A 72,089-nucleotide genomic window follows, 5' to 3' on the forward strand; every position below is an offset into this window, starting at 1 on the left:
TCTCGGTCTTATTTGTTTTTATTTTGCACAACTTGTCTTCTTTTGCACCTGGATGTTTGTCAGTCTTTGTTTATGTATAGTGTTCTTGAAAATTCTCTACTGCAAACATGCCGTTTTGAATCACATGTTTTGAAGTTCTCCATTTCCTGTAACACTCACAACACGCTGGAGGAACACAGCAGGTCGGGCAGCATCCGTGGAAATGATGAGTCGACGTTTCTGGCCGGAACCCTTCGTCAGGACTGGAGCGGGAACCCTCTACAGTCCTGACGAAGGGTTCCGGCCCGAAACATCAACTCATCGTTTCCACGGATGCTGCCCGACCTGCTGATTTCCTCCAGCATGTTGTGAGAGTTGCTTTGACCCCTGCATCTGCTGAGTATTTTGTGCTTACCATTTCCTGTAAATGCCTGCAAGAAAATTAATTTCAGTGTGGTATTTTTTTTGGAGATACAGCACGGTAACAGGCACTTCTGGTCCAATGAGCCTGTGCCTCCTAATTCCATCCATACGACCAATCAGCTGACTAGCCATACATCTTTGGAATGTGTGAGGAAACCAGAGCCCCTGGAGGAAACCGGCATGGTCATGGGGAGAACTACATACAAAATCCTCGCAGGCAGCGTCAGGAAATGAGTCCAGTTTGCCGGTGCGGTAATAGCATCACACTAACCACTCTGCTGTCTTGCTGCCCCGATGGTATCAGATCCGAACTTTGACAATAAATTTACTTTGAACTTCAGGATTTGAGGTCCACAACCACCTGAATCAGAATGAAAATCAGATTTGTTACCACTGACGTAGCAGAATAACACTTCCTCACTTCATTTGGTTTATGTCTTCAGCAAATTGCCTTTGGACCACAAGCAGGACACTCACAACACGCTGGAGGAACGCAGCAGGTCGGGCAGCATCCGTGGAAACGATCAGTCAACGTTTTGGGCCGGAACCCTTCGTCACAAAGGTTTTGACCACAAGCAGAACTTTTACTGGCTGCTGGTCAAGAAAGAGCTTTGACCAGACGCCATTCTGGACATCAGAAGTTTGGAGAGGAGGGGACTTCAATTATATCCACTGTCAGAGGATAAAAAGGCAGCAGCGAGAAAGAGCTTTGATCAGCGATCAATCGCCGTTTGGGATTGATTAGTGAGAGCAAATTAAAGGAAAGCAGGGGCAGGTGCAGCAGCTGTTGTCAGACTGGATGTAGTCAGAGAGGTGATCCTGAGGCCTTAACTCTTCAAGGCTTCGTCGAGGAGAGGCTTCACTCAGAGAAAGCAAAGGAAAGAAAAACATGTTTTTTCCTTCTCTTCTTTATATCTGCTCAGCTAGGACAGTAGGGATGCCAGGCAGGGTAGTGAAATGCTCCTCTTGCAAGATGTGGGAAGGCAGGGAGACCTCCAGTAACCCCGATGACTACAACTGCGAGAAGTGCATCCAGCTGCAGCTCCTAGCAAACCATGTTAAGGAGTTGGAGCTGGAAATGGATGAGCTCCAGATCATTCGGGAGGCTGAGGGGGTGATAGATACGACGTGTAGAGAAGTAGTTACACTCAAGGTGCAGGACACAGGTAACTGGGTGACAGTCAGGAAGGGGAAAGTGGTGAAGGAGCCAGTGCAGAGAACCCCTGTGGTCATCCTCCTCAACAACAGGTATATCACTTTGGAAACTGTTGGAAGGGGAAGAAGAAAGTCACAGTGGTCAGGTCTCTGGCATGGAGTCTGCCTCTGTGACTCAGAAGGGAAGAGGGGAGAAGAGGTTTGCCGTTGTAATAGGGGACTTGTTAGTTAGGCGAACAGACAAGAGGTTCTGTGGGCAAGAACGAGATTCCCGGATGGTATGTTGTGTCCTGGGAGCCAGGGTCCGGGATATCTCAGATCAAGTCATCAGCATTCTTAAGTGGGAGGGTGAACAGCCAGGAGTCGTGGTCCATGGAGGTACCAATGACATGGGTCAAGTGAGTTAGGGGAATTAGGTGCTATGTTAAAGGGCAGAACCTCCAGGATTATGATCTCAGGATTGCTACCTGGGACATGTGCTGGTAAGGCCAGAGCTAGGAAGATTATACAGTTTAATACGTGGCCAAGGATTTGGTGTAGGAGGGAGGACATAAGATTTTTGGATCTTTGGACTCTTTTCCAGGGAAGCTGGGACCTGTACCGAAGGGACAGTTTGCACCTGAACTGGAGGGAGACTAATATCCCAGCAGGAAAGTTTGCTAATGCTACATGGTGGGGTTCAAACTAGAGTTGCAGGGTGATGGGAACCAGAGTTCCAGAATAGTTAGTGGAGAAGTTGTGAAGGCAAATATTGGTAAGACCTCAGAAAAAGTCAGGAATCGAAAGGTGCGACTAGTTTCCTGAGCTGCCGATATTTCAATGCAAGATGTATCGTAGGAAAGGCGGATGATAGTACTGAAGATGAGGTAGCTGGTTCACAATCAGAGGCAAAATTGCAGTCAGCAGGATGAGTTGCAATGTAAAAGGTGGTCTACATTGAAAAGAGTGAATATAGGACTAAAGATGTTGTATTTGAATGCGTGCAGTATATGGTGCAAGGTAGATGAACTTGCAGCAAGTTGCATATTGGCAGGTTTGATGTCATAGGCATCTCTGAATCATGGCTGAAAGATTATAGCTGGGAGCTTAATGTCCAAGGATACACATTGTATCGAAAGGACAGGCAGGAAGGCAGAGGAGGAGGCATTGCTTTGTCAGTAAAAAATGAAATCAAATCATTAAAAAGTGGTGACATAGGGTCAGAAGGTGTTGAATCATTGTGGATAGAGCTAAGGAACTGCAAGGGTAAAAAGACCCTGATGGGAGTTGTATACAGATGCCAAATAGTAGTAAGGATGTGGCCTACTAATTACAATGGGAGATAGACAATGCATACCAAAAGGGCAAAGTCACAATAGTCATGGGAGATTTCAATATGCAGGTAGATTGGGAAGATCAGGTTGGTGCAGGATTACAGGAGGGGGATTTTCTAGAATGCCTGCAAGATGACTTTTAAGAGCAGCTCGAGGTTGAGCCCGCTGGAGGATCAACTGTTCTGGATTAGGTGTTGCGCAATGAACCAGAATTGATTAGAGAGCTTAAAGTAAAAGAACCCTTAGGGCATATAATAGAGCAAAAATCAGTGGGAAGTTAGAGGATTGGGAAGTTTTTAAAAAGCAATAAAAAGCAGCTGAAAAGTCATTAAGATAACAGAAGTTTCTTCAGATACATAAAGTGTAAAAGAGAGGTGAGAGTGGATAGCAGACTGATGGAATGCGATGTTGGAGAAATAGTAATGGGGGACAATGAAATGGCGGACGAACTAAAGAAGTATTTTCCATCAGTCTTTACTGGCAGTATGGTGGATGTTCCAGGTGTTAGGCGTCATGAAATGTGTGAAGTTACCATTACTAGGGAGAAGGTTCTTGGGAAACTGAAAGGTCTGAAAGGAGATAAGTCACCTGGACCAGATGGTTTACACCCCAGAGTTCTGAAAGTGGTGGCTGAAGAGATTGTGGAGACATTACTAACTATCTTTCAAAAATCACTAGATCTTGGAATGGTTTTGGAAGACTAGAAAATTGCAAATGTCACCCCAATCTTTAAGAAGGGAGACAGGCAGAAGAAAGGAAACTATAAGAAGGGTCTCGGCCTGAAACGTCGACTGCACCTCTTCCTACAGATGCTGCCTGGCCTGCTGCGTTCACCAGCAACTTTGATGTGTGTTGCTTGTTATAAGCCAGTTAGTCTGATCTCAGTGGTTGGGAAGATGTTGGAGTTGATTATAAGTATGAAGTCTCAGGGTTCTTGGAGGCATATGATAAAAAAGGCTGTAGTCAGCATGGTTTCCTCAAGGGAAAATCTTGTCTGCCAAATCTGCTGGAATTCTTTGAAGAAATAACAAGCTGGATAGACAAAGGAGAATTGGTTGATGTTGTATACTCGGATTTTCAGAAGGCCTTTGACAAGGTGCCGCACATGAGGCTGTTTAACAAGCTACGGGCCCATGGTATTACAGGAAAGATTCTAGGATGGATAAAGTGGCTGACTAATGGAAGGCAAACAGTGAGAACAGAGAGAGCCTGTTCTGACTGGCTGTCAGTTGCTAGTGGTGTTCCACAGGGGTTTGTGATGGGACTGACTCTTTTCACATTATATGTCCATGATTTAGAGATGATGGAATTGAAGGCTTTGTCATAAAGTTTGCAGACGATATGAAGGTAGGTGGAGGGGCAGATAGTATTGAGGAAGTAGAGAGGCTACAGAAGGACTTAGGCAGATTAGGAGAATGGGCAAAGAAGTGGCAGATGGAATACAGTGTCGGGAAGTATATGGTCTTGCACTTTAGTAGGATAAATAAAAGGGAAGACTATTTTCTAAATGGAGAGAAAATACAAAAAACTGAGGCGCAAAGGAACTTGAGGGTCCCTGTGTGGGATTTCTTAAAGATTAATTTGCAGGTTGAGTCTGTGGTGAGGAAGGCAATTGCGATGTTAGCATTCATTTCAAGAGGACTAGAATATAAAAGCAAGGATGTAATGTTGAGATTTTATAAAGCACTGGTGAGGCCTCACTTGGAATATTCTGAGCAGGTTTGGGTCCCTTATCTTAGAAAGGATGTGCTGAAACTGGAGACGGTTCAAAGGAGGTTCACAAAAACGATTCCAGGATTGAATGGCTTGTCATATGAAGAGCATTTGATGGCTCTGGGCCTGTATTCACTAGAATTCAGAAAAATAAGGGGTGACTTAATTGAAACCTAGCAAAAGGTGAAAGGCCTTGATAGAGTGGATGTGGAGAGGATGTTTCCTATGGTGGGAGAGTCTAGGACCAGAGAACACAGCCTCAGAATAGAGGAGGGTCCTTTTAGAATGGAGATAAGGAGGATTTTCTTTAGCCAAATAGTGGTGAATCTGTGGAATTCCTTGCCTCAGGCAGCTGTGGAGCTCAAGACTTTATGTATATTTAAGGCAGACGTTGATAGATTCTTGATTGGTCAGGGCATGAAGGGATACGGGGAGAAGGGAGGAGACTGGGGCTGAAAGGAAAATTGGATCAGCCATGATGAAATGGTAGAGCAGACCTGATGGGCCAAATGGCCCAATTCTGCTCCTATATCTTATGGTCTTACTGGTTTGCTGTGACTGAGAAGACAGGCTGGTTGCACAGTTGGGGGTAGGAGGTCAGGAAATGTTCCCTGATTTTGTTTCAGGAAGCTGTAAACAAATTTAAATGCCACTGTTTACATTATAAAATATTATAAGTGCCTGTTGCTGCACATAAAGCTGAAGTTATGGTCTCATTCTTCCAACTCAATGAAGCATTTAAAAGATTTTTAAACAGTATGTTTTTTTCTGATTGTAATACTCTACTGTAAACATGCCCTCTCTTGAATCATAATGCTTAGAAGCTGTATTGCCTTCTGATATTATTTTTTCCCACAGTTTTTAGGCTAGGATGTATATCATTTTGGTGGGATTGCAGGAAAAATAAGTTATTGGGTGTACTTAAAGCGAGGTTGATTGGTTGTTGATTAGCAAGGGTAGCAAAACTTACGGGGAGAAGGCAGGAGAATGAGGTCGAAAGGGGCAATAAATCAGCCATGATGGAATGGTGGAGGAGACTCGATGGGCTGAACGGTCTAATTCTGCTTCTATGTTTTATGGTCTAAAAACAGCCATACTTATTTATTTATTGAAATACAGCATTGAATAGGGACTTTTGAGCCACGCCGCCCAGCAACCCTTGATTTAACCCTAGCCTAATCACGGAACAATTTACAATGACCAATTAACCTACCAACTGGTACATCTTTGGACTGTGGCAGGAAACCCATGCAGTCACGGGGTGAACGTACAAACTACTTACAGGCGGCGCGGGGAATTGAACCCTGGTCACTGGTACTGTAAAGCATTGCGCTAACCACTACGCTACAATGTCGCAACTATTATGCAACGTTTTTTTTTGTTTCTGCCTGTATTTCCTTCTTTTAAAACAAATTATGCAGATCCATCTGCTAAAAAATTATCTTTAAAGTACACCCTACGTCCAGTGACAATTTTTTAAACTTATTGTTGTATATGGAAGATTGTCATGCGTAAGGTGTCATGATTATTTACATGGCTTCTTGACTACACTTTAAATTAACTCATTGGCTTTAAAGTCAGGATGTACAAGGTGCCACGTGAAAACCAATTCGTTCTTTTCATTAAGTTTCAGTAATAAAAGGCAGTGGTAGAGAGGATCTTTGAAGAAAGGTCATTGAAAATGACATTGCTTTTTGGAATTTCTTTCCTTACATGCAATTTCCTTTTATATTGGCAGTCAATGAGTAAATTCCAAACGGCAGGAAATATGAATCTTAAAATAACACAAGCAGCAGTATAATTGATGCTCAAGAGTCAGAACGTCTCACTTTCTTGGTCCTTGCTATTTATCATTGGCAGAGCTTTCCTTGCTGATAAAGTATCTCGTCTTGTATTTCTATATCGCTTTTCTTTTTGCTACAAACCACTGGGTTGGTAATCTCCTGTCTCAATCTGAAAGTTTTAGGACTAACCCAGTAAGCTAAATGTTGAAAACTAGCGCGGAAGCCCCCCGCAACAACGCTGAGGAAGTGCTTTATGGACAGTCTGAGCAAATTTATAATGCCAATCAGGCTATCGATTGAACAGAATTAATAAAAGCAGAAATAGAACATAGAACATAGAACAATACAAATCAGTACAGGCCTTTCGGCCCACAATGTTGTACCAACCTTTTAACCTACTTCACAATCAATTGAAGCCACCCCTCTGTTTTTCTTACATCTATGTGCCTATGTAGACTCTCTTAAACGTCCCTAATGTGTTTGCCTCTACCACTGTCCCCAGCAGTGAAATCTGGGCTCCTACCACTCTCAATGCAAAAAGTCTTCCTCCCACAGCTCCTGCGAACATTTCTCTGCTCACCTTAAGACCTTAAGTTCTCATCCTGGGGTTCATGTAGGCTAATGGTAGGGGTCCATGCCGTAAAAAAAAAAGGTTGGGAACCCTTGCCTTAACAGGATGTCCTTTGTTATTAGCCACTGCTATCATAGGGAAAAAGGCATTGGCTGTCCAGTCTGTCTTTGCCTCTTCTAATCTTTTACACCTCTATCAATTCACCTCTCATTCTCCTTCGCTCCAAAGACAAAAGCCCTCGCTTGTTCAACCTTCTGGCATAGGAAATGCGAGAAATATTCAGGATCAGAATCTGGTGTATTATGATAGGACTGGCATATGTCGGGAAATTCAGCCAATCTCTTAGCAGTAGCAAATGAAAGGATATCTTACACTTTATCTTTGAACGTCTGAAAAAACATAACTTTCCCCTTTATAGATACGAAGAAGCTGCTGCCCATTTATACCTGCTTCTGGTTTAATTCTCTTTCAGATTTTGAGTATTTGAATATTTTTCATTTCTGTATCGTAGTAGTACACAAAAGAATCAGAGAGGTTAACGTTATGGGTGGGGTGCTTTATCAGGGCTGACTTTTTAGACCGTGCTTCCTGTTCCCATGGCAACTGCATCACAGCGATTGGCCTTAAGCACTCCTTAGCTCCAAGATGAACATATAAAATGGATGATGCCAGGACCTGTCTATTCTCTCGCCCTGCAGGGTCCTGCTTTGCATTCTGCAACACAAAAAGGTCATTATACCCAATCAAAAGCACTCAAAAGTTTAATTATTAATGTGACATAGGATTGTGGGATGAAAAATCAAATGCATTTCATTTGAAGTTGCGTCACCAACCATTACGTTTCCAGACAAATGGCCTACACCAAAATATTAACATGTTCCTTTCCAATTTGAGTCTATTTCTGACATTTCCTGCTTTAATTAGATTGCCATATTTGATGGATTCTATTGCACTGAATTTCAGAAGAATGAGGGGGAATCTGGTTGAAACCTAGGTAACAAGTGGACACAGAGAGGATGTTTCCTCACCGGGTCCACTCCAGGTCCAGAGGGCACAACTCAGAATAGAAGGATGTCCTTTTAGAATAGAGATGAGGAAGATTTTCTTCAGCCAGAGGGCAGTGAATTCATGGAATTCATGTGGAAATCAAGAGCTGAATGATGAGTAGGGTCATCAGCTGTTATGGGGAGAAGGCAGGAGAATGGGTTGGGAGGGTTAATAAATTCAGCCATGATAGAATGGTGGAGCAGACTGTATGGCTTAATTCTGCTCCAACGTCTTATGGTCTTATTAGCCCAGTTTTTCTTCTGCGCTTCTCTGCTGAAGCTTCCCTAGGGGAGTAATGGAAGTATTGGCTGTATTTAAGGCAACAGTAACAGCAGCAGAATGGGAGGAGTGAAGGCAGGGATTGCACAAGAGGAGGGGAGGATGGGTACAGATATGGTGCTGCACACACAAAATGCTGGAGGAACCCAGCAGGTCAGGCAGCACCCTTAGCAGATTGAGAGGAGATCTTATTGAAACTTACAAAATTATGAAAGGGGTAGATAAGATAGAGGCAGGAAAGTTGTTTCCACTGATAGGTGAGACTAGAACTAGGGGCTATAGGCTCAGAATTTGGGGGAGTAGGTTTAGGACGGAGATGAGGAGGAACTGCGTTTCCCAGAGAGTGGTGAATCTGTTGAAGTCTCTGCCCAATGAAGCAGTGGAGGCTACCTCAGTAAGTATATTTAAGATAAGGTTGGATAGATTTTTGCATAGTAGGGAATTAGGGGTTATGGGGAAAAGGCAGGTAGATATGGATGGCCAGATCAGCCATGACCTAATTGAATGGCAGAGCAGATGGTCTAGATGGTCTACTTCTGCTCCTATTTCTTACATATCATGAAAGGAATAAATTGTTGGAATCCTCAGTCTGAAACACTGGCTGTTTACTCCTTTCCATAGATGTTGAGTTCCTCCGAAAATTAGTATATGTGGTACTCTGGATTTCCAGCATCTGCAGAATCTCCTGTGGCTGTGTTAGGCATGGGGCAACAAGCTTTCACCAACATGGTACTTTGTATGAAACCTCTTTAAAAACTCTAGCCATAATTTGTACCCTGCTGTAGTACGGACATGCACAATTAGAATTCAAAGAGCAGCAAGGCAAGCTGAATACTCTGTGTAATGCAGTAGACAATGTGTGTAACTATGAAAGCAATTACCGTGGGCTAGCCTACTTAAAGTCGTTCCCACCTCCCAATCCGTCAGCTACTTGTCACTAATGGGACCTTTACAGAGAACTGGCTGTGAATATGGAATTAACCTGGAAACAGAACATCCCTGCCACCACTGAGGTCTTGGCACCCCAGCAGCAGTCTGTTTACTGCTAACCTGTGCGCTTTGAATTATATTTTATTAACTTATTTTTGGTAATATTTAGTTTTATGTTTTGTGGGCACACCGTCGTCCAGAGAAACATTATTTTGTGCGGTTGTATATATGTACTGTCAGACGACAATAAACTTGAACTGGAATTTAACCCACTTAAGTTGCAGTTTAATGCTGGTCTATTTTGGGTTTGTTTTCCCCTCAGTTTTGGTGCCAGTGGCTCCAGGTGCTGTGTACAGAACTGACCTATTCCCCCACTCCCTCGCTCACAGAGTGGATGTTTTGGAACATGAGGCAACGTGAAAAAAAACATCTTTTATATGCAGGTTGCATCACTGGAGTTCCCACCTCTGAATCAGTCAGCTCCTTGTCACTAATAGAACCTTTACAGGGAAATGGCTGTGCATATCTAATTAGCCTAGAAGCAGGAAAGTAGAAAGAAAGACTTATACCTCTGAAACACTTGTCAGGAGCAACACAGCTTGTGCCAATGAAGTCCTTTCATAGTCTAGTCACTAGTGTAATGTACGCAATGTGGCAGCCAATTTGTGGCCCACCAAGGAACGATGCTTCATAGTACATTCTACATCACAATTATTACACAGTTTATCTTCCTTTGCACATTGGTTGTTTGTCAGGCTTTGTGTATAGTTATTTACTGATTCTATTGTATTCATTTGATCTATTGTGAATGCCTGCAAGATAATAAATCTCAGGTGACACATGGTGACATATACATATACTTTGATAATAAATCTGCTTTGAACTCTCCACAGCAATACACACAAAATACTGGAGGAACTCAGTGAGTCAGGCGGCATCTTTGGAAGGGAATAAACAGTTGATGTTTCCGGCCAAGACCCCTCATCAAGACTGGAAAGGAAGAGGACAGAAAGTTCTCGGCCTGAAGCAGCAAGTGGTTATTCCCCTCAATAGCTGTTGATGGTTTTCTCCAGTGTTTTGCGTGAGTAGCTCAAGATGTCCACCATCTACTGAATTTCAGACCTTCCTCAGCTGTCTACTGGTGGAGTCAGAGAATGTTTGCATGTTTGTAATTCAGTGCATGCACGCTAGCTATGAGCACCAGAGCCTGGTCTCTGATTGTCCTGAATCTCCTTGCCATCGGGTCAAGAGGGTGGTGAATCTATGGAATTTGTTGCCACAGGCAGCAGTGGAGGCCAAGTCATTGGGTGTATTTAAGGCAGAGATTGATAGGTATCTGAGTAGCCAGGGCAGCAAAGGTTATGGTGAGAAGGCGGGGGAGTGGGACTAAATAGGAGAATGGATCAGCTCATGATAAAATGGCGGAGCAGACTCGATGGGCCGAATGGCCTACTTCTGCTCCTTTGTCTTATGGTCTTATGGTCTAAGACCATGCTCTGTGAAGCCGGAGTGGTGGTCAATGTGCAAGAGTTGCCCCACATTAAAATAATTCATGCACAGACCACTTTTGACTCCTCAGGAGCAGAATGAAAGAAGATTTTTTGTAAGTAGGCCATAAGACCATATGACATAGAGGGAGAACTAGGACATTCAGCCCATCGAATCTGTTCTGCCATTCTATGAGGGCTGATTTCTTTTCCCTCTCAAACTCATTTTCCTGCCTTTCCCCAAAACCTATGACACCTTTAGCAGTTCAAGAACCTATCAAACTCCACTTTAAATACACCCAGTGACTTGGCCTTCACAGTTATCTGGGGCAATGAATTCCATAGATTGACCATCCTCTGGCTAAAGAGAGTCTTAGGCTCTAATCCCAGAGAAAGTAGAAGAATAGAATAGAACTTTATTGTCATTGCTCAAGACAGTGAGATCGCAGTGCTACTCCAGTCCATGCAAAACAATTATTTACAATGCATACAGTACAGCTTAAATGTAAACAAATCCCATATTTAAATGCAACAAGTGACTTTGGTAGTCCATAACACTCTAAGACCATTGGCAAACTGGAGTGTGGCTATATTCAGCTGCACAACAGCTGTCGGGAAGAAACTGTTTTCAGTCTTTCTGTGTTGGCTAAGATGTTTCTGTATCTCCTACCAAATGGCAAGAGATTGGACAGACAGTGTCTGGGATGGGGTGGGTCTTTAATGATGTTACAAGGGCACCTGAAGCATCGAGAGTTGTAGGTTGAAACCAGGTCCAGTAGTTGAGTTCCAATGATGTGCTGAGCCGTCCTAATCACCCGTTGGAGTGTTTGTATCTCTCCAGTACTGCTGGTTAAATTATTCACCCAGCAACAATATATCATTATTTTAATATGTTGCTGGATAGAGAAGAGACTCATATCCAGTGAAACATATATTCTGCTCCAGACTGTATAAATTTTTGATGAAAGTTAATGGCCAAAATGCCAGCTCCAGCCAGACTACTGGACACTCATTCTGACGGCTGGCGTTTATTCCTCGCTGAAGTGCTGACCTTTGAATGCTTTTCCCTTCTAAATGCAGAAAGACATTCCTCTGGGCACCTGACAGACTCCATTATGACATTACATTGGAGAGACAACATGGTCTTAAAAATATCCGACCTCATCAGGTGCTGGCTGATCTTTTCTGTGGCTCTGGAAGTGTCTGTAGATCAGCCTGCGAAAGGTGTCCAATAGAAAGATTATCTATCATTCTTTTTGCATCCTCATGACTTTCTAAAGCACTTTACAACTAACAAAGAACATTTCTGTAGTGCAGTGCGGTCACTGCAGGAAACAAGGTAAACAAATTGCATACGGACAAAAATGGCCTCAAAATTCACTGGAGCGTCATTTCATAGTGACAACGAGAACCTATGTAACTTGGAGTTTTAACACTGAATTTTTACTTCAATTTTGCATATATATTTTACACAGATTGCTTCATTAGGAATTTGGCCTGACTGACAGCTGCAATGGTCTGTTGAGTGGAATTTCAGCTGCAAAAGGCAACTCTTCAGGATGAGGCCATTTATCAGGTTGATGGCAGCAATTAACTGCAGGGAGGCTGAAAACTATAAGGGTTCTGTGAGAGATTGGACAGGGATGGAGAAAGGAGCAGAGATGGGAGTGTGGTTGAGGAAATTTTGTGATTGCAGGGGGGAATTGTGGATTGGTTTGGGAAGTGGACACTCAAGGGAAACTCCACCATGGATGGTCCTAAGCCAGGCTGTGAAAGGAGGAAGGCTGGGCATTGGGGTTAGCAAGCCCATCCCGTAAAAACCCAGAGCTACTGAAACACCAACAGAAGCTGCAAAAGCCTCATCCCCGAGGGAGGAAGGACCTAAGAAGATGGGCTATACATGGGGACAACGTGAAAGACTGGCCCAGGACAGAGGACCGTAGACTATGTCTCAGTAGAGGTGATGGGCTTAAGAGGGCAGCAAAAAGGTACTCAAGGGATGCTCAATGATGGTAGGAGAATCAATGTTGGTAATGGTTTGTGGAGTAATGATGGAGGTTGTACAGATATTGTAAGCTGACATTTGCTTCGGGCAAGAGGAAACTCAACTGTCCTTCTTGGCCCACACGCAGAACTGAGAGGAAACTTGTGGCTTCAGGTCTTCTCACTTCCTCGCAGCAGGTGTTCTTTTTTTGAGGAGAGGGGAACGATTACTTCCTGAGTTCAGACACACAAGAGATCCTGCAGATGCTGGAAATCATGAGCAACACACACAAAATGCTGGAGGAAATAAACAATCAATGTTTTGGGCCAAGACCTATTGAATATTGAAAGGCTAAGTAGAGTGGACATGGAGAGGCTGTTTCCCATAGTGGGGGAGTCTAGGACCAGAGGACAGAGCTTCAGAATAGAAAGATGTGTCCCTTTAGAATGGGAGGGGAAATTACTTTAGCCAGAGGGTGGTGAATCTGTGGAACTCATTGTCACAGACAGCTGTAAAGGCTAAGTCATTTGGTATATTTAGAGTGGAGGTTGATGGGTTCTTGGTTAGTAAGGGCGTCAAGGTTTATGGTGAGAAGGCAGGAGAATAGGATTGGGAGGGATTATAAATCAGCCGTGATGGAATGGTGGGCGGACTCGATGAGCTGAGTAGCCTCGTTCTGTTCCTATGTCTGATGGTGCCCTGGTTTCAAGTTAAAAACCTTGTTAAAGTGAAGATACAGAGCTCCATTAAATGTTTCTTCTGACCCTGGCAACTTACTTCTTGTCCTTTAAACTGGAAGTTCAGGTTGGTTTGAGGTGAGCTTGTTTGGTTCCTGAGGTTTTTTAATGCTTTAACCTTCACCTGACCCAAACCTGACCCATTTCGAGGGGATCAAGTGATGTGTTTAATAATATTGGTTGAGAGCTAGGCAATGGCCATGACAATGGATGGAAACTGGAATGGGCAAGGCCAGTGACTCTACATACTCAGAATAAGATGCAAATATCCTGACACTGAAATTGCATTACAAACTGGTGATCTAAACTGTGCATTTGTATGTTTGGACAGAATTAGGCGTAGCTATAAATAACCAGATGAATAAATACTTGTGCATAACTACATCCATTTGTTACCAAGGTATGGGAAAGCTAAAGATTAGCTTTGTTTGTTACATGTACTTTGAAACATTGAAATATGCAATGGAATGCGTCATTTGTGTCAAATCATATCAGTGAGGATTGTGCTGGGCAGCCCGCAAATGTGATTATGATTCCAGCGCCAACAGAATACGCCCACAACTCATTGGCCCTAACCGTACCCCTCTGGAATGTGGGATGAAACCGGAGCACGTGGAGGAAGCCCATGTAGTTGTGGAGAGAATGTATAAACTCTTTACAGATGACAACTGGAATTGAACCCAGATCGATCATCGCTGTTATGATTTCATTTATATTTTGACCCTTAAACATTGCTGTCAAACTTTCCTGTGTGTTACGTTCTGACATAAAGTGAGAGGGAAATCTGGGTGGATGACCGACAAGTAAAATAAACAGATGCATGCTTGTCCCTCACCTCTCCGTCTCTCGTTTGTGTTATTCACGGCTTCCCAGTACCATAAACATAACATCTGGTGATGAGGTGCCAAGTCCTTACGTGATATTTATTGCTTTGTTCCCTTTTGCAAGAGAGGTCCATGTGCAATGCTGGTGGTGTATCTCTGTGTAACGTGGGTGAATGAAAGGGAGACGCTGCACATCACAGGAAGTGTGGTGAGTGAAGAATCTGAGAGGAGAGAATGAGAACGGAATGGTTAAATAAAACGAGTAAGAGAGAGAGAGAGAGAGACAGATAAGACTAGTTAAGTTTTCTGGAACGTGATTGTTTTTGAAAATGGTGACGATGTTTGGAATTGTGGGGTCATATGACAAAACAACAGCGAAACGGGTTTCATATACTGAAAGACTGGAATATTTTCCTCTGGCAATTCAAACTTCAGATGATATTTGTCTTCCAACTTTTCTAACTGAGGTGGGCGGTTTAACATTTAATTTATTATGCAGTCTAGTGCAACCTGCTAAGCCTTATGAGGACATAGTTAAAGTCTTAAAGGGCCACTATTCACCTAAACCTTTGATATTGCTGAGAGGTTTAGATTTTATAAAAGGAATCAAGAGGAAGGCAAATCTATTTCACAGTTTGTGTTGGTGCTGAAGCAATTGTCTGAACACTGTGATTCTGGGCAGTCGCCGGATGACACGTGACATGATAGACTTGTATGTGGTCTGCATAGTGAGGCAATTCAGAAAGTTTTGCTTTCAGAAGACAGACTAACACTACAGAAGGCAATTGAGATTAGGACAGTACATCTATGGAGATGGCAGCTAAAGAAGCACAGCTATTAAGTGCATCTTCCCAAATTCATAAAGTTTCTGCTGACTTTAAGAATAAGGTACCTATTGGCAATCAATGTTATCATTGTGGCAAAATTGGGCATTCAGGAAAGGAATGTTGGTATAAGGATTTAGACTGCTGAAGTTGTGGCCAAAAGGGACACGCTGAATGTACCTGTAAAAGTAAAAAGACACTGTCTACCAAAAACACTTGTAATAAAGAAAAATGACTTTTGGAAAAACAAAAAGCAACATGTGAGCAAGATGGAGCACACTGAGAACAGACTGAGTGAGTCTCACTCTGTGGTTGAAGAAGCTTTGCCTATTTTATCTATTTCAGGACACAAAGTCGGCTATTGGGTGATCCCGCGGCAGGATGGAGCCACAGGAATGCGGGCAGACACGGGTGCTGAAGTATTGGTGATGTCAGAGACAGCTTACAAGGAGGAATTGCAGCATCTCATCCCAGAAGGGGCAAGGTTGACTTTTAACACTTACACTGATGAGGTTGTTCGGGTGAGGGGAGTAGTACTGTACATGTTACAGTGGAGATTAACGAACAGAGAGAGAACCTTCCACTGTACGTTGTTAAAGACAGTCATCCAGTGCTACTGGCCTGCTCGTGGTTGGAGCAGCTCAAACTCATCTGGTACGAAGCGTACTTGACGGCTGAGAGACTGGTCCACAAAAAGTATTGAAGAAACATGCAGAAGTATTTGAAGGGGATCTCAGCAGTATGAAAGGAATCACTGTTAAACTCGACACAACAAATGCTTGAAGGCAAGACCAGTTCCATATGCCCTCAAACCAAAGGCAGAGGCTGAATTGGAAAGACTGGTCCAGAGTAAGGTATCAGAGCCGGTGTGTGTAAGTAAATGGGCAACTCCAGCCGTTCTGGTCCTAAACAGGGATGGGTCTTTAAGGCTTTGTGGCAACTCTGAGGTAACCCTTAACCCGGTTCTAGTGGCTGAACCATACCCTCCTCCCCTCATTGACGACCTTTTTGCAGGGTTGGCCAGGGGGCTGACATCTAGCAAGATTGACAGGTGTCAAGCGTGCTTGTAGATGCACATGGAGCTGGGGTCACTGGAACTGTTGACCATGGTGATTCACGAAGGAATGTTCAGGTACCGAAGGCTTCCATTCGACATCACCTCGGCTCTCGCACTTTTTCAATGAGCAAAGGACCAGATTCCAAGCATGTTGACACGGCTGAAAATGGTATCTGAATGACTTTCTGGGAAAAATGAGCTTGAGCACTTAAAAAAATTGGCTGCCACTCTACAAAGTCTCAGGGAATGTGGGCTAAGGGTCCAGGAGAACAAATGTGAGTACTTCCAACTTTTGATCGAATATTTGGGCCATGTGATCAACACATCAAAGCTTCACAAGGGATCATCCAAGGTGAGGGCAATTGTGGAGGCTCCATCACCACAGAATGTAAATCAATAAAGATCTTTCTTTGGACTAATAACATGTGGCACAAAAGTTTGTTACGAACCAAGCTAACATGCTGAAACCACTTCATGAGCTATTAAACAAATCAACACAATGGCAGTGGACAAATCGCTGTGAAGAGGCTTTTAAAAAGGCCAAAACAGCTTTGTCACTACCTGAAGCACTCACACACTTCAACCCATCATTGCCATACAGTTGGCCTGTGACGCATCACCCTGTGGTGTGGGGGCTGTTAACACACACATTACGTCGTTGGGTGAAGAGCGTCCAATCGCTTTCACATCAAGGACGGGATCCACTTGTAGTTTTCTTTGGAGTTAAGAATTTCCATTAATTCCTCTGTGGTTGATGATTTACACTACTAACAATTCATCGCCCCCGATATCAATATTTGGTCCACATGCGGGTATTCCTTCCCTGTCTGCCAGTCGAATGCAACATTGGGCTCTGTTACTATCTGCACATTGGTACAATATAAAGTTCAGGAGGTCCAAGTACCACTCGAATGCTGATGGACTTTCCTTAGCTGTTGCGGTTCCAGAGCCAACCCCAGAGGAGACCTTTTACTTCAAGGGAGTACCTACGGCTCTGAAAACTGCGGCACAATCCAGAAGCACACACATACTGACCCTGTTCTGTCTAAAGTTGTGGACGTGGTAACACGAATTTTGAATCGCTAGTTTAGCGATCAACCCTCAGGATGCGGGCCAGAATAAGACCCAGGGTTATGTGTGGGAATGGAGACAGTCTATCCTCTTTCCCTAGTTTAGACAAAAAGAGAGTTTTTTTGTTGTGGGTTGAATTTGATGATTACTCCATTGAAGGTTAATAGTTCAGCAGCTAGTCTGTGTTTGGGAAGGGGGAGGAACCTTTAAAATGGTGGGGGGGGGGGTCGATATGTGCTGAAGTTTATTTGGACCCTTACGGGTTGCTGTAGAGTTTATCTGTGCACGTACTGAACGTAATATGAGAGGGCGTCTGGGTAAACGGGTTAGAGGTAAAATAAACAACCTCAGCATTTGCTCCTCACCTCTCTGTCTCCCGTGTGTGTTATTCATGGCCAGCCAGTTCCCCGCTACCACAAACATAACAATCGCTGGCGCAGTAGAGCAATGAGCTTAGCACCACATTACCGTGCTGCCCTCATATTTAAACTGGGCAGAAAGCAGGAGGAGCTGCCCTCCCCAATCCCCACCATGCTACTTATGCAATCACACAAAACTACAGAAAAGGAATGAGATGATTCCATTATTATTTCCGATTCTGACTGGGGGTAAAATATATCCCATGGCCCGATCTTCCTAATCTGTAATAAGTATACCAGATTTAACTTGCATCATACATTCTTGAAAATTCGCTTTGGATAGTGAAGTGAAAATGAGTTGTGGAGGGTTATTTTAATCCAATGTATTCGAATGTACTCAGGCTTGCAGGCAGCTGAAATGTCCCATTACAGGCCGATGTAGAATCTACTGATATTTCCCTTTCTGTGATTTCAGCTCCCTACTGAGCAAGGACAAGGGCATTCAGCCCAATATGGACAGATCTTTCTTTCTGACCACTGGAGGTCATCTAAAATGTTAATCAAGTGTTAAAATGTTAGTCTAGGTGTCATTCACCTTTATGTACAGACTCTCCTATGCCTATATGCATGCAATTAATCCATGTATATAAGCTATATTATGTATTTATATTTATTGTGCTTTTTAAATTATTGTGATCTTTGTCTTATTGTGGTTTTATTTCCTGCACCAGATCTGGAGTAACAATTATTTTGTTCTCCTTTACACTTGTGTACTGGAGATGACATTCAACAATCCTGAGTCTCGAAAGTGATTAGTATATTGAGCCACGGACAACTCAGCCAATGTTGTAATCAAGATAAAATCAAAGTGCTGCAGGTGGACCTGAACAGAAACTGATAATGGTGAGGAAACTCAGGTCAGGCAGCGTGTGTGAAGATAGGTAGAGTTAGAGCTAATGTTTGGGTTCAAGGACACGTCATTCATCTAAAACTTGGCTTTTCTTTGTAGATGCTTCTGAGTGGATTTTCTGTATTTTGCTGATACATTAGTGTAAGTGTTTTTATTAATTAACTATATATACAGTACCGTGCAAAAGTCTTAGGCACATAAAGTCTTAGACTTTTGCACAGTACTGAAGTAATTTTATGTATTGTACTGTGCCAAAAAAAAAATCATGATGTACAGGACAACTTGATTCTGATCTGGGATTCTGTTGTGAACTGAGAGTGGAGTGGAAAGGTGGCAGGGAGAAGGGAATCATGGTTGGGAAAAGGGGAAGGGAGAGGAGAGGGAGTGGGAACCACCAGTGATACATTCTGTAATGATCAATAAACCAATTGTTTGGAATCAAATGACCTTGACTGGTGTCTCAGGGCTGGATGTGCCTGCAACCACACTGCCCCCCCCCCCCGCCGTCATCCCTGACACTCCTTCTCTGCCACCTGCCCCACACCCTTCCCACTGTGCTCCACCCTCGCTATTCCCAATATCCTTTGGTCCCGCCAGATTTCCAAATTTGCTCTCTGCATCATGTTGACAAATACAATACTGTGCAAAAGTCTTAGGCACCCTAGCTATATACATATTTGCCAAAGACTTTTGCACAGTACAGTGTTGTAACTAGCATAAAACAACTAGCAGTGGCCATCATCAAGGACCTCACCATCAAGGTCATGCTCTCTTCTCACTGCTGCCACCAGGAGGGAGGTACAGGAGCCTTAGGTCTCACACCTCAGGTTTAGGAATAATTTTTACCCTTCAACCTTTTGTCTCCTGAACCAGTGTGAAGAACTTCACTCACCTCAGCACTGAACAGATTCCATAACCTATGGACTCACTTTCAAGGGCTGTACAACTCAAGTTCTCAGGATTATTTATTTTTTTAATTGTATTTGCTCTGATTGCACATAGGTTGTTTGTCAGTTTTAGTTTGTGTGTAGTTTTTTATTGATTCTTTTTTTTGTCATACTGTGAATCCCTGCAGGAAAATGAATCTCAAGATTATTTGATGATATATACATACGGCTAGTCTTAAAGGAATTAAAATAACGAAGAAAATGTTGAACTTAAATGGGTCAAGGAAAGTGGAAGCAGACAAACCAATTGTCTTTGTTCTTGCTATGAGTTCAAAGAAATGGAGGCTGCCATTTTGTGAAGCTGCTCTGCATACTCCATTTTGTGAGCTGCAGTTACTTGGCTTTCGGTATTTTAAAGTAGATACAATGACACTCCAGGTAATCTGCTGGACTAGCGGTCATTTCCAAATAAGAAGTTATTTGTGAGGTGTTAACTGGTTAGGTTTGGCGGGTTTGTGACTGTTGGGGTCTTGTCTACCCTGAGTGATTCAAACTGCTTACTGCGTTTTGTAACTGATTTAAAATAAAGAGCCATAACTTACCAGATATCAGTTGTTTCTTGTGGAAGAAGGGCAATAAATGGATGTTGGGCTGGACCAGAGCCAATAATAAGGTGTTAAAGGTCAGGTAGATGACCCATAGCCAATAACACTGAAATGCAACATTTAAACTAGTAAGGAATAAGAATAAAAGCAAAGGCTTTTGGAAACAAGATAGCTATAACTCCCTTCAGAGACCTAGTATTGCTAGGAAGAACCCCCATGTCAAGGGCTGTGAGAAGAAGGATCAATTGTCTGACCAATGGGGAGATCCCCAGGTTTGGTGTTATAAATTGGAAAAGTGGTCTGAGTGAGTATTGGAACAAAGAGAACAGTAGAATTCATGAATTCATGTTCTAAGTTGTTGGCTTGGAATCAACATAGAAATGGTGATAATTGTGCAGACACAATAAATGCAAGCTTCGATTAATGAAGAGTTGCACAGTGAGTTTCCTAACCTAGAGCCGTTGACGAATGGTCAAAAATATTTCGAAAATAAACTTACTTTGAACTTTGTTGGCCACTCAGGCTGATTGGAGATTGCAACCATATAATTCTTTAGAGCATTTTCTAACTGCCATGCACTTTCAGTTCATCACTTTAATTATCAGCTCACACAGTGGGATTTTAAAATATATATGTATGCTACACTGCAGATATTATTTGAGAGACAAAAGTGACTCTTTCTGGATGCTGACTGTAGCAGGAGATTGAATTTAACTTGTGTAATCCAGTAGTTTAGGAAAGAGTTAAATCCAGAGCCAAAGCACAGTACTGGAGGACTACGAAAAAGATTACTTTGCATGCGGGAATGTAAGTAGCCTGGATTGCTCATGTATGTCTAACTGTTGGTTGATTTATGACCTGTTTCTTCGCTGTTCTCATTCTTGCGTGGTATCATATCCAGTCAATCCAACACCCTGCTTGTTGAGGTAGCGATACTGCAGCAGCATCAGCGTACGATCATTATTTGCTGACATGATATAAATTATAAAGCCTAGTGGGACCCTCTAGTTACCTGATTTATGTCGTCAGAACAGATGGGACTCTGCATTAAGGAAGGGTCAGCAATAACGAGGTCAGTGGGTGTTTTAACTTTCATACAGATGAGGTAATGTAATCATTTTTTAAAATTAAGATCTGTGATCAAATGCTTATTTAGTAACATTGTAGACAGGGTAGCTGGTAGCTAGATTGGTATTTCCTTTTCATAAAAGGATTTAACAATATTTGTCTCTATATTTCTCCTGACGCAATATAGGACTTCATTAGATTGCTCCCATAAATAACTTTCACTCACAGAGGTAGATGACTGAGAACATAGAACAGTGCAGTACAGGCAATTCGGCCCACAATGTTGTGCTGAACCAGCTAAAAAATCAAATTAAAAACACCTAGACACTAATTCCTCCTACCTACATCATGCCCATATCCATCCATCTTCCTCAGATCCATGTACCAATCCAAAAGTCTCTTAAAAGCCCCTAATGTATTTGCCTCAACCACCATTCCAGGCATCTGCAACTCTGAGTAAAAAACTAATTTTGATTTGCACAATGATTTGAAATTCTTTGGGTTTAGTGGGGGAGATCTAGGACTAGAGGGGCAAACATAGAATAGAGGGATGTCCATTTAGCCAGAGGGTAGTGAATCTGTGGGATTAATTGCCTCGTAAGGCTGTGGAAGCCAAGTCACTGGATATATTTAAAACAGAGGTTGATAGGTTCTTGATTAGTCAGGGCATCAAAGGTTATGGGAAAAGGCTGGAGAATGGGGTTGAGAGGGATAATAAATCAGCCAGGATGGAATGGTGGAGCAGACTTGATGGGCTGAATGGCCTAATTCTGCTCCTATGTCTTATAGTGTTAGTTGTATCAATGTTGCATTGTTAAGACAAAACTTCAAATTGCAGCTAGTTAGCAGTGACACTGTAAATTCAGTTTAATTTCATGCTTTCAGTGTTTCAGTGACATGACACCCATATTACATGACAGCAGTGGGTGGCTGTGAGTGCCTGGCTTCCGGGAGGAAGTAGAAGAAATGCACACAAAATGCTGGAGGAACTCAGCAGGTTTAGGCAGCATTTATGGAAGAGAATAACACTTCACTGTCTCCAGGAATTTAAGTATATTAAATGATATTAAGTAAACCATTGAACAGTCGACGTTTTGGGCCGACTCCCTTCCTATATCTTATGGTCTTATACTGGAAGAATTGGATCAGGCCATGATTGAATGGTGGAACAGACTTGATGGGCTGAATGGCCTACTTCTGCTCCTCCATCTTATGGTCTAATCAGGGCTGGAAAGGAAGGTGGAAGTAGAAACTAACAGTTAGACTTTTACAAATTTGACGTATGGGTGAAAAATATAGTGACTGGTTGGAGAAGACACTGGCAACAAAGAGGGATAAATTAATTAATTAACAGTTGCCATTGCTGACTTATCTGAAATATTGTTACAGTCTAACAGATTTGCAGGAGGAGGCCCAGACATCCACATATGTATGTCAGAGTAGAGCCTTGAAAGCAGACAGAAAACAAAATGAATTATTGTTAATATGCCTGACCCTCAGACACTCTGTGATGTGGAGCAAAGAAGGGAAGAAAATGAAAGGGCCGAGTGTTGGGCCTGGAGGCGAGGGTCAGGGCAGTTCCGCTCGCTGCTCCCCCGATGTTTGCTCTGCTCTTCACTGCTGTGAGCCTGAGGCTGTGGGCCTGGTCCAGCTGCTCCAGGCTTTGTGGCAGCGAGCTTCACGACAATTTACTCTGCTGTGTGGTGAACTGAAGCCGAGGCTGTGGGCCTGGTCCTGCTGCTCCAGGCTTCGTGGCAGCGAGTTTCACGACAATTTACTCTGCTGTGTGATGAACTGAAGCCGAGGCTGTGGGCCTGGTCCGGCTGCTCCAGGCTTCGTGGCAGCAAGCTTCACGACAACTTACTCTGCCGTGTGATGAACTGAAGTCGAGGCTGTGGGCCTGGTCCAGCTGCTCCAGGCTTTGTGGCAGCGAGTTTCACGACAATTTACTCTGCTGTGTGGTGAACTGAAGCCTGAGGCTGTGGGCCTGGTCTGGGCTTTGACTCTATGGACTCACTTCCATTCTGAACGCCATGGCTTGCTTTTATTTTTGCATTTTTTGTGGGGTTTTTTCCCTCTCTTTCTCCTCATATTGGGTGTTAGTTGGTCTTTATTTTTAATGGGTTCTATTGGGTTTCTTGTTTTGTGGCTGCCTGTAAGGAGATGATTCTCAAGGTTGTATAATGTACAGCAGATATACTTTGATACTAAATGTACACTGAACTTTGTACATTGACTACTGGGAGATTATGGGAGGTCATTAGTATGATGAGAGAAGCTGCTTCCCTCACACTAGGGCCACAGGTCAATGGCAAAGAATGCCAATGTCTTGCTTAGACCAGGCAAGATAACAGGCCAACACCGCTTCTTCATTGTTCGTACTTCTCATTCTCTAAAATTAATGACTTCTCACAACTAATGTTTATAACCAACTCCATTAACATGAATTATTGGCATACTCCCTCCTTCTCTAACATAATGAAACCAAGAGCTCTCTTCAGGTCCTCAAAAAGGGTCCGGGCTCAAAATGTTGCCACTATTCCTTTCCATAGATGCTGCCTGGCCCCTGCTGAGATCCTCCAGAAATTTGAGTGTATAGCTCTCTTAATGAGAGGCTTCTGTTATTTATTAACCTTCACCGCAATATCATTCCAGTAGAAATTTAGGCAAAGGGTCCAATGATGATCTAGAAGTGCAGCCATGGAGTTCCTTTGGGAAAGGCCAGTGTTTGGGTGGGGGGGGGGGAGTTTCCCTGGTCACAAATTGGCCCTCCTGCACAATTGCTGTGACATCCCTGAGAAGCAGTGGACAACCAGAAACTTCCATGGATTTCACAGTCTCCTGACTCTCAAAGAGACAATTACGACCTATCTCGAGTTTCTGTTCTCCATTCATTGCAATGATCTTCAGCTTCTGTTGTAGCAGTTCTTAATGGGGTCATTAACCACGACAGAGAAGACTCCATATTGTCGCCACCAAGATTATGTTTAACACCCCCATAATAATGAATTCATTATTTGTCTCTTTCATTATTTATACTCTCTGTAACTCATCGTATCTTTTTAGGTCTTGCACTGCTCTGCTGCCACAAAACAGCAAATATGGCAACAATAATATCACTGATTCTGATATAGATGTTCAATTTATTCATTTCCCCAGGAAATGTCAAGGTATTTGTAGAAAACGCTGCCACTGTAAATTCGGAAAAGCACATAGCCACGTGAAGGAGAGCTTGCATCTGGTCAGACACGATCTGAACATCAGCAGGAGGTGTCTTTTCATTTTTCCAGGTGAGGGGTTTATTGGTAGGAGCTCAGCTGCCCTCCCTCCTGTAAAGTGGAGACTTTGCTGTGCAGTAAACATAATCCCAACAACCTGTTGAAAATGAACAAATCTGGCTACCTAATCCTTTGCCTTCCCTTGACCATCAATGAGGTGCTCCCAAGGTGATGTTACTCAGATTTTCATGGTTGCATGTAATTTTTGACTTGGCATAAAATCTGAATTAGCTTCACCACCACAGACAAGGTAACCTGGGGAAATGAATGTGTTGGCACTCTGCCCTGTCAAAGTGAGAGAAGTATCTTCATGGTTTCACAGGCTTTCAGAAACAAATGCAGTTCTAAAAAAGATTGGCTTTACTTGTCACGTGTTCATTCCAACATCATAACATACAGCGAAGTGTGTCATTTGTGTCAACGACCAACACCACAGACAAAGCATGTTCTGGAGGCAGCCTACAAGTGTCTCTACGCTACCAGCACCAACATAGCATGCCTACAATTTACTAGCCCGTATGTTCTTGGAAAGTGGAGGGTAGCTGAAGCACTAGGAAGGACCTCACACATTCAGGGGGAAAATGCACCCATTTCTTCCAGACAGAGGTGGGAATTGAGTTCGGGCCTTTGGTACTATCCATCCTAAATTGGAAATGTAGTTCTAGGAACCCCTAGTCCATTTGTTTAATCTACATCAGATCTTCTCTGCATCGAATGGATCTGGAGGACTGATACTTTAGGTCCTCGACTAATGGTAGGGGCCCATGGTGTAAAGAAGGTTGGGAACTCATGCATTAGGAGAAGATTGCATCGCTTATAATTTAAAGCACGTCTTCCTGATATGGAGCCAACCATCAATCTAGCTGTCAGTGGTATCAGAGACCACTCAGTGTCAGAAATCCACTTCAAGATGTATACTTGTTTGAAGGACAAAGTGTGTGATGATCTCAGGATGTGATAAGAACGGTCAATTTGTGTGTGTCACTCTTCCAGAGACAAAAAAAAAATTGCTGTCAATTACGTTCCTCCTACAACCAGAAAAAAAATCCACTCTCTGTCTAAACTTGTCAAATGGTCTTTGTTAAATTGTCAAATTATACAGGAATGATTCAGTTGCCTTCGTCATGAAGTTTTATACATAAACAGTGATGCACATTCTCTCTTACACACAGGAATCCAACAGCTTCTTGTCTCTGAGCAAATGGCAATATAACAAAATCAAATGCAAAATCAAATGAAACAGGAGCCGAAAATCTTAGAGGCACTCAGCAGGTGATACAATTCAAAGTAAATTTATTATCAAATTCATATATGTCACCATATACAACCCTGAGATTCATTTTGCTTGCGGGCATACTCAATAAATCTATAGAATAACTACCATAACAGATTCATCGAAAGACTGCAACAACTTAGGCATTAAGTGTGCAAAAGATAACAAACTGTGCAAATACAAAAATAAAGAAATAATAATAATAAATAAATAAATAAGCAATAAATATCGAGAACATGAGATGCAAAGTCTTTGAAAGTGATGCCACAGGTTGTGGGAACATTTCCATGATGGGCCAGGTGAAGTTGAGTGAAGTTACCCACTGTTTCAAGAGCCAGATCGCTAAGGTGTAATGACTGTTCCTGAACCTGGTGGTGTGAGTCCTGAGGCTCCTGTACCTTCTTCCTGATGGCAGAAGTGAGAAGAGAGCATATCCCAGATGGTGGGGGTCCCTGATGATAGATGCTGCTTTCCTGCGACGTTCCGTGCAGGTGTGCTCAATGGTGGGGAGTGCTTTACCCGTGATAGTCTGGGTCATGTCAGCTACTTTTTGTAGGCTTTTCCATTCAAGAACATTGGTGTTGCATGCCAGGCTGTGATGCAGCCAGTCAATATACTCTTCAACATCTATTGAAGTTTTTCAAAGTTTTAGATGTCATGTTGAATCTCCACAAACTCCGAGTAAAGTAGAGGAATAAAAATATAATAAAAATATATTTATTTTGTGATTAAAAATACAATCAAACCTAAATGATCATCATTGTACCAGCAGCACATTAAAAATGTGCGAGGAACTCACCAAATCTTGCACCATCCATGGATGGGTCTAAGCAAACAAAGTTTTGGGCCAAGATAAACCCTGATGAAGGGCTTCCGCACGAAACACCAACTGTTTATTCGTTTCCATTGATGCTGCCTGACCTGCTGAGCTCCCCCAACATTTTGTGGGTGTTGCTCAAGATTTCCAGCATCTGCTGAATCCCTGTTTATCATAAGACCAGAATGTCAAGAAATCTGGCTTTGCCCTCCTTTGCCACCTCCCTGGCAAAGAGCACTGCTTCTGTAATCCTCCTCCATTGATGCATTTAGCATATATGGGGTTAATGAATTCCTGATCTGAAGATGTTCTTAGGCTCATATGAATTGTTGCTTTGTATTCAGTGCAAGCTCAGTGAAAGAGCTAAGAAATAGAGTCATAGTGTCAGAGAACACTACAGCACAGAAACAGGCCCTTCAGCCCATCTAGTCCCTGCAAATTATTAACCTGCCTAGTTCCATTGTCCTACACCTAGAGTCAGGGGTGCCAACCTTTTTAGTGCCGTGGACCAATATCAGTAAACAAGGTTGGGAACCCGCGACTGAGACCATAGCCCTCCATACCTCTCTCATTCATAAACCTATCCAAGTTTCTCTTAAATATTGACATCGAACTTGCATCTGCCACTCCTGCTGGCAGCTCATTTCATATTCCATTGCCTTCTGGTGAAAAAGATACCGATCGTGTTCTTCTTAAACATTTCACCTTTCACCCTTAACTTATGACCTCCAGTTTTAGTCTCACCCAACCTGAAGCCTGCTTGTATTTACCCTATCTACATGCAAATGTGTAACACTCAGCCATATTGGCTCGTATTTATCTCAGGGAAACCCTGCCCGCTGCCCGCCTGGTCTCCTGGTTATGTCGGTTGGTGTACATATGCCACTGGATTCAGCTTCAAATATCAATCATCAGCCAGCACATAGTGTACGTTTTACCAATTACACTTTATAGATATTAATAAGTCTATGAGATTAATAGAAGTTCAATACAAAAAAAGGAATGGAAAAGGCGCCAGACTTATCAAAGTTCAATTTCTTCGTGCACACCTTGGAGCTCGGGGCCCTCTTCGGGACCACCCGGACCCTGTCGACTCGCAGCTCGGGTCCACCCAGAGCTTCCCCGGCATGTCCGTCGTCCTCACGGTCTCTCCTCCGACTCCCTGCCAAAAGCCCCTGGTTCCCAGCCATATGAGACAGCATATCACCCCAAGAAAGAATAACATGGACACTCATTGGTTCATAGTACTCTACTATCTGTTATAACCCAAGCAAAGTGCTAGCTCGAGACTTTCTCAGCATTTAACATAACAAAGAAGCCATTTTAATTACCATACACAGTAACATAAAAGAATAAACCCCTTACACTCAATATACCCCTCATGATTTTATATACTTCCATCAAAAGGGGAAAGAGTTTTGACGTGTAAGTTCTCTGGTTTCACTGGAGAATTGTAAACCTTTACCCATTGCTGTTGGGTAAATTGACATCAACAGAAACAAATGGTGAAAGGAAGTTCAAAGTTGGAGGGGGGTGTGGTTGGCAATAAGCATTTTATTATTTAGCAGTCATGACCAAATAAAAACTGCAGACACAAGAAAATCTGCAGATTCTGGAAATCCAAAACAGCTCGCACAAAATGCTGGAGGAGCTCAGCGAGTCAGGCAGCATCAATGTAAAAGAGTAAACAACTACAAGGAATTCTGCAGATGCTGGAACTTCAAGCAACACACATAAAAGTTGCTGGTGAACGCAGCAGGCCAGGCAGCATCCCTAGGAAGAAATACAGTCGACGTTTCAGGCCGAGACCCTTCGTCAGGACGAACTGAAAGAAGAGATAGTGAGACTCGCTCAAGTAAGGGAAAAACGACTTTCTCCAACCCATTGCTTTGTATTGGGTGAAATTTGCTTCAGTCGTGGAGTTTTATTGAATGCAAAATGCAATTCATGTTCCACCAACTTTGACATACCCCGATTATATTTGTTAACCCCCACCAAAAAAAATATAATGTTCTCAAGGAAAACTGTAGGTCAATATTTAGATCTTTAATAATCTAACTGGAAATTAATAATATATACCCAGTGGCACTTTATTAGGTACCTCCTGTACTTAATGAAGTAGCACTTAGTGTATGTTTGTGGTGTTCTGCTGCTGTAGTCCACCCACTTTAAAGTTCAACAAGTTATGCATTCAGAGATATTTTACTGTAGACCACTGTTGTAATCACAGTTATTTGTGTTACTGTTGCCTTCCAGTCAGCTTGAACCAGTCTGGCCATTCCCCTCTGACCTGTCTCATTAACAAAGCTTTTTTGCTTGCAAAGCTGCCACTCAGGAAATTCTTTTGTTTGTTTAGTTGCACCATTCTCTGTAAACTCTAGAGCCTGTTATACGTGAAAATCTCAGGAGATCAGCAGTTTCTGAGATACGCAAACCACCCCATCTGGCACCAACAATCATTCCACAGTCAAAATCACTTGCGTCAAATTTCTTCCCCATTCTGATGTTTGGTCTGAACAACAACTGAACCTCTTGCCCATGCCTGCATGCTTTTATGCATTGAGTTGCTGCCACATGATTGGCTGATTGGATATTTGCGTAGAAGTAATTTTCTGATGAAGGGTCTCAACCCGAAATATCAACACTTTATTCCTTTCTGTAGATGCTGCCCAACCCGCTGAGTTTCTCTAGTATTTTGTGTGTGTTACTTTCAGTGAAATATTAACTCTGTTTTGTTATAGATACGTGGTGAATATTTCTTGCATCTTATGTATTTATTTCTGTGTCCTGTGTAATGTTAAACCTTCTTAGAATTATTATAATAATTGTCAGCTCACAAAAATATACATTTACTCTTTCCCTCAAAGCGTCTGTGTCACTTCATTGATATCACACTGAATTAAATGGAACCGTTTGTCACGCTGTCCTGCAAGATTTGTTGTTGGGTGGAAATCCTGTGGTTCCAGAAATATTATCGGATCCGTCAACATCAGGATCAGCTACAATTTGTAAGCAGACATATATTTTTCACAAATGTGAGTCTGTCGTAACTGAGAGTGAAAGTACATTTTGAATTTAAAGGAACAGTTAATGGTAGCAGTGAAACATCATACTAAAAATTTGACAATGAGTTGTCCAACTGATGATAAAACATTCTCCCCCTCTGTTATCTGCTTACATGGAAAAGATATTCCAAATCTGCCCTCCACAAGATGTCACATCCATCATGGGACATTTGTCTGCCTCTACTGTTGCCAACTGAGAGACTGCTGCTGTGCCAAAGCTGATATATTAATTCAAAAAATATTTTGTCTTCACTCCTAGCAGATTTTATGGTTAAGTGATATTTAACTTTAGTTTCTAGGAAGAGGGCATTTTCTATAAATAATTCATTGTGGAAAGAAATAAAAACAGAAAATACTGGAAGAACACTACCAGAGAGAGCGCAGAGGAGATTTACAAGGATGTTACCTGGATTGGAGGGGTGTACCTTATGAGAATAGGCTGAGTGAACTCGGCCTTTTCTCCTTGGAGCCGTGGAGGATGAGAGGTTACCTGATAGAGGTGTAGAAGATGATAAGGGGCATTGATCGTGTGCATAGCCAGAAGCTTTTTCCCAGGTCTGAAATGGCTAACAGGAGGGGCATAGTTTTAAGATGCTTGGAAATAGGTACCGAGGGGATGTCGGGGTAAGTTTTTCACACAGAGAGAGGTGGGTGCGTGGAGTGCACTGCCAGCGGTGGTGGTGGAGGCAGATACAATAGGGTGTTTTAAGAGCCCCTTAGATAGGTACATGGAGCTTAGAAAAATAGAGGCTATATAGTAGGGAAATTCTTGGCAGTTTCTAGAGTAGGTTACATGATTGGCACAACATTGTGGGCCGAAGGGCCTGTAATGTGCTGTAAATTTCTATGTTCTATGTTCTAACACAGCAGGCAGAGTAAAGCTATTGAACTATTTCTGCTTCTTCACGCTTTCCAGCAGTTTGTTTTACTTCACATTTCCAATGTCGGCAATTTTTTTTTGTATTGAAAAATAATGTTCACATGAAGATGTGTTGCTGATCTTTACCTGGGAATGAAATGGTAATTAGCTTTCTAAGTAATATTTTCTGAGTCAAGAAAGTTCAACAGTGGTAAATTTCCTTGAACCTTTCTTGTCCTGTTGTTGTAAATTCATAAAATGATGTGGAAATATTGATTACTCATGTATTCTGAGTTATTGCCAACATTAAGTAGAGGGTGAAGGGTAGTTCTGAAGAACCTCCCTGCATTTCAGAACAATGAACCTGTAATACGAATATCCAATTTTCAAATATTTGTTCAGAAATATTAATCTCTTTTTAATGCAATATTACTTGATTGTTTTGCAACCTATTCAAAAGTTGAGCAATAATTTAACAATCTCCAGCAGAGACAATTTGCAAAATTGGTCATGGCAAAGATCACTAAAATATCTACATAGTATCATGGTGTTGAAAGATAATTCACTTGATTGACTGTTTCATCTGAGACATGGCACATTTTAAAGCTCTCAGGCTTAATAAGGGATGGTGTTGTTCCCGTTTTTTCCCAATGTTATATCTTGATGTACTTTTGACATTTATTAAGTGATGGAGTTAAGACCATACACTATGTACCCTAAGGCAAAGGAACAGAAATAGGTCATTCAGCCCATCGAGTTGGTTCTGCCATACTGTCATGGACGGTCTATTGTTCAGCTAGCTGAGTGGCGTCTCAACAACAACCTTGCACTCAACGTCATTAAGAGCAAAGAGTTGATTGTGGACTTCAAAAATGGTGAAACACAAACCAGTCCTCATAGAGGGATCAGAAGTGGAGAGAGTGAGCAATTTCAAGTTCCTGGGTGTCAAAATCTCTGAGGACCTAACCTGGATGCAACATATTGCTGCAGCTATAAAGCAGCCAAGACAGCTGCTATATTTCATTACGCAAACAACAGGAATTCTGCAGATGTTGGAAATTCAAGCAACACACATCAAAGTTGCTGGTGAACGCAGCAGGCCAGGCAGCGTCTCTAGGAACAGGTACAGTTGACCTTTCGGGCCGAGACCCTTTGTCAGGACTAACTGAAGGAAGAGTGAGTAAGGGATTTGAAAGTGGGAGGCGAGGGAGAGATCCAAAATGATAGGAGAAGACAGGAGGGGGAGGGATGGAGCCAAGAGCTGGACAGGTGATTGGCAAAAGGGATATGAGAGGATCATGGGACAGGAGGCCCAGGGAGAAAGACAAGGGTGGGGGGGAACCCAGAGGATGGGCAAGGGGTATAGTGAGAGGGACAGAGGGAGAAAAAGGAGAGAGAGAGAAAGAATGTGTGTATAAAAATAAATACTGTCTACTGCGTCCGGTGCTCCTGATGTGGCCTTCTATATATTGGCGAGACCCAATGCAGACTGGGAGACCGTTTCGCTGAACACCTATGCTCTGTCCGCCAGAGAAAGCGGGATCTCCCAGTGGCCACACATCTTAATTCCACATCCCATTCCCATTCTGACATGTCTATCCACGACCTCCTCTACTGTAAAGATGAAGCCACACTCAGGTTGGAGGAACAACACCTTATATTCTGTCTGGGTAGCCTCCAACCTGATGGCATGAACATTGACTTCTCTAACTTCCGCTAATGCCCCACCTCCCCCTCATACCCCATCCGTTATTTATTTATATACACACATTCTTTCTCTCGCTCTCCTTTTTCTCCCTCTGTCCCTCTCACTACACCCCTTGCCCATCCTCTGGGGTCCGTCCCACCCTTGTCTTTCTCCCTGGGCCTCCTGTCCCATGATCCTCTCATATCCCTTTTGCCAATCACCTGTCCAGCTCTTGGTTCCATCCCTCCCCCTCCTGTTTTCTCTTATCATGTTGGATCTCTCCCTCCCCCTCCCACTTTCAAATCTCTTACTAACTCTTCCCTCAGTTAGTCCTGACGAAGGGACTCGGCCTGAAACGTCGACTGTACCTCTTCCTAGAGATGCTGCCTGGCCTGCTGCGTTCACCAGCAACTTTGATGTGTGTTGCTATATTTCATTAGGAGTTTGAGGAGATTTGGTATGTCACATAAAACACCGTAAACCATTACACATGTACCATGAGAGCATTCTGACTGGTTGCATCACCAGTATGGGACCTTGCTTTTGCTGAAACCGAGAACTCTAAAACATTGAAGTTGTTTCTTTTTGTTTCCACTGCCACAGTCAAGCACACTCACACAAAGCAGCTTTGAACTTAATGCAGGTTAATCCCAACCACAGCCAGACACTTCCTACCTCCCTGCACTAATATTGCAAACGAGGCAGCCTCTTGACCTTGAAGAAAGGGATTTCCTGTTATCATTGTTAACAAACTATGAACAACTTTCAGGTCTCCTTTGTTTACGTTGACATCAAACGGCCTAAAATTGATGAAGGGTCTCGGCCTGAAACGTCGACTGTATCTCTTCCTAGAGATGCTGCCTGGCCTGCTGCGTTCACCAGCAACTTTGATGTGTGTGGCCTAAGATTATGCTGCTTGCAGGCAGGATAAAGGAGGGATTTCCAAAGGGTCTACAGCAGCCAATTCTAACCAAGTCGAATTGCCACTGCTGGCGTCCTCCACTTGTATGACGAGCCCGCAACTCCACTGGTGACTGTTTCAAAAGTCAAAGATACGTATTAGATCCTTCATTAGCAATTAGCAAACATCCAATCTTGAAGTGGTGAAACTTAAGTGTAGCCAAATGTAAATTAAGTGTAACTAGGTGGGCAGCAAAAGATACGGCAGCTGTCAGGCCTCTGCTGAATATTTCACAAAACAGAGCACGAATACGTAACTTATTCCCTTTGCTTTTACCATGTCCCCTCTCACGTGGCTGGTAACCATACTAATGATAGTAAACGCACAACAGAGGGTACAGAGCAGATAGGGAGCAGATGCATGGCTCCTACACAGTCAGCGCCAGGTTCATGTTGTTCTTACTGAAACCCATTCTGCATTATTTTAATTCAGTAGAAGCATCTTTGCTGCAACATGTAAACTACATAAACAACATAAGCTACTCTACTACCTAATTACTTACTGTCCATTATGGCACTGGCATTTAGGGCAGCAATAAAGACCCTACATCTCTGTCTGTCCTCAGCCACTCAGATGTTGTTGTTTCCATTACAATTTTGTTTTACCAGCCAGGGTTGTTGGCCCTGAGGTGAACCCCCGAACCTGGAGGACCAGTGGACAACTCCTAGAAGTCGGTAGAGTCTGGCCTCTATGTTTTGACCTGTTTGGCATGGGTGACCCAAACAACAGCCAAAGCATAAAGCCCTGACTCCAGCTAACAGAGCTCTCAGAGTCACTGAGGCATGCAAGTCTCCAAATCACGACAAGGTTATGCTCCTCTGGAGGATAAGCTACTGTAGCAGCTGATTAAGTCTGATAAAAGCACAAGAGATTCTGCAGATGCTGGAAATTCAGTGCAACACACGCAAAATGCTGGAAGAACTCAGCAAGTCAGGCAGCAACTGTGGAGAGGAGTAGACAGTCTAAATTTTGGGCTGAGACTCTTCATCAAGAATAGGAAAGAAGGGGGCAGAAGCCAGAATAAGAAGGTTGGAGGGGGAGATGTACAAATGGCAGGTGATAAGTGAGACCAGATGATGGAGAAGGTTGGTAAGTGGGGGAGGGAGGATGAAGTAAGAAGCTGGGAGGTGATGGGTGGAGGGAGTAAAGGGCTAAAGAAGAAGGACTCTAATAGGAGAAATTAGTGAACCATGAAAGGCATGGAAGGAGGAGGGGAACCAGAAGGAAGTGATAGGCAGGTGAGGAGAAGTGTAAGGGTGAGAGGGTAACCCAAATGGAGAATGAGATAAGAGACAATGAGAAAAAGAGAGAGATATTGTGCAACAGTGAAGAAATCAAAGTTCATTCCATCAATATGGAGGCTACCCGAAGAGAAAGTGAGGTGTTGCTCCTCCAGGGATAGACATGTCAGAATGGGAATGGGGAGCCAAACTGAATAGAATAAAATTTCAAATTCTAAAACTCAAAGAAAGATGATAATCTTGGAACTACTTCACTGGGTTTTGCTCACTTATGCCTGTTTGTGTCTAATTTCAGATTGGGAGGATTTGGGGATGCATTTTCACAAACTGCTAGGTATTTGGGTACAATTTCTGAGTTGTATGCTCAGAGAAAATTCCCGATCATGACATTTTCCAAATTTTCACAGGAAAACACTTCAAAGTTCATCCTCAATCTCAACCATTAAATGTGTAATCTAATTTTTTTCTATTATCGTTGCATCTCCTCTGTTTTTCAAGATGCATTTGCTGTAGAATCAATTGGAAACGAATTTCAGAAGTAGAGTATGATATGCATTGTACATTTTGTGCATGACGGTGAGGATGAGTTTCTACCTTGGGATTATTGTCCATGGTAACCACTGATGTTATTACTTCCAATGTAATATTTTAAATGTATCTCATAATCCTTTGATAATCATCTTCTGGATTGTCCAGACACTTTGAGAACTGCAATTTCAATATTGTTTTTGACCCACTGAATGTTGGCACACAGCGCAAGCAAGAGATCTACGCCTCTTATTATCTTGAATGCCCCTACAAGATCAAAAGACCATAAGACATAGGAGCAGATTTAGGCCATTCTGTCCATCGAGGCTACTCCACCAATCCATCATGGCTGATATTTTATCCCTCTTAACCCCATTCTCCTGCCTTCCTTCCCCTGTAACCTTTGACTCTCTTATTAATCAATAACCTATCAACTGCCACTTTAAGTATACCCAATGACTTCTCCTCCACAACTGTCTGTGGCAATGAATTCAACAGAATCACCACCTCTGGCTACAGAAATTCCTCCTTACCTCTAATCTAAAGGGAGGTTCTTGTATTCGGAGGGTGTGCCCTCTGGTCCTAGAATCCCCCTCTACAAAAAGCACTGTCTCCACATCCATTCAGGGTGATTGGAGGAAAGAGTAAGGACAATGCCAGAAGTAAATTCTTTACAGAGAGTGGGGGGTGCTTGGAACATACTGCATGGGGTGGTGGTAGAAGTGGGTACATCCGGGGCATTTAAGAAACTCTTAGATAGGCACATTGATAGAAACATAGAAACATAGAAACATAGAAAACCTACAGCACAATACAGGCCCTTCCGCCCACAAAGTTGTGCAGAACATATTCCTACCTGAGAAATTACTAGGCTTAGCTATAGCCCTCTATTTTACTAAGCTCCATGTACCTATCTAAATGTCTCCTAAAAAACCCTACCATATCCGCCTCCACCACTGTTGCCGGCATCCCATTCCACGCACTCACCACTCTCTGCATAAAAAACTTACCCTTGACATCTCCTCTGTACCCACTCCCCAGCACTTTAAACCTGTGTCCTCTTGTGACAACCATTTCAGCCCTGGGAAAAAGCCTCTGACTATCCACACGATCAATGCCTCTCATCATCTTATATACATCTATAAGGTCATAGTCATAGTCATGGTCATAGTCATACTTTATTGATCCCGGGGGAAATTGGTTTTCGTTACAGTTGCACCATAAATAATAAATAGTAATAAAAACATAAATAGTTAAATAGTAATATGTAAATTATGCCAGGAAATAAGTCCAGGACCAGCCTATTGGTTCAGGGTGTCTGACCCTCCAAGGGAGGAGTTGTAAAGTTTGATGGCCACAGGCAGGAATGACTTCCTATGACACTCTGTGCTGCATCTTGGAGGAAACTCTCATCTCTCACCTCTCATCCTCTGTTGCTCCAAGGAGAAAAGGCCGAGTTCACTCAACCTATTCTCATAAGGCATGCTCCCCAATCCAGGCAACATCCTTGTAAATCTCCTCTGCACCCTTTCTATGGCTTCCACATCCTTCCTGTAGTGAGGCAACCAGAACTGAGCACAGTATTCCAAGTGGGGCCTGACCAGGGTCCTATATAACTGCAACATTACCTCTCGGCTCCTAAATTCAATTCCACGATTGATGAAGGCCAATACACCGTATGCTTCTTAACCACAGATGACAGAATAATGGAGCGCTATGTAGGAGGGAAGGGATAGATTGATCTTAGAGTAGATTAAAAGTTCTGTACAATATCATTGGCTTAAGGGCCTGTACTATGCTGGAATGTTTTAATGGTATGAACTTCACTATGAAATTACTTCAAAAATGTGATATTGCATTGAGAAACACCTCATTAAAAAGTTAAAATACCATTTTTGATTTCTGCCATTACTTGAAACCAAATCCGAAAGTGATAAGATTAATACCTAGTTGTGCATTCAAGGAACAATAAGTTCATTTAAATATAGCAAAATTCAAATACATGTTCAAGAATCATTAAGTTAGGCAAACCTTTTGGATTAAAATTTGGTTATATTGATGGTATTCATCTTTCAAATAGGGAAAATGAAAGTTGGATTAATCGAGCAATTCCCATAAAGTATTTTTATGGTTTGCCAGCTATTTTCTTAGTATCTGCACATTCATTCATTATTAATTGTAACATATAATATCTCTAATACAGCAAATGGAAACTTTCCTGATGAGTCATTTGGTAATTCCGTTTTATTCTGTTAACCGTTATTCATTAAATTATATCGCCAGTCAAGTTTCCACTTCTTCCCAAAATGACTGTCACACTGCAGCAGCACAGCAAGATGGAGAGAAAGACGAGGAAGAAGAAGAAAAGAGAGGAGGAGTATCAGGGAGACTGCTCTGGGTAGAGGGGTCTGGTTAATGTCTTTTCATTTCTATTAGGAAGCTCAAGCTGTCTGTGGATATGGGCACAGACTGTTGCATTAACTAATTCTGAAAGAAATTGTTGATACAACAATCTCTGCCTGTATCTACAGACAGAACCATATAACAATTGCAGGTTCTAGGCAATGTCTGCCTCCTGCCACCTCAATGGCATTACCTTCACTGAATCTCCTAACATCAACATCTCGTGGTCACCGTTGACCTGAAACCAGGGACTCGGACAAACAATGCGGCAGATTGTAACATCCAAACGGCGAGCTGTTGGTCTCTCCTCTTGTTGTGACAGAAGCGATGTCTCTCTCTCCCTCGTTGGTGAGAGAGAGAGCCTGTCTGAGATGGCAAAGTGTTGGAATGGAAAGTGGTTTCTGATGGCCTCCAGATCATGGTATCTGGGGGCTTTGTTATTGCTTGCATGGTGGGTGGTGGGGGTTAATGCTTTTGCTGGAACAAGTTGGGGGAGGATGGATGCTTTTCATGTTAATTTTATGTCAAAGAGTGCATGTACAACACAATTCCGATATTTGTCTTCTCCAGATAGCCAGGAAATACAGAAAAACCATGGAAATTGTTGAAAGAAAAGACATCAACTCCCCCCTCACCCCAGCACAAAACATTAGGGACATAAAAACTTTTAGATAGACACATAAATGTGAGGAAAACAGAAGGATATGGACATTGTGTTGGCAGAAGAGATTAGTTTAGTTGGCCATTTGATTACCAATTTAATTGGTTGAGCACAACATTGTGGGCCAAAGAGTCTGTTCTCAGTGTTGTTCTTTGTTCTATGTTCTACATTATATTGAATCAACACAAACCAGCTTATGAATATCCCTTATACCCTGTTCTTGTTACAGTTCAAAGGAAATTTATTATCAATGTATGTGTATATACCATATACTACGCTGAGTTTCATTTTCTTGTGAGCATTCAGAGTAAAACAAAGAGACACAATAGAATCAATGAAAAACTGCGCACAAAGACTGACAAACAACCAGTGTGCAAAAGAAGACAAGCTTCAAATACAAAAAACACAAATAACAGTAATAATAATTAATAAATAAGTAAATAAATAATACTAAGAACATGAGCGGTAAAGGTAGTGCAAGCAATAGCACTTGCAAGGATGAAAGTCATCAGTGGAATCATAACTTCTGCCTTCCAGAGAAATGCCAGCCACTCCTGGCTCCATTCACAGTTATCAGCCAAAAGACGGGTTGTTGGATCTCAGGAACAGAATGGTTGCGATGCTTGGAGAGTACCACTCATGATGTGACCACAACTTAGCCCCCAGGTGGTGCCACTCCTTGCTTAAGACAGTTAAAAGCGTTCTGCTATTTGTCAGACAACTTAAAAGGGATGCATCGGTATCGTACAATGCGAAAGGCAACTCCGCTGTCTAGAGGGAGGTTCATCTTGGAGTTTCCAGATAATGGAAGAGATAGTAAAAGCTGTTAGGGCTGCCCACCTTTGCTGCATCACGTTGGAGAGTTGAGTGTGGGAGGTGAACCCTCAGGGTCTCCTTCTTATTATGGATATTTACCGTGAGCATTGACCACAAAGGGCCTGAGGGTCCCTACCACCCATCCCACAATCTTTTCGACCCATTACCGTCAGGAAGGAGGTACAAAGGCATCAGGACTAGGACTGCCAGACTGGGCAACAGCTTCTTCCCTCAGGCTGTGAGACTAATGAATACTCTGCCACCACCGAGGTCTCGTCACCAGGACTGCGAGCTGTTTACTGCTTGCTGCTTCCTGCATTTGTCACGGTCCCGTCCATAGGCTCCTCATTTCAGTTCATTTCCTTTTCCCCGTGTTCTACCGGGCTGCTTGGTTAGGGCACCGGATCCCCATCCGAACCGGCAGCATAAAAACTCCTGCTTACATCAACTCGGCGCTGGACCATCACACCGCAGCCCGTGGGACAATGCACGTTCTGGGGCCGCCAAGAATGGACTCCTCAGCCAGTGAGGTAATGAATGTTCCGGGCGGCCAAGAAGGGTGGATTCTAAGCGGCTTCGGTGCCTGGGGTTGCTTTGGGAATTCTGTCTCTTCGTGTTCAGCTAAGTGATTGCCGGCCATTTGCCGCTTCATGTGCTACCCGGTGTCAAGATACGAATTGTCTGTTGTTGTTTGGTTTTGTCGTCTCGTGTCCAGCTGAGGATTGCTGGCCATTTGCCACTACTCCGAGCCAAGATATGAATGTCTGTCTTTGTTTGGTTTTGTCGTCCCGTGTCCAAGTCCGAGTCCAGGCTCCGTGTCCAAGTCAAGTCTAAGTCCGGTCGAGTCCAAGTCAAGTCCAAGTCCAGGCTCCGCGTCCAAGTCAAGTCCGAATCCAGGCTCCGTGTCCGAGTCCAAGTCCAGGTTCCGCGTCCGAGTTCAAGTCCAAGTCCAGGTTCTGTGTCCGAGTCCAGGCTCCGTAGTCAAGTGCAAGTCTAGGTTCCTCCGATTTGTTGTCCATGTAAGCATCTAATCCTCGCTCTCCGGCCTTCCTGGCAACTATTATTAAGATACACTTCTGATAATGTTACCTCTGTGTCTGTGTCCTGCACTTGGGTGCACTCCCAAACGTCGCATTGTAACAGCATTTTACTGCATGCAGTTTGAATTGTATTTTTATTGACTTATATATGGTGAAATATTTTGGTTTATGTGCTGTGTGAGATATATGTTGTGTGGGTGCACTGTGAACTGTCCGGGGGCAACGTTGTTTCGTTTGGTTGTATATATGTACAGTCAGATGATAATAAACTTGAACTTGGATTGACCTCTTTACAGTAAGCTGCCAGGCCGGAGTGGACAGGGGTATCCATGGTTACATGACCAGCTACGGAAACCCACAGATTCAAACCTCTTATGAATCTTCGCCTCGGTTCTAATTCTCCAGCACCAACAAGCTTTAATTTGTTGTGCCTTTTAGCTGATTTTCAAATGTTTTCACTACCGATTTATTTATTGAGATGCAGTATGGAATAGGTCCTTCCGGCCTTGCCGACCAGCAACTCCCGAATTTAACCCTAGCCTAATCATGGGACAATTACAACGACCAACCAGTATGTCTTTAGACTGTGGGAGGTAACTGGAGCACCCGGAATAAATCCACGCGGATGTATTCCGGGTGCTCCTTACGGGAGAACCTTTATTCCAGGTGCCCCTTCCGGGACAACCTACAACTCCTTACAGGCAGCGGGGGGAAGTGAACCCAGGTCACTGGCAGTGCAGAGCGTTGTGCTAACCGCTACACTGCTCTGCCACCCTAGTTAGAAGAAGCCACACACATACGCAGTCATTTGATGGTTTTACTTTGTGGGTTTCCTCAAGTTGGGTTTTAGTTTCCCATAGACATATGCTTCTTGATTATGATTATGATTATGATTATGATTATGAGGACACACAGTCCCCTTTTATTGTCATTTAGTAATGCATGCATTAAGAAATGATAAAATGTTTTTCCAGAATGATATCATGAAAACACATGACAAACCGACTTAAAAACTAACAAAAACCACATAATTATAACATATAGTTACAACAGTGCAAAGCAATACCGTAATTTGATAAGAACAGACCATGGCACAGTAAAAGTCTCAAAGTCTCTCGGAAGTCCCATCATCTCACGCAGACGGTGAACCTCCAGCGCCGCAAACTTGCCAATGCAGCATGCTGGAAGCATCTGACCACAGTCCAACTCCGAGTCGATCCGAAAACTCTGAGCCTCCGACCACCTCTTTGACACCGAGCACCGAGCACCATCTCTGCTGAGTGCTTCGACCCCGACCCCGACAACAGGCAATAGGCAAAGCTGAGGATTTGGGACCTTCATCTCCGGAGATTCTCGATCGCACAGTAGCAGCAGCAGCGAAGCGGGCATTTCAGAAGTTACTCCAGATGTTCCTCCGTGCTTCTCACGTCTGTCTCCATCAAATCAGGATTGTGCATGGCCCCCTAGTTACACATAATCAATAGTCATTCGGAACTGCCACGCGCGCTGCGTCGCGCCGCCATCTTCTCCTCCCTCAATATCAAATTAGATCTCTTGATATTGCAAGAAATGGCAGATTGACTTGTTTGATGTTCTGGTGTTTGCCGAGCTTGGCAATTAGCTTGCTGACGTTTCATCAGCAGTTGAGATGACAACCTCAGTGCGCAGTTGTTGTTGTTTCTCTCTGGGAGTGCTCGCACTTATACCGGCTTCCATTTGCTTGCCTTGGTCTTGATTGGCTACCCCTTAAGTCGGCCTTTGAACTCTGTTGGCTGGCGTTTCTTTGGCTCTTAAGGGTTCGGAGATGGTGTCTATGCTGATACTTTTGTTTACAGAGTTATCAGAAGAGAACATGCTTCTAAAAATTCTCGTGCCTGCTTCGTGTTTGCCTGCACCAGAAATTGGCCGTGTCCCAGTTAAAGTCTTGATCTTCTTGATCTTCATGCACTGAGATTAGCGATAGTGGATCATGACTCCATGCCACCAATTTGCGTTCCCGTAAGCGAGTTGAGAGCTTATGCCCAGTCTGGACCACGTAGTTCTTGTTGCAGTCTGCAAAGGTGATCCTCTACACCACATTGCCTTTTGTCAGTTGTCTTCACTGGTACCTTAGTTCTTGAGACAGGATTGACTGTTTTAAACATTTGCATTTCATCTGATATTGTGGTTACTCTGATTCCTTCACAGTTATGCATAAACAACTCCAGTCATGGAACGATCTGGGGTCACTTCAGAATACTGTGTTCAAGTGAAAGCTCTGATTTAGGAGAAATTAATAAAATAATTAGTCAATCTAATCATTTTGATTAGTTAAAGAATGTGCATGACGGAATTGGCTGATGAAGCAACTGTTCCCTGAAATATAACATCATTGACGATAAGGGCTGCTTTCATGGTCACTGCTGCATGCCATTATCTATAAACAACTGTTTCTGCCACAATCTGTCAGGAAGCCAGCACATTAATCAATTCTCCAGTATCTGCTTTGTCAAAATCTTTGTATGTTTACTTGGACAAGGGCACGACAATAGTTTTCATTGGAAATTCTTTGTAATAGTTGTAAAATTTTTCCAAATAATGGTTAAAGTATCGCCCCTTCCCATACAGTTATTAAACATGTCAGAACTTTTCCCTTCTCCTTCAATTTCTTAAATTTTCCCTCCCGTTCTTGTTTAGTTTATAGTCTTATCTACAAACCTATTTATTTGATTCATGAGGACAACGGTCCTTACTCTGAATTGATTCCATGATCCACAGTTTCCACTTTCAGGGACCCTTTACAACTCACGTTCTCAGTGTTACCTCTTATTTGCACAGTTTATCTTATGTTGTACATTGGTTGTATGTCAGCCTCGCCTGTTTATGTATAGTTTTTTAGTAAATTCTGTTGTATTTCTTGACCGCACCACGGTGGACAAGCAGAGGGGGATTTATTAAAAGACTTAAATTAGCCCCAGCAGTATTTTACAGACCAAACCCAACTGCTGCTCCAATCAGTTAGAGCTCGCTAACAATCTGCCAAGGATGATCCCAAGCCTGGATGCGAAGGGAGGAGGGTTGGACATGGGGTTATCAACCCAATATTGTAAAAGCCCAGTGCTACAGAAAAGCCAACAGAAGCTCCAAAGACCCCATCCCTGGGAGAGGAAGAACCTTTGATGGGTTACTGAAAGACTGAAATTCTGCCCCAGGACAGAGGACTCCGGTGAGCTGCTGTCAGCGGCCTGTGCCCCAGCAGGGCTGATTGGCTGAAGAGGGACGGCAATTAGCGCAAGCAGACAGGCTGAATGGCTTCCTCTTGAGTGTGATGGTAAAGATTAGAACCTCTTCAATAACTGAAAGCAGCAACAGATGTTTTAGTACAAGAAGGCTCTGTGAATGCAAATAAGACCATAAGACATTGGATCAGACAGGCCATTCAGCCCATTGGATCATCTCTGCCATTCAATCATGGCTGATTTACTTTTCTTCTAAAGCCCGTTCTCCAGCCTCCTCCCTGTTAACTTTTCATGCCCTTGCTAATCAAGACTCTATTAACCCCCGCTTAAATAGACCCAATGACCTGGACGCCATAGCCATCTGTGGCAATGAATTCCACCACCCTCTGGCTGAAGAAATTCTTCCTCATCCCTGTTTAAAAGGATGTCTTTCGATTCTGAGGCTGGGCCCTCTGGTCCTGGACTTTCTCACCATTGGAAACATCCTCTGCACATCTATTCTATCTAGACCTTTCAATATTTGATACGTTTGAATGAAATCCCCTGTCCCCCCCTAATTCTTCTAAACTCCCATGAGAACAGGCCCATTTTCCTTTGTGAGGACAAGCCAGGATAAAACTTTTACACAGTGATTGGCAGGTCACTGAGATATCTGGTTGAACAAAGGGATCCGGGAATACAGATCCATGATTCCTTGAAAGTGCATCACAGGGAGATAGGATATTAAGGAGAGCTTTTGGCACATACGCCTGCATAAATCGGGCCATTGTCTACAGGAGATGGGATGTTAGATTGAAGTTGTATAAGATGCTGGTGAGGGTGAAATTGCAGTTTTGCGTACAGTTCTGGTCAGCATACCTACAGGACCTGAGTTAGAGGGAAAGGTCGAATAGATCAGGACTTCATTTACTAGAATGCAGGAGAAGGAGGGGAGATCTTATAAAGTTAAACATAATTATGAGGGGCATAGATAGGAATGCTTGCACATTTTTTTCCCCTTCAGGTAGAGTGTTGCTATGCTTCCAGCACCAACACAGCATGTCCACAAGTTACTAACCCGTGTGTCTTTGAAATGTGGGAGGAAACAGGAGCACCTGGAGTAAATGCGGAGAACATACAAATTCCTTAAACACAACGGCAGAATTGAATCCTAATCACTGGCACTGTAAAGTGTTTACTGCTATGCTACCATGGCACCCTTATAGACCATATCAAAGTTCAAAGTACATTTATTATCAGATAAAGTTTGTATACATTATACAACCTTGAGATTTGTCTCCTTACAGACAGCCACAAAACAAAGATCCCATTAAAAAAAGACTGTCGAACACCCAATATGTGGTGGGGGGTGGGGGAGAGTAAAAAACAAATTGTGCAAACAATGAAAGTAAGCAAATAACATTCAGAACAAAAGTGAGTCCATAGATATGAAGCCCGGAGCAGCTAGAGCAGGCCTCAGGCCTCAGCCTCAGTTCAACGCAGAGCCAAGTAAATGTCTCGGAGCCCTCAGGCACAGATATGATAATCTACATACAGAGCATTTAACCCCTAAAATATTTTCCCTGACAAAATGTATCATTTCACCATTGATGATTGACCTTGCTTGATCTACACAATTACAGGTTAGTAATGTACCAGCTGGAGAGGTGCAGAGGAAATTTACCAGGATGTTACCTGGGATTGAGGAGAGACTGAAGAGGCAAGGTTTGTTTGAAATTGAGCAGAGGAACTTAAGAGGGAACATGTCTAAAGTATTTACAGTACCATCCAAAAGTCGTATATATATATATATATATATAGAGCTAGGTTTCCTGAGACTTTTGCACAGTACTGTATTTGTCAACGTGAAGTGGAGAGCGAGTATGTAAATTTGGTAAGAGCAAAGGATGTTGGGAATGGTGAGGGTGGAGCGGGTGTGGGGTGTGTGGGACAGGTGGTAGAGAAGGAGTGCTGGGGTGGGGGGTTGGCACGGGAGCAGGCACACCCAGCCCTGAGACACCAGGCAAGGTCATTTGATTCCATACAACAGGTTAATTGATCATTACAGAATGTCTCTCTGGTCCTTCCCACTCCCTCCTCCCTCCCTCCCTCTTTTCCCAACAATGATTCCCCTCTCCCTGCCTCCTTCCCACCTCCTTCACCATAGAGACCCACAGCAGAATCAAGTTTATCGTCACTCACATCTGTCATTAAATTTGCTTTTATTTTTGCAACAACTGTACCGTGCAATACATAAAATCACTTCAGTATTGTGCAAAACTCTGAGACTCCCAAGCTATCTATGCCTAAGATTTTTCCACAATACTGTAAAATTATAAGAAGTATAAGTATGGTGGAATACAGGAAGCTTTTCCCTGTTTCAGAGGTGTATAATACTAGAGGACGTGGGCTTCGGGTACGTGGTGAATGATACAGAGGGGATGTGAGGGGGGCATTTTTCACTCAGAGAGTAGTGAATGCTGCTAATGACAGTGATGGAAGCAGAGTTGCTGACAGTATGTTCAAGTTCAAAGTTCAAAGAAAATTAATTCTTAAAGTACATATATGTCACCATATACAAGCCTGAGATCCCTTTACATTCAGGTGAAGAAATAGAACCAAGAAATACAATGGAATCAGTGAAGAACCTGCGCACAATGACAAACTGTGCGTATGCATACAAATATAAATAAATATGTCAAAATGCATAGAAATATATAAATAAGTAAGCAAGTAAATAAGACCGAGAGCATGAGTTGTGGAGTCCTTGGAAGTGAGTCTGTAGGTTGTGTTCAGTGGGTGAAGTTGGCCCCACAGGTTCCGGACGGAGCCTGACGGCTGAAGAGTCAGGAGTGTCTGAGTGAGCACTTGAAATGCAGAGGCATAGATTCAAGATTCAATACGATTTATTGCCTGTCCTCAGTACACGAGTGTGAAGGAGAATAAAATGATTGATACTCCAGATCTGATGCAATATAAAAAAAACACAGAAAACAGAGCGAACACAAAAAAAAAATTAAAATAGCACAACAAATATAAATATAAAAGACACCCTATACAACACAAAGCACAATAGGATCTAGGCTACACATTGGAGGATTGTGGGTTGGCATAGTAGCAGAGTGCTTAGCACAGTGAGCTTGTACATTCTCCCCGTGACCGCGTGGGTTTCCTCCGGGTGCTCCAGTTACCTCCCACATCCAAAGACGTACAGGTTGGTGACTTAATTGGTCATTGTGAATTGTCCCGTGATTAGCCTAAATCAGAGGATTGTTGGGCAGCGTGTCTCGAAGAGCCAGAAGGGCCAATTCCGCGCTGTAATCTCAATAAAATAAATGGGACTCAGACGGTAGGGTGTTCAGTGGTTGGTATGTACGTAATGATAGAATGGTTGGCTTCCATGTTGTATGACTCTGTGATTCTGTGACTCTGTCAGAACCTGAGCAGAGCCACAGGTAACTGAATTCATAAGTGCTTCCCTCAAAGTGAGTGCTTGTTTTTAACCCTACACCTACATGCATTTTGTCAAACAAAATGAAGCTAAGGAATAGAAACCCTCACCTGCATCTCCTTCATTCCCCAGACATTCACACTCACCCCAACTTCATGTGGCCTTAACAGGAACGGAGTTCCTCTTGTCCTCACCTACCACCCCATGAGCCTCTGCATGCAACACGTCATTCTCCACACCTTTGCCATCTTCAATGGGACCCTACCACCAAGCACATCTTTACTTCCCCCCCCCACCCCACTGCCTGCTTTCTGCAGGGGTCCCTCCCTCTGCGATTCCCTTGTTCACTTATCTCTCCCACTAGTCTCCCTCCCTGCACTTAACCCTGCAAGCAGCCAAAATGCCCATTCACCTCCTCCCTCTCCTCCGTTCAGGCTCTCAAACAGCCCTTCCAGGTGAGGCAATACTTCACGAGTGAAACTGTTGGGGTCGCCTACTGTATCTGGTGCTCCCAAAGCAGCCTCCTCTACGTTGGTGAGACCCCGGGAGATTGGGGGGCTGCTTTGTTCAGCACGTTCACTCAATCCACAAAAGCAGGATTTCCCGATGGCCACCCATTTTAATTCCGGTCCCCATTCCTATTCCAACATGTCGGTCCGTGGCCTGCTCTTCTGCCCTGATGAGGCCGCTCTCAGGTAGTAAGAGGAACACCTCATATTTCATCTCGGTAGTCTCCAACCTGATGGCATGAACATCGATTTCTCCAACTTCACTACTTCTTACTCTCTCCCCTTCCCTCTTCTTCACTTCCCCACTCTGGCCCCCTTTAACCTCTTCTCCTCACCTGCTTATCACTTCCCCCTGGTGCCCCTCCTCCTTCCCTTTATCCCACGGTCCATTCTCCTATCCTCTTTGTAACACTCGCTTTGCCAAGTGGCATGATCTCGGGGTGATAACCCCCTGCCCGGCCAAACCTTAGCACTCTTGTTTGGGTGGATGCTGAGTGATGTGTCCCCTGTGTAACATCAGTACCCCGAAATAACGTTCAGTCCACAATGTACGGTTAAACAATTAAGATTTTATATTTAAGTTAGTAGAGAAACAAAAGAAAAGGAAAACAAATAAAAGGCGCCAATAATCTCATAAACATGTCCAGTGCACAAACGTTGGAGCTCACGGATTCCCTTTCGCTGATCTTCCTTCGCTCGTCGTCAACCCCTGGGCTCCCGTCCCGAGCCCAGGCCTAGCGGGTCTGGCAACCGTCTCCTCAAGCCACCTCTTCTCTCTTCATCCTCTTCGCGCCTTCTCCCCCGAAGCCTGCGCAAACTAACAGCTTTCACACAGACAAAAAGAATAACATCTATCCCAATTGGTTAGCAAATGAATACAAGTCCCGTTATCACTAACTGCTATAGAGGACCAGTGTCTCAGCAGTTAACAGTACAGAGAAGCCATTTTATTCCCCTTAGCAGTAACATAAAAGAAGAAATACTTACATATTCAATTCCTTCATCTTCAGTCCTTTATCTTTTCCACCTATCACTTTCCAGCTTCTTACTTCATTCCCCCCTTCCCCACCCAACTTGCTTCACCTATCACCTTCTAGCTTGTCCTCCATTCTCTCCCCCCCCCCCACCCCCATCTTCTTTGTCTGACATCTTCCCCTTTCCTTCCAGGCTTGATGGTCTTCATCCAAAACAGCAACTATTTTTTTCATTTCCATGGACACTGCCTGACCTGCTGAATTCCTCCAGCATTTTGTGTGGGTTACTCTAGATTTCCAGCATCTGAAGAATCTCTTGTGCTAAGGAATAAGAATGCTTGTAACTTAGAAAATGCATCTCATAGGAAATTTAGAAAATAGTTTGAATTTCTAAGCATATGCGTTATCATTTCTAGGCCCTAGATAACTAGAAGTCAATTCTTTCTGGTATCTGCCAGTGGTATACAGATACAGACAAACCTGATGCAAATCAAACGAGACTTCTAAATCATTTGAGGGCTGGCAAACCTGATGTGTATAGTCCCTCTGTTCTTGTTGAATCCCTTGCTGAAATCCATTGTCTTTCATGTCTGACAGATTGGAACATTGTTTCTTGATGGAAGCTCCTTTGAGAATACAATCCTTTTCATATGGAAAGTTGAGACCAGCAGGGATTGCCTCCATGGTGAAATATTTGCTCACTTTTTAACTGATGCATATGATGATATTTATTCACAGAAGATTAATAGTATGATTTGTTACGTGGAAAAGAAGTCAATTTGCTAGCAAATTGTAGTGGTTAGCGCAACGGGACGTTGGAGTTCAGAGTTCTGTTCCACTGCTGTCTGTAAGGGGTTTGTACATTCTCCCCGTGACCATGGGGTTTCCTCCAGGTACCCCGGTTTCCTCCCACAGTCCAAAGACGTACCAGTTAGTAGGTTATTTGGTCATTGTAAATTGTCCTGTGTTCAGGCTAGGGTTAAGTAGGTGGGTCGCTAAGCTGGAAGGGCTGTTCCAATAAAAGAAATTATAAAACTTCTTTGGTGCAATCAAAGTGTTCTGTTGTTTGCTTATGTGCTTGGTTGGAATTTTTCCCATATAAGGGAAACTAGAAATGCATTTATCTATTACATTTGTCTTGTAAAAAAATAACCAGCTATATTCTATGAAGTATGGCCAATAATCCACTTACTCAGCAAGATGTTCATATTATGAGGTGTAATTGAGCTCTCTGCTAAATCCAGGGATAAAGCAAATTCAGTTCCAACTGCCTAGCCTGAAAGACGGCAAGTAATTGATGACTGCTATTAAGTGGGAGTGATTATAACCTTCTTGAAGACTCAGCCCCTTACTATACTCTCCCCTCGATGACTACGTGGCCAAATTCTGCTCCAACCCCATTTACAAGTTTGCAAGTGACACCACCAGAGTGGGCTGGATCCCAAACAATGACTCGGAGCACAAAGAGAAAGATTGGCTTTATTTGTCAGATGTACATGAAGTATACAGTGAAATGCAACGTTCATGTCAAATTAAATCAGTGAGGATTGCGTTGGGCCGCCAGCAAGTGTCTCCGTGCTTTCAGAGCCAACAGCATGCCCACAGCCTACCTAACCCTAACCATACTGCTTTGGAATGTGGAGGAAACTGGAGCATGCGGAGGAATCCCATGGGGTCACAGAGAGAAAGCACAAACTCCTTACAGTGGTAGTCGGAATTGAACCCTGATCTTACAGGTGGCACTGTAAAGCATGCGCACTGCACGACCGTGACAAGCCCAAGGAGAAGGAGCAGGATGTCCTGAAATAAGGAGATGGAGAGCTCAGTGGCATGTTGTCAAGACAACAACCTTTCTCTCAATGTCAACAAAAACAAAGAGACTTCAGGAAGTGAGCGGAGAACACATCCCGTCTGTATCAATGGTGATGAGGTGGAGATGGCTGGTAACGTCAAGCTTCAAGGTGTAAATATCATCAATAATTTATCTTGGTCCAACCGCATTAACACCATGGCAAAGAAAGCATACTAATGCCTCTACTTCCTCAGAAGGCGAAGGAAATTTGGCATTTTAAAGGGAGGATGAGGCAACTGTGGCTGACAAGGGAAGTCAAAGACAGCATAAAAGCAAAAGAGAGAACATAGAGCAAAAATTAGTGGGAAGTTAGAGGACTGGGGAGCTTTTAAAAACCACCAGAAGGCAACTAAAAGAGACAGAAAGAGAGAGAAGATGAAATATGAAGAGAAGCTAACCAATGATTTAAAAGAGGATATAATTTTTTCAGATATATGAAGAGTAAAGGAGAAACGAGGAAATCTGCAGGTGCTGGAATTTCAAGCAACACACACAAAAGTTGCTGGTGAACACAGCAGGCCAGGCAGCATCTCTAGGAAGAGGTACAGTCGACGTTTCGGGCCGAGACCCTTCGTCAGGACTAACTGAAGGAAGAGTTAGTAAGAGATTTGAAAGTGGGAGGGGGAGGGGGAGATCCGAAATGATAGGAGAAGACAGGAGGGGGAGGGATGGAGCCAAGAGCTGGACAGGTGATTGGCAAAAGGGATACGAGAGGATCATGGGACAGGAGACCTAGGGAGAAAGAAAAGGGGGAGGGGGGAAAAAAGCCCAGTGGATGGGCAAGGGGTATAGCGAAAGGGACAGAGGGAGAAAAAGGAGAGAGAGAAGAAGAATGTGTATATATAAATAAATAACGAATTGGGTACGAGGGGGAGGTGGGAGTGGAAGTTTGAGAAGTCAATGTTCATGCCATCAGGTTGGAGGCTACCCAGATGGAATATAAGGTGTTGTTCCTCCAACCTGAGTGTGGTTTCATCTTTACGGTAGAGGAGGCCGTGGATAGACATGTCACAATGGGAATGGGATGTGGAATTAAAATGTGTGGCCGCTGGGAGATCCTGCTTTCTCTGGCGGACAGAGCGTAGGTGTTCAGCGAAACGATCTCCCAGTCTGCATCGGGTCTCGCCAATGTATAGAAAGCCACGTCGGGAGCACCGGACGCAGTATATCACCCTAGCCGACTCACAGGTGAAGTGTCGCCTCACCTGGAAGGACTGTCTGGGGCCCTGAATGGTGGTAAGAGAGGAAGTGTAAGGGCATGTGTAGCACTTGTTCCGTTTACAGGGATAAGTGCCAGGAGGGAGATCGGTGGGGAGGGATGGGGGGGGAACGAATGGACAAGGGAGTCGCGTAGGGAGCGATCCCTGCAGAAAGCGGGGGGGGGGGGGGAAGATGTGCTTAGTGGTGGGATCCCATTGGAGGTGGCGGAAGTTACGGAGAATTATATGTTGGACCTGGAGGCTGGTGGGGTGGTAGCTGAGGACCAGGGGAACCCTATTCCTAGTGGGATGGCGGGAGGATTGAGTGAGAGCAGATGTGCGTGAAATGGGGGAGATGCATTTGAGAGTAGAGTTGATGGTGGAGGAAGGGAAGCCCCTTTCTTTAAAAAAGGAGGACATCTCCCTCGTCCTGGAATGAAAAGCCTCATCCTGAGAGCAGATGCGGCGGAGACGGAGGAATTGCGAGAAGGGGATGGCATTTTTGCAAGAGACAGGGTGAGAAGAGGAACAGTCCAGATAGCTGTGGGAGTCAGTAGACTTATAGTAGACATCAGTAGATAAGCTGTCTCCAGAGATAGAGACAGAAAGATCTGGAATGAGGAGGTGTCGGAAATGGACCAGGTAAACTTGAGGGCAAGGTGAAAGTTGGAGGCAAAGTTAATGAAGTCAATGAGCTCAGCATGCGTGCAGGAAGCAGCGCCAATGCAGTCGTCGATGTCGCGAAGGAAAAGTGGGGGACAGATACCAGAATAGCTTTGGAACATAGATTGTTCCACAAAGCCAACAAAAAGGCAGGCATAGCTAGGACCCATACGGGTGCCCATGGCTATAGCTTTAGTTTGGAGGAAGTGGGAGGGGCCAGAGGAGAAATTATTAAGAGTAAGGACTAATTCCACTAGTCGGAGCAGAGTGGTGGTAGAGGGGAATTGGTTAGGTCTGGAATCCAAAAAGAAGCGGAGAGCTTTGAGACCTTCCTGATGGGGGATGGAAGTATATAGGGACTGGACATCCATGGTGAAAATAAAGTGGTGGGGGCCAGGGAACTTAAAATCATCGAAAAGTTTCAGAGCGTGAGAAGTGTCACGAACATAGGTAGGAAGGGATTGAACAAGGGGGGACAAAACCGTGTCAAGGTATGCAGAAATGAGTTCGGTGGGGCAGGAGCAAGCTGAGACAATAGGTCTACCTGGACAGGCAGGTTTGTGGATCTTGGGTAGGAGGTAGAGACGGGAAGTGCGAGGTGTGGGAACTATAAGGTTGGTAGCAGTGGATGGGAGATCCCCTGAACGGATAAAGTCAGTGACGGTGTGGGAGACAATGGCCTAGTGCTCCTTACTGGGGTCATGACCGAGGGGTAAATAAGAGGAGGTATCCACGAGTTGACGCTGAGCCTCGGCAGGGTGGAGGTCAGTATGCCAGACTACAACAGCACCCCCCTCATCGGCGGGTTTAATAGTAAGGTTAGGATTAGTGCGGAGGGAGTGGAGAGCAGAGTGTTAGGAAGGAATGAGGTTGGAATGGGGACAAGGTGCGGTGAAGTCGAGATGGTTGATGTCCCGTCGGCAGTTAGCAATAAAAAGATCCAGAGCAGGCAGAAGACCAGAGCAGGGTGTCCATGAAGAGGAGGAGGGTTGAAGATGGGAGAAGGGGTCATCGGTGGGGGTGGGAAAGTCCTTGCTGAAGAAGTAGGCTCAGAGACGGAGACGGCGGAAGAAGAGTTCTGCGTCATGGCGAACGTGGAACTCACTGAGGTGTGGGCGAAGGGGGACAAAAGTAAGGCCCTTACTGAGGACAGAGCGCTCTGCCTCAGAGAGTTGGAGGTCAGAGGGGATGGTAAAGACATGGCATGGATGAGAGCTGGGATCAGGAGGAGAGATGAGAGTGGGCATCAGACCACTGGGAATTATGCTGGAGAGGTAGTAATGGGGAACAAAGAAATGGCGGATGAACTTAATAAGTATTTTGTGTCAGCCTTCACTGCAGAAGACACCAGCAGAATGCCAGAAATTTGCGAATGTCAGGGGGCAGAAGTGAGTGTAGTTGTTATTACTAAGATGAATGTGCTTGGGAAGCTGAAAGGTCTGAAGATAGGTAACTCACCTGGACAGATGGACTACACCCAGGGTTCTGAAAGGCGAGCTGAAGAGATTGTGGAGGCATTAATAATGATCTTTCAAGAATCACTAGATTCTGGCATGGTTCTGGAGGAATGAAAAATTACATGTTACTCCACTCTTTAAGAAAGGAGGGAGGCAAAAGGCAGAAAATTAAAGGCCAGTTAGTCTGATTTCAGTGGTTGGCAAGACGTTAGAGTCCATTAATAAGGATGAGGTTTCGGGGTACTTGAAGACACATGATAAAGTAGGCTACAGTCAGCATCATTTCCTTAAGGGAAAATCTTGGCTGACAAATCTGTTGGAGTTCTTTGAGGAAATAACAGGCAGGATAGACAAAGGAGAGTCAGTGGATGTTGTTTACTTGGAGTTTTAGAAGGCCTGGCCTTTGACAAGGTGCTGTACATGAGATGTCTTAACAAGCAGAGAATCCTGAAGAGGTGTCTCAGCGCGAAATATCAACTGTTTACAATTTTCCATAGATGCTGCCTGGCCTGCTGAGATCCTCCAGTGTTCTGTGTGTGTTGTTAAGAGCTCATGGTGTCACAGGAAAGATACTAGCATGGACAGAAGATTGGCTGACTGGCAGGAGGTAAAGAGTGGGAATAAAGGGGACCTCTTCTCGTTGGCTGCCAGTGACTAGTGGTCTTCCATAGGGGTCAGCTTTGGGACTGTTTCTTTTCACGTTATATGCCAATGATCTGGAGGACACACTTGATGGTTTTGTTTACAGATGATAAGTGAGGGGACAGATAGTGTTGAGGAAGTAGAGAGGCTGCAGAAGGACTTGGACAGGTTAGGGCAATATGCAAAGAATTGTCAAATGGAATACGGTTCAGAGTAGAAGAAATAAACGCACAGGCTATTTTTCTAAACAGGAAGCAAATTCAGAAACTTGAGATGCAAATGGACTTGGGAGTCTCAGGATTCCCTGATGGTTAACTTGTAGGTTCAGTTGGTGGTAAGGAAAGCAAATGCAAAAATATTGAAGTGCGGGAGGCAAGCCACACTAGAGCACTGAAGAGATAGTCTTTTAATGTGACAACTAAACCCAAACAGCATTGATGCATCACTTCATCTTTGTTGTTTTGACTGCTTTCCCGTGAATGATCCACACTTGGCAGCCATCAAATTTATAGTAAATCACTTTCGTGAGAGAAGTAGCCTTATGGGGACTGGTGGAGTATACTGAAAATAAGTATGTGAGATTAACTTTCTACATCATTTTTTGTATGGACACATACAAACACTCAAAGTTATATTGTGCTCTACACACACCAGGCAATCAAGTTTGTACCTCAGTTCAACAGTGTAAGCCACTAACGAACATTAGGAATGCAAATGAGTTTCTTGGCTTGTCATCAGTTGAAAAGGAGAAGGTATTAAAAAGCAGTCAAGTTTACAGTGGTATAAAGATTTTGGAATTCCATGGATGTTTCCAAATGATAAAGTTATGTAAATAATTGTGCTATACTTTTAAAGTTTTTCTTTATGTCTAACTAATAATTATCTGTTAATTGGAATTTTTATCTTGGTTATAGAACACAGAAACTGCCCTTTGGCCCATCTAGTCTATGTTGAACCATTAATCTGTCCAGTTCCATCAACCTCCACCTGGACCATAGCTCTCCGTACCCCTCCCATCCATGTACCTATCCAAATTTCTCGTAAATGTTGAAATTGGACCTGCTTCCATCGCTTGAGCTGGCAGTTCATTCTAAGGATGATGAGCCATTCTGCTTTAAATGAACTAGCAGTTCTTTTGCACTCATGCCCTTTGCTTCTTTGGGATTCGACGGAGTGAATCAATATTTTCTTCAATATTGCAACTAAGCCATTTCTAAAATCTGCAGACAAGTCATCGCAAACTCTACGTTGTCCACACTGTCCGCATGAGGATCCAGAAAAGGAAATGTGATTGTGTGTGATCATGAAATATTCTTAACATGCCAACGAGGGAGAGGGTGATAGCCTTTAGTGTGCAGTTTAAATCCCTTTGTGCGCCTTAGCAACAGATGTGTGCATACACACATGCTATCACGTTAGAGGGAATATTTCCCTTATGTTCCCCTTAAACTTTTTACCTTTCACCCCTAACCTATGACCTCCAGCTGTGTATTCACCCAACTTCAGTGGAAAAAGCCTGTTCGAATTTACCCTGTTTATACTCCTCATAATCTTGTATATCTCTATGAAATCTCCCCTCCAACTTCTACGTTAAGTCCCAGCCTATTTAACCTTTTCCTCGAACTCAGTTCCTCAAGACCTGGCAAAATCCTTGTAAATTTTCTCTGCACACTTTTAATCTTATTGACATCCTTCCTGTAGGTAGGTGACCAAAACTGCACACGGTACTGCAAATCAGGCCTCGCCAATGTCTTATACCATTTCCACTTAACGTCGCAACTCCTATGCGACAGAGACACAACATAAGGGTTTTTACTCCGCTGGATGTAAGAAATAAAATAAATACAAGTACAATTACGATACATTGATTCACGAGTCTAATGTGCCAAAAGCTCTCTTTATGACTCTATCTACCTGTGAAGCCACTTAAAAGGAATTATAGATCTGTATTCCCAGACCTCTCTGTTCTACTCCACTCCTCACCATAAAAGAGCTCCTCTGGTTGTTCTCCTCAAAGTGCAACACCTCACACATGTCTGCATTAAATTCCATCTGCTATTTTTAAGCCCATTTTTCCAGCTGGTCCAAATTCCACTGCAAGCTTTCGCAGTCTTCCTTGCTGTCAACTCATCCCTAATCTTGGTGTCATCCGCAAACTTGCTGATCCAGTTTACCACGTTATCATCCAGATCTTTGATATAGATGACAAACAACAATGGACCCAGCACTGATCCCTGTGGCACACCACTAGTCACAGGCCTCCCGTCAGAGAGGCAACCATCTTCTCCCGTGAAGCCGAAGTCGAATTCAATTTACTACTTCATCTTGAAAGCCAAGCAACTGAACTTTCTTGACCAGCCTCCTATGGGTGACCATTTCAAAGGCCTTGCTAAGGTCCACCGCCTTGCCTTCATCAAATATCCTGGCAACTTCCTTGAAAAACTATGAGATTGGTTAGACATAACTTATCATGCACAAAATCATGTTGACTATCCTTAATCAGGCCCTGTCTATCCAAACACTTATATATCTGATTCCTTAGAATACCTTCCAATAACTTTCCCACGACTAATGTCAGGCTCACCGGCCTGTAATTTCCTAGCTTATTCCTAGAGCCTTTCTTAAACAATGGAACAACGTTAGCTATCCTCCGATCCTCCGGCACCTCACCCTGTGACTAAGGATGTTTTAAGTATCTCTGCTAGGAACCCTGCAATTTCTGCATGAGCCTCTCACAGAGTCTGAGGGAACATCTTGTTAGGGCCTGGGGATTTATCCAGACAGTAAACAATCCTCCTCTGCTGTAATCTGCATAGTGTCCATTACCTCACTGCTGATTTGCCTCACTTCTATAGACTCTGTGTTCATCTCCTGAGTAAATACTGATGCAAAAATCCATTTAAAGTCTCCCCATTTACTTTTGGCTCCACGCATAGATTACCTTTCTGATCTTCCAGAGGACCAGTTTTGTCCCTTGCTATCGTTTTGCTCTTAATATATCTGTAGAAGCCCTTAGGATGGTGCTTCACCTTGTCTGCTAGAGCGATCTCATGCCTTCTTTTAGCCTTTCTAACTTCCTTCTTAAGTGCTCTCTTGCATTTCCTATACTTCTCAAGTTCCTTATTTGTTCTTACCTGCTGTGTACCTCCTTCTTTTTCTTAACCAGTGCCTCAATATCTCTCGAAAAGCATGGTTCCCTAAGCCTGTAATCCTTGACTTTTATTCTCACAGGAATATGCAAGAAGTGTACTCTCAAAATTTCACTTCTGAAGGCCTTCCACTTCCCAAGTACCTCTTTGCCAGAAAACAACCTGTCCCAATCCACACTTGCCAGATTCTTTCTGATACCATCAACAATGGCCTTTGTCCAATTTAGAATCTCAACCTGAGAACCAGACCTATCCTTTTCCATAACTACCTTAAAGCTAATGGTACTATGTTCACTGGATGCAAAATATTCCCTTACACAAACATCTGTCACTTGCCCTGTCCCATTACCTAATAGGAGAGCTAATATCATCTTTTCTCTAGTTGGACTTCTATGTACAGATTAAGGAAACTTTTCTGAATGCATTTGACAAATTCTTTCCCACCCAGCCATTTTATAGTATGGGAGTCCCAGTCAATATGGGAAAAGTTAAAACCACCTACTATCACAACCTTATGTTTCTTGCAACAGTCCGTGATCTCAGTATAGATTTGCTCCTCTGAATCCTGTAGACGGTTGGGTAGTCTATGTAATATAATCCCATTAGTATGGTCGCACCTTTCTTATTCCTCTGTTCTACCCATTACGCCCCACTAAACCAGCTCTCCAGTTAGCCCTGCCTGAGCACTGCTGTGACAATTTTCCTGAAAATGCCACCTCTTCCGCTTTAATCTCTCCTGCTCTATCACGTCTAATACAATGAAAGCCTGGAACATTGAGCTGCCAGTCCTGCCCGTCCTGAAACCAAGTCTCACTATCGGCTACAATGTCATAATTCCAGGTGCTGATCCATGCCCTAAACTCACCCGCCTTTCCTACAGTGCTTCTTTAATTGAAATATACGCAGCTCAGAACAGTAGTCCCACCATACTCAACCTTTCGATTCCTGACTTTGTACGTAGGCTTAACAACATCTTTCTCCACAACCACTCTATCTGTTCTGGTGCTCTGGTTTCCATGGCCCTGAAACTCTAGTTTAACCGCTCCTCCCCCACCTCCCACCCCTCTGAAGTTTATTCAACTGTTTCGTAAGAAACTGTTACTAAAGGGTAAAGCCATTTCCACAAAGAGTGATCTGCACCTTGAATTTATTCATTTGTCAGTGACTGATGGAATTAAATTGTGATCCGGATCTGAAACTGGCCTCCAAATCTTGCCACATTCATAAGTTTACACCCAGTTAGGGTGGAAGTTGAAAATCAAACCTGAGGTAGTAGCTTATGGGCACCGTGGGTGAGATTACTCCAGATGTGTTAAACAAAGCTATTCCAGTACCTTGAAAATTATGGTAAGTAATACATTAATGATTCTGTAAATGCTGTATTCTCACCATATTACTTTTCTAATATATCATTTATCACTGGCCCTTCATTCTCCAGTTAGCCCAAAACATTCTGTAATTGTCAGTATTGAAATGTTTGAAAACAAGAGATTTCACATTATTCCTTACTTGTGGGTACTTGAAGCCATTATTCAAACAAATATGTTGTTAACATGAACAAAAGACTTTATTTTGTGGAATGTAAAAGATTGAGAGGAGATTTGACAGAGCTATACAAAATTATGACGGGTATAGATAGAGTAAATGCAAGCAGGCTTTTTCCACTGAGTTTGGGTCGGACTACAACTGGAGGTCATGGGTTAGGATGAAAGGTGAAAAGCTTAAGGGGAATGTTCTTCACTCAGAGGGCCGTGAGAGTGTGGAATGAGCTGCCAGTGCAAGTGGTGCATGCGAGCTCGATTTCAATGTTTGAGAGAAGTTTGGACAGTTATATGGATGATAGGGATATGGATGGCTATGATCCTGGTGCAGATCGATTGGAGTAGGATTGGAGCAGTGCTACCAGGATAATCAAGGACACGACCCACCCAGCCAACACGCTTTTTGTCCCTCTTCCCTCCGGGAGAAGGCTCAGGACCTTGAAGACTCATACGGCCAGATTTGGGAACAGCATCTTTCCAACTGTGATAAGACTGCTGAACGGATCCTGACCCAGATCTGGGCCGTACCCTCCAAATATCCGGACCTGCATCTCGGTTTTTTTGCACTACCTTACTTTCCATTTTTCTATTTTCTATTTATGATTTATAATTAAAATTTTTAATATTTACTATCAATTTGTAATCCAGGGAGTGGGAAGTGCAGAATCAAATATCGCTATGATGATTGTACGTTCTAGTATCAATTGTTTGGCGACAATAAAGTATAAAGTAAAATAAAGTAGGCAGTTTAAATGGCTCGGCCCAGACTAGATGGGCTGAAATGCCCGCTTTTATGCTGTACTTTTTTACGATGATGACCCTGAAGCAATCATGATAATAATGCAGCAGCAATAATCTTAATTATCATGGATTACTGATCTTTTAAAATTCATCCATAACATAAACAAGTTATTTGCATTTTAAATGCTAAATAACGCAAGTTATCTTTGTCAGAGTGTGACATGGCTGATAGCTAGCTGGTAACTCCGGTTTACACGCTGACTGAAAAGGGTAGATTAGGTTGGGCTGTTGGTGCAGTGTCTGTCCATTTTCAACACGTGTGCTCGGCTCTGGTCACCTCATTACAGGAAGGATGTGGAAGCTTTTGAGAGGTTGCAGAAGAGATTTGCCAGAAAGCTGCCTGGGATAGAGGGCATGTTGTCCGAGGAAAGGTTGAGCAAGCTCGGGCCTTTCTCCTTTGAGCAGAAGAGGATGGAGAGGACTTTTTAGAGGTGTATGTATATAGGGCACAAACAATTTCTTGTACATCGTGTTTTATGGGATTGCTTTTATATTTATTATGTTTATTTATTTTGTTTTTTTTATTGTGTTCTTTATGCTGCATCGGATCCAGAGTAACAATCATTTCGTTCCCCTTTACACTCATGTACTGACGAATGACAATAAACAATCTTCAATCATGAATCGTGTGTAAGAGGATAAGAGGTATAGACAGTTAGTAACATACACAAAATGCTGGAGGAACTCAGCAGGCCAGGCAGCATCCAAAGAAATGAGTAAGTAGTCGACGTTTTGGGTCAAGACCCTTCCTCGTAGGGCCTTTTCCCCAGGGCACAAATGGCTAACATGAGAGGGCATGATTTGAGGTGTTTGTGGGAAAGCAGAGGGAGGATCTTACACAGAGTGGTGGGTGTGCGGAGCGTGCCGCCAGGTGTGGTGGGGGAGGCGGATGCATTAGCCCCATTTAAGAGACTCGTAGATATGCACCTGGAGGGCGACGACGGTGGGAAGTGTTAGACTGAACATGGTGCAATAGCGTGGGCTGAAACACCTGTACTGTGTGCTGTGCTGGTCTGTCTTCTATGTGCCCAAGAGAATGTTCAGTGGCCTCTCCAAACTGTAAATATATAAAACCATTAAAAGTATTCAGTAAATAACAAAAAAAAATGCAGAAGATTCTGCAATGCTTCATTCTCCTGCCAAAAGGGACAGAAAAGGGATCAGTTATGTTTTCTTTTCTCTCTTCCTTTCCTTTTAATCCTTAATACTGGTTGAGAAGTGAGCATGTGGGCATTACTTGGAAAATACAGTAATTGGTCTTTAAATGTCAAATAGCTGGTAGCCAGTTACAATTCTCCAGTTGCGGAATTGTGACGCAAGTTGTCTATTTTTTTATATTGTCCTGACCATGCTGGATGTATTTCCTTATTCAAGAGGCTCACATGGTGTTTTTATGTATCCTCACTGCGATCTTGCATTTTGTCATTTACCAGCACTGTACTTTCTCATCTTCTCCGTGGATTGTCACCTTGTCGTGGTGGAGAAGCTTGTGTGGTCCTGAGATCCCTAGAGTGATGCCGTCTGGCACTATGCTCCTGGTAGGGTCACCCATGGCGGTAAGGTCGAGGGTGCGGTCCCTGACAAAGAACAATCCAACCAAGACCTCAACGGAGGAACAGGCGGACGAAGTTACTTCGAACTCAACGGCTGTGAAGACGGATGAAGGCTGCAACAAATCCATCAGCTCCAATCATCGCGGTTTCCATGCCATTGAAATCAGTTGGCTGATTTGTGAAGTATCGTGTGTTTCTTGGAGTGCAACATCAAGTACACGTTAAATAAATACACGCACAGGCGTCTTCACTCTGTGGGCCACTTCTTCAGAACGAATACCATCATCCTCGACCTTGAGGGATAGCCACGACGATGACTTTCTCATGAGCTTTTACACTTTATTTATTGAGATGTAGCGGGGAATAGGCTCTTCCATCCTTTCGAGCTGCGCCACCCAGAAATCCCCTGATTTAATTCGAGCCTAATCACAGGACGATTTACAACGACCAATTAACCTACCAACCGGTCCGTGTTTGGACTGTGGGAGGAAACCGGAGCACCTGGAGGAAGCCCGCACTGTCACGGGGAGAACGTCGAAACTCCTTACAGGGGGCGACGGGAATTGAACCTGACTCTGCAATGTTATTGCTTCACCTCATTCCAGCGCTGCGCCGTGACTTGACCTGTGGGGACAGTATACAAGAAGTTTCTCACCGCGTCTTGGTACACGTGACAGTAATAAGCTAACACCGAAATCCACGCCAGCTTCGGTGCTTGCTGTCTGACATTGAACAATGCTCATGTTAAAACGTCCAGGGCAAATGGCCTTCAGTACCTGACAGCTGGAGCAGCGCTGACTGAGGAGGGGCCCACTGGGGATGAGCTGAAATGAATAAACATAAAAGCCCCCAGGGCACTCAGCTCTCGCAGAGAGCCACAAGCTCTTCAGGGACTGCTGCAAGCCTCCTTCAGGGATCGCTGATTCTCCAAAAATGTCTGGCTCCCCATCACATACTTTCTCCTGAGGTGTGTCATTTTCATGCCCAATAAGGTCAGATTTGCAAAGGAGCCTTTTATGTGAGTGATCCTTTTGTAAATGAAGTGATTCTTCATGAGAGCTTTATGCTTTAATTATATGCAGGGACCCAGTTGTTTTATACATAAATAGCGCACTGATAATAATCTTTAGCATAATTAACCATCTGCACTCCACATTTTAAGTATTGTCCCAAAAAACGTCCTTTTAAAGAACGACAAGTGAAGGTAAAAGGCAGCGATGGAACAGAAGGATACAAACTGGTGCTCTGGAGGGAACTGGGTCTAGATGAAAACACCACAAAATATGTTTTTTATTTTATCTCAGGGATATGAAGCTGATACTACCCTCGTCTCCTTTTGCTGACATCTTGCAGTGGATCAGGGGAAGTAAATTGGCAATGGGCAGGGTTGCAAGACAAAAATCAGAATCAATCACCGACATATGCTGTGAAATCTGTTGTCTTTGCGGCAGCAGTACAATGCAATGTGTAATAGTAGAGATAAAAGTGAACTACAGTAAGTACACGTATACTAAATAGTTAAATTAAATAGGTAAGGCAAAAATAAAAATAAAAAAGTAGTGAGGTAGTGTTCATGGGTTCGATGTCCATTCAGAAATCAGATTGCATAGGGGAAGAAGCTGATCATGAAAGCACATTGCACAAAATAATTGCAGTTCATTCTTGTTCGATCACTGTGTAGCTCATACGTCTTGACAATCACATGATTCTAATTGTGTGCTTCACTCTGATCCTATCCACACAAAGCATTGATAACAGTACGTGGGCCTGATACAGAACATTGCCCCTGTTACACTCTACCATATCAAAAACCTTCAGCTAGAACTTCATACTTAACTTCAAACCTGTTGAATGCATGGAGGTCAACCAAAACAGTGTCCGCCAAAGATCAAACATGTAACGCAGGTAAGCCCCGAAAAACCCCACGAGCCCTGAAGGCTTGGATAGATTAATGGATCAATTTAAATCTAACTATCCACTGGTATAACTTGCAGACACCTCTCCATTCCCACTAGAGTAATTGAAGATAATTTAAGTCAAGTCAAGTCACTTTTTATTGTCATTTCGACTATAAACTGCTGGTACAGTACACAGTAAAAATGAAACAACATTCCTCCAGGACCATGGTAACTGAATCTTTGAAATGCTCTGGGTATCTCCTCTCTCTGAGGGAGTGTGAAACCTCCCCTCGAGGATTTTCTGCCGTCCACCACCTACTTCACACTACACTAGGAGACAAGGTGTTCAGATGACCCATCACCAGCACTTGGCTCTGCATTTCTTCTTCACACTTGAGTGCATGTGTGCCTTTCCCTGCTTTTCTCATGATCTCAAGGTCAGAGCCCATCCTTTAACTTGTGGGACGAAGCTTGTAATCTCCACAGTTCCTGACAGGTCCACTCTGTTTTCACACTCACACAGTGAACGTTCGCTGTGGAGAATATTTAGCAGGTTCAATTATTTTCTCTCTGAGAAGCTCTCGCTGACAATTTCTGCCCCTGACTTCAGTTCCTTTGTCTAAGGCTCTGACCATGGGGGAATGTCAGGATCAATGAATTTTGACTGGGTGGCCTTCAATATGCCCAGTTCATCGTTGAAAACCCCTTTATGTGTCTCCAGCTCCTTCACGAAGGTTCCAGCCTCAGTAAATTTAAGATGATGAATATACTTGCAATGCAGGGAATTCCTTTCTGCCTGTCACCTTCCAAGAGGGTTGCTCTGGAGACTGCAACGACTGCCAGTGGCAAAGAATTAACTTGCCCTTGCTGCTTCATTATTAACATCAAACACTCCAAATATGCTTCAACTGTAGAAGTTTTGAGTATGACTCGCCTTTTTAATTCTGATGTAATTTCCTGGCCATTTAGCTGCTTTTTTTTCAGGCTGGTTCATCATTGTTACACTCAAGAACAGAACTGTGCTAAAGTCTTAGGCACATCGATATAGCCAGGGTATCTAAGGCTTTTCACAGTACTGTATTTGCCAATGTGGACCGGAGGGGGTTTATAAATCTGGCTGGAGCAAAGGATGTTGGGAATGGTGAGGGTGGAGCGCCGCGGGAGGGGTGGCAGAGAAGTAGTTCCCAGGGTGGGGTGTGGCATGTGTGCCGACACGCCCAGTTCAGGGACATCAGGCAGTGCCATTTGATTCCAAATAATTGGTTTATTGATCATTACAGAATGTCTCTCTGGTGCTTACCGCTCCCTCCCCTCTCCCTTCCCCTTTTCCCAACCGTGATTCTCCTCTCCCTGTCCCCCTTCCCACTCTCAGGCCACAGAAGAGACCCATATCCGAATCAGGTTTACCATCACTCACCTCTGTCATGAAATTTGTTTTTTTTTGTGGCAGCAGTACAGTGCAATACATAAAATTACTACAGTACTGTGCAAAAGTCTTAGGTGCCCTAGCACTCTGAGGTATGCCTTTTGATAGTGCTGTATGTTCTCCCATTAGGCAGAAAATACAAAGGCCTGGAAGTAGATACCACCAGTCTCAAGGACAGCTTCTATCTTGTTGTTATCATACCATTGAACAGACCTCTTGTACAATAAGACGGACTCTTGATCTCACGATCTGCCTCGTTACGGCCTTGAACTTCATTGCTTACCTCTGTAGCTTTTACGCTTATTTCGGCGTTATTTTTATCTCGCACTTTGTAATGATTTGATCTGTATGAACAGTATGCAAGATGAACATTTCACTGTAGCTTCTTCACTTGCTTCCTCAACGTGGTGAGAACGGTGGTGGTGCTGGGACACATGATTAGTGATGTAACCTGGGGTCATCTGGTGTTTCAGGTCTTTCAACATCAGACACCCTCACCTAGGTGACCCAGCCAGGGTTGATCAGGCCCTGGCGTGTGTTCCAGAGGCTTTGGTCCATTGGTTACACTCCTTGATACATAGCCAACTGGAGGCTCTCTCAGTAGCCTCTGTGACGGTCCTGATAATAATAATTTAAAAAAATACTTTATTGATCCCGAGTGGGAAATACTTTCACTACAGCAGTAACATTTAAAAACACTCTTAGCAGTGTGCAGACTTAACTAATAATAAAGTGCAGAGTAATAATATACCCAATAATAATTTACCAATGTTCAATAATTTGCAATAATAATATATGAAATAATAAAACAGAGACTATTGTAATTTCCTTGAATATTTTATTATTGGGTTTCCCTAGGCTCAGATTAAGCCGTACAGTATGTGAAAGTTCCCATCACACTAATTGTGATATACTGTGCCTCTGTTTATTTTCTTCATAAATGCTGTTTCCAGCAAAGAAATGCCACAGTATTTCATGATATTCCTCCCTCTTCTGGTTTAGGGTGCTTTAGGGAGGCAAGTGCTGAAATACACCATTTTCTTTCCTTTATTTTTTTAACAAACTCAATGTTTTGGGCTGAAACCCTTCATCAGGACACTTGATGAAATGTCTTGGCCCGAAATGTCAACTCTTTAAATTCAAGTTCTAGTTCAAATGTCACTCAATCATACACATGAATACAGCCAAGCACAACAGTGTTCCTCTGGGGTCAAGATGCAAAACAGCACGTATTGCACATAGAATTATGATAGTAGAAAAGCGTAGTTACAAAAAATAATAGTAAGAAAATAATTATAATATAACCTAAGTTCCTGTGGGTCATGGTCTGTAGATTGATGGTGCATAGATGATGCCATGGGCCATGTTTCTGCAGAAACTGAGCTTCTTAGCTCTTGTGTGCTTGGAGGAGAACTACTATTAACTAGAGAACTGTGCAAAAGTCTTAGGCACATGTATACAACCGGGGTGCCCAAGATAGAAACATAGAAAACTTACAGCACAATACAGACCCTTCGGCCTACAAAGCTGTGCCAAACATGTCCTTACCTTAGAAATTACCTAAGGTTACCCATAGCCCTCTATTTTTCTAAGCTCCATGTACCTATCCAAGAGTCTCTTAAAAGACCCTATTGTATCCACCTCCACCACCGTTGCCGGCAGCCCATTCCACGCACTCACCACTCTCTGCATAAAAAATGTACCCCTGACATCTCCTCTGTACCTACTTCCAAGCACCTTAAAACTGTGCCCTCTCATGCTAGCCATTTCAGCCCTGAGAAAAAACCTCTGACTATCCACACGATCAATGCCTCTCATCATCTTACACACCTCTATCAGGTCACTTCTCATCCTCTGTTGCTCCAAGGAAAAAAGGCCGAGTTCACTCAACCTATTCTCATAAGGCATGCTCCCCAATCCAGGCAACATACTTGTAAATCTCCTCTGTACCCTTCCTATGGTTTCCACATCCTTCCTGTAGTGAGGTGACCAGAAATGAGCACAGTACTCCAAGTGGGGTCTGACCGGGGTCCTATAGAGCTGCAACATTACCTCTCGACTCTTAAACTCAATCCTATGATTGATGAAGGCCAATGCACCGTATACCTTCTTAACCACAGAGTCAACCTGCGTGGCAGCTTTGAGTGTCCTATGGACTTGGATCCCAAGATCCCTCTGATCCTCCACACTGCCGAGTAAAACCATACATTCAAGGGGAGAAAGTACAAACTCCTTACGGGCAGTGGTGGGAATTGAACCTGGGTCTCCTGTACTGTAAACCATTGTGCTAACCACTATGCTACCATACCATCCTATTCATCAATGTGGAGCAGGGAGCGAGTTTGTAAATCTAGAGGGAGTAAAGGGTTTTGGAATTGGTGAGTGTGGGGTGCAATGAGAGGGGTGTGGGACAGGAGGCAGAGAAGGAGTGCCGGGGCAGGGAGTGGCGAGTGTGCAAACACACCCAGCCCTGAGACACTCAGCAAAGGTCATTTAATTCCAAACAACTGGTTGATTGATCATTACAGAATGTCTCTTTGGTGCTTACCGCTCCCTCCCCTCTCCCTTCCCCTTTTCCCAACCGTGATTCTCCTCTCCCTGCCCCCTTCCCACTCTCAGTCCACAATAGACACCCATATCAAAATCAGGTCCAAATCAGACCCAAATAAGAATCACTTACATAAGTTTTGAACTTTGTTTTTTTTTGCGGCAGCAATACAGTGTGCTATACATAAGATTACTACAGTACTGTACAAAAGTCTTCATATATATATATATATTTACCTAAGGCTTTTACACAGGACTGTATATACAGTCAGTTATGTATGTATATTTGTACAACTCCCTTCCCCATATCTGTTCTCTTAATTACTTCCAGGTTTGTGAGAGAGTCAGTGTGTTAGACTTTAGTGCTGAACAAGTCAAGGAGATTTCTATTCAACAACTGGAGACAAAAGAAGCGCCTCTTTCGATCCTGTGCATTGGTACCCTCATACCAGGCAGTGATCTAGCCGATTGGAATGCTCTCTATGGTACATCTGCAGAAATTTGTTGGTCTTTAGTGACATATCAAATCTCCTCAAGCTCCAAACATAGCACTGGCGTGTCTTCTTGCTCCCTTCCTGCTGCTCTGACTAACCTCGGCCAAATGTGGGAGTTCCATCCATCACCAGCTGGCTGCCGGTGACTAGTAGAGTTCCACAGCGGTCAGTTTGGGACTGTTGTCATTAAACTGTTTCAAGTTCAAATTCATTTTTTTATTGTCACCTAACAGTATATACACAATAACCTCTTGCTCTTCCCTACTCTTTGCATTTTGGTAAGTTAGTTTAACACGTAGAGTCTTTATAGCACTGCGTCCATCCGCTCCTACTGTTAAAACATGAATGTTTTCCAGTAGTGTTAAAATATGGGCTTTATTTGTCATGTGTACATTGAAAAATACCAGGGACTTACAAAAAAATTAAACATCGAACCACAGAGTGAAATGCGTTAAATCAAATCAGTGAGAATGTGCTGGGAGCAGCCCGCAAATATCGCCACTCTTCCGGCACCAACATAGCATGCCCACAAGTCACTAACCCTAACCCAGAGGTCTTTGGGATGTAGGTGGAAAGCAGAACATCCAGAGGAAACCAGTGTGGCGTGGGGAGAACGTACAAACTCCTTGCAGACAGTGGCAGGGATTGAACCCCAGTTGGTGATGGCTGGTACTGTAAAGTGCTATGCTATCGTGCCATCCTTAGATATTAATTAGAACGGGAGGCCTTGGTTACAAAGCTTTAACAATGAGGACAGTGAGTGTTGACCTGGAGTAACCTGATATATACAGGGCAAGTACTGGGCTATCTCTGCACATCTTCGATGACGTTAGTGTAAACTGTCCACTGAACCTGAGCTATTCGCACACTCTGGTAGACCTGGACACTGACTGATGTGAGTCATGCCATTTCAATGCCTACTGCGTCTTTTCTTGCTGCCACTGAAAATCTGCGTCCCCAGAGTAATTCTTGACCTTGCACCTAATGCAGTTTTAACACTCTGGTTTTGAAACTATTTTTAAATCTTGGCCTTTGTTAAGCTTAACTCCGGGGCCGATTCACATTGAAGCGTTGACTTTTGGAACGCTTGCCGGGAAGTGGGGGACACAGCAGCGTAGTGGTTAGTACAGTTGTGTTACGGCACTCATGGTCTCTGATTGGGGTTCAGGCCCTGCCCCCGTCTGTAAGGTGTTTGTACGTTCTCCATGGGACAGTGTGGGCTTCCTCCAGGTGCTCCAGTTTGCTCCCACATGCCACAGACGTACAGTTAGGGAGAGTGAGTAGCTGGCATGCTACGTCGTGCGGTGGAAGCGTGGCGACACTTGCAGGCTGCCTCCTGCACTGTGTTGGCTTTTGACACAAAAACCACTCGTGTCACTCTATCACAAACGGCAGATGCTGGAAGTCCAGAGCAACCCACACAAGATGCTGGTGGAACTCAGCAGATCAGGCAGCCTCTGTGGAGAAGAGTAAGCAGTTGACGTTTCAAGCCCTTCTTCAGGACTGGGAAGGAAGGGGAGAAATCAGAGGAAGAGGGTGGGGAGAGGGGGGAGGAAGAAGTACAAGGTAGCAGGTGATAGGCGAAACCGGGAGAAGCAGGGGGGTGAAGTAAAGAGCTCAGAAATCAATTGGTAAAAGAGATAAAGGGTTGGAGAATGGGGAACCCGAAAGCAGAGGACAGAAAGAAAAGGGGGAGGAGCGCCAGTAGGAGGTTATGGGCAAGTAAGGAGATAAGGTGAGAGAGGGACGCAGGAATGGGGAATGGTGAAGGAAGGGAGTTGGGGGGGGCATTACCAGAAGTTCAGGAGATTGATGTTCATGCCATCAGGTTGGAGGCTACCTCGACGGAGTATAAGGTGTTGCTCTTCCAACCTGAGTGGAGCCTCATCCTGGCAGTAGAGGAGGACATGTTGGAATGGAAGACAGAAGTAGAATTGAAATGGCTGGCCACCGGGAGAGCCCGTTTTTTGTGTCAGACAAAGTGTATGTGCTCAGTGAAGTGGTCTCTCAATCTACATTGGGTCTCACCGATGCACCGGAGGCCACACTGGGAGCACTGGATATAGTTGGTGACCCCAACTGACTCACAGGTGAAGTGTTGCCTTACCTGCAAGTACTGTTTGGGGCCCTGAGTGGTAGTGAGGGAGGAGGTGTGGAGGCAGATGAAGCACTTGCTCCACTTGCAAGGGTAAGTGCCAGGAGAGCGATCAGTAGGGAGGGACGAGTGGACAAGGGAGTTGCTTAGCAAGCGTTCCCTGCAGAGGGTGGAAAGTGGGAGGGGAAGGAAAGATGTGCTTGGTGGTGAGATCCTGCTGGAGATGATGGTAGTCATGGAGAATTATGTGCCGGAGGCAGAGGCTGGTTGGGTGGTAGGTGAGAACAACAGGGACCCCATCCTGGTGGGGTGGTGGGAAGATGGGGTAGGGCAGATGTGTGTGAAATGGAAGAGATGCGGGTGAGGGCAGCATTAATGGTGGAAGAAGGGAAGCTCCTTTCTTTGAAGAAGGAGGACATCTCAGTTGCTCTGGAATGAAAAGCCTCATCCAGAGGGCAGATGCGGCGAAGATGGAGGAACTGAGACAAGGGGTGGCATATTTACGAGTGATGGGGTGAAAGAGGTATAATCCATATAGCTGTGAGAGTCAGTGGGTTTTTTAAAGATATCAATAGATAGACTGTCTCCAGAGATGGAGACAGGGAGATTGAGAAAGGGGGGAGAGGTGTCAGAAATGGACCAAGTGAATCTGAGGGCAGGGTGGAAGTTGGAGGCAAAGTTGATGAAGTCGACGAGCTCAGCATGGGTGCAGGAAGCAGCACCAATGCAGTCATCAATGTAGCGTAGGAAAGGTGGGGAGCGATGTCAGTATTTTTTTATTTCAAAATATACTTTATTCAAAAATTATTCAATGACTCTCAATCCTTTACAAATGTTCCCATTATGGTCTGTACATATCCATACTTTTAGCCACCCACGTGGCACTCCATTGGTTCACCTTACCACATCATTGTTGAGGGGTATACTCCCTGCCACCCGACCCCTCCCACTCCCGCAGGCGAAGAAACCTATACCGTGGTCCTTCCCCACCGGGCCTTTGCGGTGGCTGCACCGAGTTTCAGTGCATCCCTCAGCACGTACTCCTGCAGCCGAGAATGTGCCAGTCGGCAGCATTCTCCCACGGACATCTCCATGTGCTGGAAGATCATCAAGTTTCGGGCCGACAAAAGAGCGTCTTTCACCGAGTTGATGATCTGCCAGCAGCACCGGATGTTGGTCTCCGTGTGCGTCCCCGGGAACAGCCCGTAGATCAGAGAGTCCTCTGTTACGCAGCTGCTGGGGATGAAACGTGACACTAGCCCGTCCATCCTCCTCCACACCCTCTCTGTGAACTGACAGTGTGCAAAGAGGTGGGTCACAGACTCCTCCTCACTGCAGTCCTCCCGTGGGCAGTGGGGTGTGGAGACGACGTTCCGGGCGTACAGGAGGGATCTGACTGGGAAGGCCCCTCTAACCGCCAGCCAGACGAGGTCCTAGTGCCTGTTGGCGAGGTCTGGTGATGAGGCATTTTGCCAGATGAACTGGATGGTCTGCTCAGAGAACCACCCAACTGTGTCCATCACGTCCTTCTCCTGCAGTGCCTGCACACGGACTGTCCCACGTAGTTGTCAAAAAGACAGGCATAGCTGGGACCCATGCAAGTACCTATGGCTACACCTTTGGTTGGAAGGAAGTGGGAAGAATTATTAAGAATGAAGCCCAGTTCTGCCAGACAGAGGAGAATAGTGGTGGAGGGGAACTGCAAACAACAGGAATTCTGCAGATGCTAGAAATTCAAGCAACACACATCGAATTTGCTGGTGAACGCAGCAGGCCAGGCAGCATCTCTAGGAAGAGGTACAGTCGACGTTTCAGGCCGAGTCCTGACGAAGGGTCTCTGGAGGGGATCTGGTTGTGTCTGTTGTTGAGAAAGAAGCGGAGAGCTTTAAGGACCTCCTGATGGGAGATGGAGATGTACAGGGACTGAACATCCACAGTGAAAATGAGACGATCAGGGCCAGGGGATTTAAATTTCATTTCACTCTATGTTTCAAAGTTTCAATGTACATGGGGCAAATGAAGCTAATCCTTCCCTCTTTGTATCTAAAGCAGCTTTAACACTCTGATTTTGAAGATATATCTTTTAATCTTAGCCTTTAACTCCAGGGCTGACTCAGATTTAAATAAAGCCTTTTTGGATGCTTCCCACTCTGCATAAATCTGCATATTTTTTCAGGCTTGCCTTTCAGCAATGTCTAACAAGTAAATATCTATCTCCTCTGACACCTTTTGTAAATCAGTTTTTTTTAGGTAGAAGCAATTCCCAGTCTAATCTTAAGAGGAAAATTGACTGGAAATTAATTGGATTTGTCTCTAATGCCTTTGATAACTGAAAGCTAATGATAAATAATTTCAGTGGTGCGGAATAATGTATGCTTAGCAAGAGTCACTAAAGTGTTTTGTTGAGGTGAAATAGCTACTGTGAACCATGGAACTTAAAAATACACAGTAACGTTAATGTTTCCATTGTTTTGCTGACACTACACCTGAGGTGTAATTTCAGCAATAACAATAGAAACATTCGGTGTAATTGTGCCGTATAATAAAAGTTCGGTGTCATTCTTTTATGTAGGACATTGCAACAGAGTGCTTGTTCGGCCTGTTTAGTTGGATATCACAAGCATTGCCTCTATTCACACAGTACTTCTCACTGCCTCAGTAAAGTAGCCAGCATAATCAAAGACCCCCACCTACCCATAGGTTTGCTCTTGTTTACTGATCAGAATCAGAATCAGGTTGAATATCATCGGCGCATGTAGTGATTTGTTTTTCTGTGTAGGGGTTTGCTCTTGTCGCCATTGTGATTTAAACTTGGGGTGATGTATGTGTGGGGGTGTTTGATGTTTTTCTTTGTACAATCTCCATGGTTTTCTTTCTTTCATGGCTATCTGGAGAAGACGAATTTCAGAGTTGTATACTACGTACATACTTTAATAGTAGATTAATCTTTGAAATTTGTTATGTAGCAGCGTATATTGCAGTAGGTAATAATAAAAACTATATAT

This window comes from Mobula hypostoma, chromosome 17 (assembly GCF_963921235.1).
Source record: "Mobula hypostoma chromosome 17, sMobHyp1.1, whole genome shotgun sequence".
Taxonomy (NCBI): Eukaryota; Metazoa; Chordata; class Chondrichthyes; order Myliobatiformes; family Myliobatidae; genus Mobula; species Mobula hypostoma.